The 69,904-nt window shown below is 37.9% G+C and overlaps 6 protein-coding genes, 3 non-coding genes and 1 pseudogene across 9 annotated transcripts; 4 read left to right on the top strand and 6 right to left on the bottom strand.

Annotated features, from left to right (window-relative positions):
• Positions 1-8,595: 8,595 nt before the first annotated feature.
• TRNAI-AAU lies at positions 8,596-8,669 on the top strand. The gene has a single exon. It is a non-coding gene; the product is annotated as a tRNA-Ile (tRNA).
• A 1,683-nt stretch (positions 8,670-10,352) lies between these two features.
• Positions 10,353-11,157, bottom strand: LOC122649113 (blue copper protein-like). The gene is made up of 2 exons (XM_043842478.1): positions 10,930-11,157; positions 10,353-10,801 (listed from the first exon to the last, which is right to left on the bottom strand). Exons 1-2 carry the CDS (start codon positions 11,096-11,098, stop codon positions 10,401-10,403), a joined length of 570 nt encoding a protein of 189 aa, XP_043698413.1. The 5' UTR covers positions 11,099-11,157; the 3' UTR covers positions 10,353-10,400.
• Positions 11,158-16,173: 5,016 nt separating this feature from the next.
• On the bottom strand, positions 16,174-16,255 carry TRNAS-AGA. The gene has a single exon. It is a non-coding gene; the product is annotated as a tRNA-Ser (tRNA).
• A 1,772-nt stretch (positions 16,256-18,027) lies between these two features.
• TRNAS-AGA lies at positions 18,028-18,109 on the bottom strand. The gene has a single exon. It is a non-coding gene; the product is annotated as a tRNA-Ser (tRNA).
• A 1,022-nt stretch (positions 18,110-19,131) lies between these two features.
• On the bottom strand, positions 19,132-26,757 carry LOC122645888 (mannan endo-1,4-beta-mannosidase 5-like). Its single transcript, XM_043839292.1, has 6 exons — positions 26,394-26,757; positions 25,863-26,057; positions 25,632-25,754; positions 25,159-25,364; positions 24,479-24,835; positions 19,132-19,159 (listed from the first exon to the last, which is right to left on the bottom strand). Exons 1-6 carry the CDS (start codon positions 26,727-26,729, stop codon positions 19,132-19,134), a joined length of 1,245 nt encoding a protein of 414 aa, XP_043695227.1. The 5' UTR covers positions 26,730-26,757.
• LOC122671057 lies at positions 19,180-22,335 on the bottom strand (annotated as a pseudogene).
• Positions 26,758-29,935: 3,178 nt separating the features above from the next.
• Positions 29,936-33,695, bottom strand: LOC122645846 (cysteine-rich receptor-like protein kinase 10). The gene is made up of 6 exons (XM_043839244.1): positions 33,662-33,695; positions 33,450-33,553; positions 32,582-32,792; positions 32,184-32,421; positions 31,711-31,864; positions 29,936-30,220 (listed from the first exon to the last, which is right to left on the bottom strand). Exons 1-6 carry the CDS (start codon positions 33,693-33,695, stop codon positions 29,936-29,938), a joined length of 1,026 nt encoding a protein of 341 aa, XP_043695179.1.
• A 10,356-nt stretch (positions 33,696-44,051) lies between these two features.
• Positions 44,052-47,645, top strand: LOC122658824 (endoglucanase 9-like). Its single transcript, XM_043853952.1, has 6 exons — positions 44,052-44,286; positions 44,932-45,435; positions 46,221-46,370; positions 46,482-46,593; positions 46,857-47,020; positions 47,097-47,645. The coding sequence occupies exons 1-6, from the start codon at positions 44,071-44,073 to the stop codon at positions 47,427-47,429; spliced, it is 1,479 nt and encodes a 492-aa protein (XP_043709887.1). The 5' UTR covers positions 44,052-44,070; the 3' UTR covers positions 47,430-47,645.
• A 631-nt stretch (positions 47,646-48,276) lies between these two features.
• On the top strand, positions 48,277-52,664 carry LOC122664968 (endoglucanase 9-like). The gene is made up of 6 exons (XM_043861018.1): positions 48,277-48,533; positions 48,655-48,864; positions 49,579-49,872; positions 50,006-50,155; positions 51,439-51,714; positions 52,321-52,664. The coding sequence occupies exons 1-6, from the start codon at positions 48,333-48,335 to the stop codon at positions 52,648-52,650; spliced, it is 1,461 nt and encodes a 486-aa protein (XP_043716953.1). The 5' UTR covers positions 48,277-48,332; the 3' UTR covers positions 52,651-52,664.
• Positions 52,665-63,404: 10,740 nt separating this feature from the next.
• On the top strand, positions 63,405-67,358 carry LOC122664979 (eukaryotic translation initiation factor 3 subunit I-like). The gene is made up of 8 exons (XM_043861028.1): positions 63,405-63,642; positions 63,775-63,990; positions 65,001-65,128; positions 65,409-65,528; positions 65,641-65,730; positions 66,434-66,520; positions 66,620-66,699; positions 67,220-67,358. Exons 1-8 carry the CDS (start codon positions 63,459-63,461, stop codon positions 67,293-67,295), a joined length of 981 nt encoding a protein of 326 aa, XP_043716963.1. The 5' UTR covers positions 63,405-63,458; the 3' UTR covers positions 67,296-67,358.
• Positions 67,359-69,904: the final 2,546 nt, after the last annotated feature.

The following is a 69,904-nucleotide window of genomic DNA, read 5'->3' as shown; positions in this document are numbered from 1 at the left end:
CGATGGAGGCAAATGATGTTATTTGCATTAGCCCAAATTGGGGTGGTATTTGCCTTGACTGAACCCATGCCGAAAAAAAGTAATGATCCTGAAAAGGAGGGCAAAAGGGTGGCTTAAATTCAAGCTGATTACCAGTGCAAGAATCGAATTTTGAATGCATTATCAAATGACCTATACCATGTGTATAGTTCTTTGGAGTATGCATGTTCGATTTGGAATGCGTTGGTAAAAAAGTACTCTCTTGAGGATGCTGGTTCAAGGAAGTACTTGGTGGCTAACTTTCTAAACTTTGCTATGAAAGATAGTGACACCGTCTCAAGCCAAATTGATCAATTTCAAATTTTGGTTGGAAAGCTAGCAAAGGAAAAGATGGTTCTACCGGAAGAATTTGTGACCGGTGCCTTGATTGAAAAGCTTCCATCTTCTTGGGATGCATTTAAGGCGTCTATGAAACATAAGAAGACGGAGTTGACTCTAGACCAATTGATTGTAAGGATCAAAATTGAGGAGAAGAACCGGCACAAGGACAAGGGTGAAAAAGACCTTGGGGAAAGACGCCTAAAAGCGAACTTGGTAGAGACCAACAAACAAAACAAGAAAAGGAAGAATCGTCAAGACAATGATGAGCCTTCTTTCAAGAAGAAGAAACTTACTTGTTTTGTGTGTGGTAAGCTAGGACACTTCAAAAAAGATTGTCGGTTCAGGAAGAAAAATTCTGAAAAGGTGAACTTAGTTGAAGACAACGTCTTTATTGCTATGGTCACGGAAGCAAATTTGATTGAAAAATCAAAAGATTGGGTATTGGATACCGGTGCCACAAGACATATTTGTGGTGATCTGAAGATGTTTTCCTCTTATTTCATGAATACAGAGGATGAAAAGGTATTTATGGGGAATTCCCAAAGTGCTCCTGTTATGGGAAAAGGAAAAGTGACTTTGAAACTCACTTCAGGGAAGACTATGGTTCTCACCAATGTTCTTTATGTGCCGGATATTAGGCGCAATTTAATTTCAGTTCCTTTGCTTAATAAAGTAGGAATGAAATTGGCTTTTGAAAGTGATAAGGCGGTTATCACTAAAAACAATATTTTTGTGGGGAAGGGATACCTTAGTGAGGGGTTGTTTGTACTAAGTGTTGGAAATATTGTAATTGAGAAAACTAGTATTTCTTCTGCTTACATGATTGTCTCTTCTAACTTTTTTGATTTGTGGCATGGTAGGTTGGGTCATAGTAGTGTGAAATATATCACCAAACTATGCAAGTTAGGCATGATCACCGATAAGGTGGAATCCCCTGTAAACAAGTGCATAACTTGTGTAGAGGCAAAGTTAACCAAAAAACCTCACAAGACTATGGATAGGAAGAGTAATCTCTTGGAATTAATCCATAGTGACTTATGTGACTACAAGTCATATGAGTCTAGGGGATGAAACAACTATGTCATAACTTTCATAGATGACCACTCTGATATACCATGGTGTATTTACTCAAATCAAAGGATGAGGCCGGAAAGGCGTTCATATCTTACAAAATGAAAGTTGAAAATCAACTTGGTAAGAAGGTTAAGAGACTTAGAACTGATAGAGGGGCTGAGTACTTTAACCTTGATAAGTTTTGTGAGGAAAATGGAATTATCCATGAAACAACTGCTCCATACCAACCGGAATCAAATGGGGTTGCTGAAAGGAAAAATAGGTCTCTTAAAGAGATGATGAACTCTATGTTATTGAGTTCAGGTGTACCACTTGATATGTGGGGGGAAGCCATGCTATCGGCATGTTATCTATCAAATAGAATCCCACATAGCAAGACTGGTATGGTTCCATTTGAGAAATGGTTTGGTAGGAAACCAAGTCTAAAACATCTACGCGTTTGGGGTTGTTTGGCTAAGGTGTTGTTACCGGATTCCAAGAAAAGAAAATTGAGACAAAAAACATGTGATTGTGTGTTTTTGGGTTATGCTACAAATAGTACGGCATACCGGTTCATGGTGATCAAAGCTATGGATGATGTTATTGAACCAAATAGCATCATAGAATCAAGAGACGTTGAGTTTTTTGAAAATTTATTTCCCTTTAAGTCCATATTACCTATAAGTAAGGATAGTCAATTGACTAATGGGGAAATGGAGTCAAATGAAAGGGTTACCAATCAAGAATTGAGTAATAATGATGAAAGTCGGCCTAGGATGAGCAAGCGACTCAAAAGACCCAAATATACAGATGATGAGTGGCTTGTCTATTTAGTAGACAAGGATCCTCTTACATACAAAGAGGCTATTACATCACTGGATGCCATCTTTTGGAAAGAGGCAATCAAGAGTGAATTAGATTCAATCTTGGCGAATAACACTTGGGAATTGGTGGATTTACCATTCGGCTCCAAAACTTTGGAAACCAAGTGGATATTTCGAAAGAAATTAAAAAGTGATGGGTCACTTGATCTTTTCAAGGCCAGACTTGTTGTCAAAGGTTTTAGGCAAAAGCCTAATATTGATTACTTTGACACATTTGCCCCGGTGTCTAGAATTGCCACAATAAGGGTTATGTTGGCAATGACGTCAATACATAACCTGGTCATCCATCAAATGGATGTGAAAACGGCATTTCTTAATGGGGACTTAGAGGAGGAAATTTACATAAAGCAACCAGAAGGTTGTGTTGTAATTGGCCAAGAGCGAAAGGTTTGCAAACTTCGAAAATCCTTATATGGATTGAAGCAAGCACCGAAGCAATGGCATGAAAAATTGGACAAGGTTCTAATTTCAAATGGATTCGTTGTAAATGACGCTGAAAGATGCTTATATAGCAGGTTTCATGGTGGTAGGGGTGTATTCATACTACTATATGTAGATGATATGCTCATAATGGGAACAAACTTGGAAATGGTTAATCAAGCTAAGAAACTTTTGATGTCTAGTTTCGACACAAAAGACTTAGGAGAGGCTGATATGATCCTTGGGATCAAAATCACCAAGCAAGGAAATCATATTTCATTATCCTAAGCCCGATATGCAGAAAATATACTTAAAAGGTATGGGTACCATGAAGTTTCAGCGGTTAAAACACCTTTTGATATGGGGTGTCACTTGAAAAGGAACCTAGGTGAACCAGTGAATCAAAAAAGATATGCTCAAATTATTGGTTCGGTCACATATCTAATGAATTGTACGCGTCCAGATATTGCCCTTGCGGTAGGAAAGTTGAGTCAACATACTCACAATCCAAGTAAGGAACATTGGAGCGCAGTCGATAGGTTATTAAGGTACCTAAAAGGCACTATAAACTATAGTTTACACTATAGTGGTAAACCAGCAGTTTTGGAAGGGTATTGTGATGCAAATTGGATTTCGGATACAAACGAGTCATTAGCTACTAGTGGATATGTGTTTACAGTAGCAGGCGGTGCAATCTCATGGAAGTCCACAAAGCAATCTTGTGGGACAGGCTCTACCATGGAAGGCGAGTTCATAGCCTTGGAAAAGGCAGAACGGAAGCCGAATGGCTTAGAAATTTAATGGCGGGTATTCTATTGTGGCAAAAACCGGCGCCATCGGTATCACTACATTGTGATAACCAAGCGGCTATACATCTAGCCAAGAACCGGATATACAATGGTAAGAGGAGGCACATACGCCTCAGACACAACCTTGTGAGACAGTACATAGATGAAGGAATGATAGCTATCGATTATGTGAAGTCAGAAAGTAACCAAGCTGACATGTTCACAAAGCCTATGTCTGTCAAGAACTTGTGTAATGCATCTACAGGAATGGGGTTAATGCCTAATCCATAGGTCATGTGATGGACACCCTACCTATGTGAAGAGGCTAAATGCCTGAATTAGGTTCAAGGGGTACAAACGAAATCACTGGTTGACCGGTTTTGTACTACTACTTGTATGAATATTCATTCCAAGCTATAGATGGTGAAAGTAGTACTATCACAAAGAAAGAGGTTGGGCGGTAAAGCTCTTAATTAGTCTAATCCCAGAAAATGTGGGGGTGTGTCAGTTGTGGTGCACACTAGGGACTAACCTAAGTGAATGTAGGGGGTGTGGCCGCCGCCGATGAGAACTTATAGGCGAGTTCTCTAAAACATTCACGAGTTCAAGATAAGGGATATGGCCGGTTCAAAAGTCCAAAGTGATTTTATGATGGGTAGCACAAGAGTCAACCTATGGGATATGGTTGATGGGACGGCACTACACCAATGAGAAAAGGTTCAAGGAGTCCGACTCCACCTCTACTCGTAGCGCGGTTCATTAGACCTAGTGTAGGTTCAAGTCCAAGACACCTACAACGATGTGTCCTATAGTGTCTAATTCGATCACGACATGTGTGTCTCGTGTCGTTTTGAAACTTGTGGGGGATTGTTAGATTTAAAATATATTTTATTTTATTTTAAGTTTCAAAATTTTTTGATTGCTTTGTTATGGTGTGGGACCCATGTGATCAAAGAAGTAATTCCAAAGGTTGTAACATTCTATGGGTACCCTAAAGTCTATTCATGGTCACTATCATGAGTGGGAAGGTGGGTCAAGGATATTGAATGAGATTGATTTCTCAATTCATGGCCATAGGTGATGTCTCTCCCTTTATGGGTATTAAGGCCTTTATGGTCCTTAGTGGAGAATGACCATTTTATGGGGTTTTAAGGCCTTTATGGTCTTAGTGGAGAATGAATGAATTTTAAGGTCATTCATGACCCTTAGTGGGGAATGACCATGAATTTGGAATTAACCTCCAATTCATGTCCATATTCATGCCCATAAATCTTCTTCTTCAATTTGGTCATAAGTGGATGGTTATTCTTGAGAATTCCAAGGGAATGCAAGGATTGGTCTTGGGCCTATATAAACCCAACCAATTGCTTTGTAAGAGACATCTTTGGATACATGTTCATGCCCATACTTAGCAATCACTAGGAGTATTATTCTCTCTCTCTCTCTTTTCTTCTAAGTGTGTTAGAGGGTTGCTGTGTTGAAGCTCTTGGCTCCTTCAAGGGATTAGAAGGACTGCTTCATCTTCTAGTTGGAGGTTGTTTTATCTTGGGGTAGTGGTGCAGAACACTCCTTGGCAGTAGGAGGCATCAATTACCTTAAAGGCAGCACCACAAGTGTGACTCAACCTCAAGCTTGTTCAAGTTGTTGCGGGTGTGGTTCTACATCAAATTCAAGCTTTGGTCTTCTCATTTCAGCCAAAGGTCAAGCCTAGTTTCTACTGCTTAATCTATTGTATTGCAATTCGTGTTGTTTCAATTATTTGTAAGGAATTGTAATACAATTACCCAATACGGTGTCGGTTGGATCGGATCGGATCGTCAAACTCTGATAAATATGACACTTTTGTCCCTATTTTCTTATAAAAAAACTATTTTTTTGCATTTTTACCCTTGTCTGTAGAGTTTGATTGGTGTCGGCCGATACCAATCCAATCCGGCCAAAATGGACCAATCCGATCCGATACCTCAAACCATGCGTGAGTAGGGCTGCAAGTTTGACCCAGTCGGCCTGAACCCGCCTTGAGCTCGAACAGGGCCTGGGCTAAGATTTCTGGCCCTGAGGGCAAGTTAGGGCCAGAAATTCCTAGCCCTGAGTCAGGGTCGGGTCGGGTCAGGGTTGAGACCTCAGTCTTAGTCCGACCCTGATTTTGACCCTGATTTTTTACCCTGATTTTGATCCTGAAGAAATTTATTTATTTATTAAAAAATAGAAGCTATTATTAATATAAACAAGAGCCTAGCGCACTTGGCAATTTGTGTTGTGAAAAATCCAATTGCTACTAAAAGGTCTTGGGTTTCAAGCCTCCTTTCTCACATTTTCTCTAGATTTGTTATTTTAATTTAATTATTGCAGGACCAGGGCCATTAGGTCAAGCCCGATCCAATCAGGGCCAATTAGGGTGGGCTTGGGCTAGGCTTGGCCCGTCAGGGTCAGGGTTAGGGTCAAGGTATTTAGATCCTGAGTCAAAATCAGGACAGGCCTGGGCCCAACCAAGGACACTCAGGGTTGGACTAGGATTTTTAAAAACCCGATCTAACCCGTCCCTATGCACCCCTATGCGTGACAGAGAGAGACTTGAGGAGAGGCATTAGGCAAGCTTAGTAGTATGGCTACCATGTAGAACAAACTCCACCGAGAAGTGCAGTAGGATACGCCTTATCTCTCTTGCTTGATTGATTTGTAGGAATGATTGACGTGACATTCCGCCGGCTTATTCCGTGTTTTGGGAAAGTGCTGGGTCCCGATAAGCTTGGGTGGATCCGTGACGCGCCGAAGGAGAGAGAGAGAGACTGAGAGAAGGAAAGTGGAAAATTAAACTTGAAAACTTGAAAGAGAGATGCTCCCCGCTCTCAAGTCCCAGCACCAAAGTCCGACTCACTGTTAAATGTTAATTTTAACGTTTCTGTTTCTCTGTTTCTCTCTCCGACCCTCAGACTTGGCTCCTGTCCTGCAATGGCGAGCGCTGGAGCATCTAACACCTCCTGTGATCACTACACGTGGTCCTCTTTGAATCCAACAGCATAATATTGTTTGAACCATTATTTTAATCCAGATGTCCTAGTAACCTCTCACCCGCCCAGATACTTTTAAATCCGATCCGATGTATTTCATTTTTTGAAAACCAAAATCGAAGAGGGGGTCTTTCTCTTCCCTTCTTTTCTTCTGTTCGTTTTGCTTAAACAACGACAAACCCTATGGAGCTCTCATCTCCATCTCTACTGGTTGAACGGCGAACGGTGACAAAGGCAAACGGCACTCGATGACATTAGTTCATGTGACTCTTCCCTCTTCTTCTTTCTCCTTTTTCTGAACACCACATAATTCAGACGACGGTGGCACTGAATCAGCTTTGGATCAGAAAAGCAATTGGAAAAAGAGGATGGGTTTTGAGGTTTTGCTAGTTTCCGGTTTCTTTGAAGAAACAGAAGAAAATAAACCCTGGCGAAAACCTTCATCGAAGCTTCATTTAAATGGGTCCTTCTTCCTCTGTCTACTTCTCTCAGTCAAGAAAGCAGCCAAAAGGTAGAAATTGCTGAAAATGGTGGTCCTCTTCTTCAATTCTTCGAGTTTTAATCTCTGATTCACAGTCACATGGGTCCCTCTTCTCTGAGTTTAATCTCTGATTCACATTCTTATGTGACTTCAAAGCATACACGGTAATCTCCAACAATAATAAATGGAAAAAGCATGTGTGATATATCGGGTCGGGTTTAATGGGATCTGGGTGGGTGAGAGAGGTTAATGGGAGGTCTGAATTAAAATAATGGTTCAAACAATATTATGTCGTTGGATTCAAAGAGGGCCACGTGGAGTGATCGCAGGGGGGTGCTGGACGCTCCAGCTCCCGCCACTGCAGGACAGGAGCCAAGCCCCCGACCCTCGCTCTCGTTGACTCGTGGTTTGAGGTATCTGTATCAGATTCGTATCCCGCGATCCGTATTGGCATCGCTAACCACCAATCTCAATACTTATCCGGTATCATTCTAACGTTTCAAACCAAAGTTAGAACTGTCAAAAAATTCCAATAATATGTTAGGAAAATTAAAGGCAAAACTCTCCCATCTGTGCTGATCCATATGATCATATCAGTCATGGTTTTAGTGTACAGTATCAGAATGGATATCGGTCAATTTGGAAATTGATATGGTTTCAAATCTGTATCGAAATAATTTGCCTCTAATTCTCCTTTAAAAATGAGTTTTATTTATTTATTTTTATTTTATCATTTTACCCTTTATTCATATCGTGTCACCAATATGGTATCGACACGATATTGAGATCAATCACATGTAAAATTGTTACATATCTCCCAATACGATACCAATACCTCAAATCATGATAGCAGTATCGTTTTTGAGATAACATACCAAATCTGATAATGTGCACTAAATCCTCACATTTAGGTTTAGGTAACTAGGTCTCATATACCAGGACATATACATGTTTCTATTCTATTGATCAATTATCAATCTTATTACCAAAAAAAATTATTAATTCGTTGGTTTGAGCCAGACACATTTAGTAATCAGCTAGACCACTCTTGGGCTTCAATTGGAAAATTTTGTATTTGAAGCCTTTTTTGTCTTCCAATTGCAAAAATTTTCAACTGCAGATAAAGACTTTGAGACATCTTTACCCATACTCCGCTTCCTTTTGCTAGTTGGGGTTCTATCTGGGTGTCTCTTACCACTCATTGGTTGCTTGTCTACATCCAATGAAAGATCCACTTCTCGTAAACCTGTGGGTATCTGGATGTTAGGTGTCAATGGCTCAACAGCAGAGAGATTATCATTATTCATTCATGGTTCTCCAATATCTGTGGATAGAGAAGAACTTTCACCATGTAAGAACTAAGAGGTGGGCTTTTCTTTTTGCATGTGTGTCACCTTTCACGTGAGGTCCCAACTGTAACTAAATATATATGAACAAAGTGCGCATATCCTACTCTCCTGCAAGCTTGCGAGGCAAAGCGAAGCGAAGAGAGAGAGAACATTCTGTGTTCCCTTCCTGGATACTTGGCCCAGTTGTTTGAAGATTCTTTCCTTGCCAAAAGGGGTTAATTTAGAATTGGATTACAATACAAAACATATGGCCTATTAGCTCAGTTGGTTAGAGCGTCGTGCTAATAACGCGAAGGTCACAGGTTCGAGACCTGTATAGGCCATTTTCCAAAAATTTTACCTTTTTCTAATAAAAAAGGTTTTCTGAGCAAATTTGGTCCAATGAGCCCAAGTCCAACAAGGTTGGGCTAAGGTTGACATTTTCTAGTCAGTGGAAGGTTTTCTGAGCAAATTTGGTCCAATGAGCCCAAGTCCAACAAGGTTGGGCTAAGGTTGACATTTTCTAGTCAGTGGAAGGTTTTCTGAGCAAGTTTGGTCCAATGAGCCCAAGTCCAACAAGGTTGGGCTAAGGTTGACATTTTCTAGTCAGTGGAAGATTTTCTGAGCAAGTTTGGCCCAATGAGCCCAAGCCCAACAATGCCTCGATTGGGCTTTCCGCTTTCCACTATGTGGGCTGGGCCAAGGTTGACATTTTGTAGTCAGTGGATGAATCTAGACTCTAGACCATCATGGTATGTGAGCCTGGTCGCAAGTATTGTATGTTCACATGTCAAACTTGTTAGTCCATTTTTCTGGGTCACTAAGAATTAAAAGTGATCGAGGTTATCTTAGGTATGATTTTAAGGAAAATCCTCTTGATCCATTATTCTTTAGTCGCGAGGTTCAAAAGGTAAAAATGAAGTAATTAATGGGATTGACCGATTCAAAAATACAGAACAAAAGGCGATCTACCTTTTATGTTCGATGTCAAGAAAAAAATTGAATTTGAGGAAAGAGAGAGACAAATTAAAACAATCACTACATCATCATGATGTTTGTCTCATTATGTTAATTTTCTTTTCTCTTCTCCAAACATAGCCTTACTGATCAGGGTTTGAGGTATCGATATCATATCGCTTGTATTGGGTAATACGTACCATTTTGCAAGTGATCGATCCTGATACTATATCGGTGATATGGTATGGGGGTCAAATGGTCAAAAATCCATTTTTAAAGGAAAAAATGGGTAAATTTGTTTGATATGGCCATTCCGTACTGATACCGATCTGATACCATATTGATTTCTGAGTTGATCGATAACCGTTTTGATACCATGCACCAAAATCATGTTAGTGACATAACTTTTAGAGCAAGAGATCTCTACTTGGTAACATGGTCTCTATACAAGTATCAGCATCTGGGTTCAATGGCTGAGCACGCTTGGATATCTACCCAGGGACAGAAACATCATCTCGCAATGCCTTGTTAGAGGGAGTAGAAAACACCACTAAGTTGAGATCTTTTTCTCTATAATTTTTATTTTATTTTTTGAGGGGTTTCGGGAGGAGGCTGGAAAAGTGAGGTTAGGTGAAAGGGTGACAGAGCCTTAAGAGATCCATCATTGATTGAGGTCTCCCTCACCAACTCCACCAGAATTTGACCACTTTGCCTGATGTGGTTGGTGAAATGTCCCAAATCCCCAACCTTTCCTCGTTTCCCCAAAGATATAATGAGAGAACAAAAGAACCAATTTTCTTTTCATCAACAACCCCTCTAATTGAATCTTCGCGTTATCTCAAAGCTAATATCACTTTTTAACAACTCATACATAATGCATGTACACATACCAAATGGATTGGAATTTATCAAAAAGGATACAAGAAACTGATAATGCCAGATGCCAAATGTAAGAGACTAAAGAGTAGAGACAGAGAGAGAAAGAGAGTTCTAATATCCTACCAACTCCCCTGTGCTAATTATGAATTCTCCACAGTCACACTTAAACCAAATTCTCTTCTCCCAAACAAAAGCACTAACAGAGCACTGCCTCCATCCTGGCAATAAAGCTTTCTAGTCTAGGAGGCCAAGGGAGAGAAAATCAACTTAAAAATTGCCAGACAAGTGAAGAATATGACTATGGTTGGAGAAAGAGTGTATGTGGATGAGTTTGAGTAAGAGGTGGTGGTGGTGGAGGGAGAGGAGGTAGTGGGTGTGGTGGTGGTGGTGGTGGGGCTGGTAGTGGTTGATGGTGTTGTGGATGGGGTTTTTGAAGTAGCTCCTGCCACTGTTACAGATAGCTTCATCCCACTTGCACAATGACCAACTATTCCACAAATGAAGTAATGGCTTCCAGTTGTCTTGAGAGTAATTTTGGTGGCTCCACTGCTATCTGTAGTAATAGAATTCCCAACTGTGCAACTGCTGTAGTCACTTCCACTCACCTCATCCACTGTATGTCCTCCTCCATAATTGAAAACTGCACATTGATATCAAAACATAACAAGACTTAATATTAAGCTTCAAACATCTTAGAATGTAAAATCGACCTAGAATACATATCAAACGCAATTTAAGAATTGAGAGAAAGAAAGTAATTAAACAAACCGAGGCTGTCACCGACGGCGAATGTCTTTCCACTAGTCCACGTGCTATAATCAACATTAGTTGTCCAACCCGTTGCATCGCCGACTGTGTAATCTGTAGCCAAGCTTGGTACCACAAAACACAATGCAAGGATTGTTAACAAAACTCCAGCCACTGTGTTACTTTCCATCTTGAGAATGTGTTTGTGTTTATGCGTGAGAGAGAGAGAAGAAGAGGGGAAGGAGGGAAGGGTAATGTGTTATAATGATCAGAGAAGAGGGTCCTTATATAGGAGATAAGGTGAGAGAAGTGAGTAAGCTTTGGTCCACTTACTTGGATTATTCCATTGAAAATTGAAATAGGTTTGGTTTCTAGACTAATTTTCAATGGGAATAACTTGAGTTGGACTCTATTCCTTCCCCCCCTCCCCCCCCCCCCCCAGCCAAAATATAAAGAAGTGGGTGACCATTTCTCTTACCTTTTCCCTTGTTAATTAGCCTTTTTAAATCTTCTCTTTATTGGTTTCTTTTCAACTTTAAAACTTCACTTGAGAAGCTGTAGTAGGTGGATTAATGCCCCATCCGTAGTTTCTCGAGCTCACACTAAGCCAATGGCAAAGTAAGTATATAACTTACCTTTTTGCTTTATAATTTTCTCTTAAGTCTCTTTTGGCTGGCCGGGAACATATTGTCATACACGTACCTGCCTTTCATATAATTGATTGGAAATGAAGGAAGAACATGAAAAGGTCCCGTTATGTTAATGTGTACCAACTACCAAACCATCATGTCTATTTTGGTATACTTATTTTGTTTTTAAAAAAATTCTTTCTTCTTTCCTTGCTTTTTATAAGAAAATGTTACAATATTGATGAGTTGGAAAATTATCTCCTCCACTTCCCTGCGTTCCCTAGTGCCTCTATTAAGGGGGTGGATCCCATTCGGGCAGAGGTAGGGTGGTCATTGTGCCTCCCTGGTAGAGGTATTGAAGAATTGGGTCAGGCGGGAACTGAAGGGGATAAGATCCTTGACCAATTACATAAGCATGATAATGCTATAGAAGTACATGAAAACACATCAATATTATATTGGGAAAAAGAAGATTGCCAGGTCACGTGGCCCCTCTATCAGCACGGGCCAATGGGAGCACACGCTCAGGTATCAAACAAGGGTGGGTTCACGGGGTGGTCATATATATTATATTTTAAGAAAAAGAAAGCATCGTCTGGCCTTTGAGTCCAGACACAACCCCTATGAAATGACGCCCCACCTTCCTATAGAATAAAAAATCCCCCCTAATTGATGCCCCTGTGTGTCCCCTCATTGGCCCTTACACTGTTGTAGGGGCCACACGATTGAGCAATGTTTTTCCTTCCTTATATTTTTAAGGTCGGTGTTCTTAGTTTGGGGGGGGGGGGATGGTGACAACACGCATGTTAGCATCATGGGGGTGGGATTTCCACCTTTCATAGAGGGTGGGACGGTCATTTTTATCCCCTCTAAACCTGGGTGTGGACGGTACACTACCCCCAGAGAAAACTTTCTTTCATATTTTAATGAGGCATTATTTGAGAAAGGTCATTCTAGGTATAATAATACCTACTTAAACCCTACTCAATGTATTAAAGACAGAAACAGAACGAGGTGGGAGGGTGGGACACCCATGACCCAACCAACCCGATAAATTAGAATTGGGAGAACCCTACCTAAACTTGGAGAAGTCTTAGTTGTCTTGTTAGGGTTTAGGTTGGAAGGGCCAGGAGAACAGAAGTGAGCAAAGCATGAAGGAATATTGAATGTTTCCATTCTAGTTAGGATTAGGAAATGCTTGGGAAACTACTCAAAGTTTTCAAGAACCAGACCGGTTCAGACCGGCTGTCTCATACAGGTTCGATGAAAAAGGCAACTCAAAAAACCGGGTCCATTAGAAAAACGTTCGAACTGATTAAACCAATGGAAAAGCTGAAAAAAATAATCGATGGGAAAACAAATGGAAATAATCGGCTACTATGAATAATCTGTCCACTTTAATTAAGTAACCATGGCACGCTGCTTACACACATTCACTTATTGTATCCAAGCTTTACTACAAGTGGATTCTGGATTATGATTATTCATAAAATAGACAAGGACTAGAGATGCTCTAATGGTTGCTTGATTGTGACCAAGAGGTCATGGATTCGAGTCTCTGAAAATAGTTTCTCTGTAAAAGTAAAGGGAAGATTCTGTACATTATGTCGATCCTCCTCAAACCCGCGCAATGGTGGGAGCTTCGCTATTGAAAACTTGAGTTAAGTTTTGAATCTAACTAATTAAAAACTTGATATCAATTGGCATTAGCACTGCCTCACCATGGAACATATTTGAATTTTATGTACTTTTTAAGGAATTCATGATCTTTTGAATCTAACTAATTAAAAACTTGATATCAATTGCCATTAGCACTGCCTCACCATGGAACATATTTGAATTTTATGTACTTTTTAAGGAATTCATGATCCTTGCGTACCAAGGAAGATAATCAAAGGATACAGAGTCCAATGATCAAAAGGGGTGCATTCCCAAAAAAAATAAAAAATGAAGAAAGGGACATAATACCAAACTCTTTCACTTGGTCAGCACTGTCATTTTACCATGCCTGAAAGTTTGGCACCGAGGAATTAGCTAGAAAAAGTCTATGCTCACCATCATAATTTTAAGTGAAATGCAAGCACCATGAAAATGTGAAGCTTACGACATCCTACAAATGCCCTTTTGACACATGGGCTTTAATAAAACAACGATGCTGCCTACTCGGACATTCATGGTTTTAGTGCACGGTGTCAGAATGGGTATTGATAACTTATAAAACTGATACAATATCGATTCGGTATCGGTCTAGATCAGCTATATCAGATAAAATTACCCCTAAATCTTCTTAAAAAATGAGTTTTCTGACCATTTAACCCCTTTGTCCTTACTGTGCTATCGATATGGTATTGGTGACTAGCAAAACTGGTATGTATTGCCTGATACAGGCGATACAATACCGATACTTAGAACCATGCACACATTGCCTCTGCTTGTGTAGAATCAATGAGAGTGTGTGTAGGGAAATCGACAAAGGGTGTCAATCGATTCAGTTTCATAAAGTGATAATGTGATCCAAATCCGAACCGAGAACCGCCTCAGTTCTAGAATTAAATCCAAATCCGAACCTGCTTGGTTCGATTATGATTCCAATTCGGTTATAGAATACAGTTCCAATTCGGGTCTTGATACGGTTTTAATTCGGTTATACAACTTAGATCCTATTCGGTTTGCTAAACGGTTCTACTATTTGGTTTTAAATTCCTAGCAACATTTGCTACTAAAAGTCCTATAAATGCCCATCTTGTATTTTTGGACCTTACATTTTTAAATGCACACTTTGAAAATCCATTTAATTAAAAAATTATTATAAAAAGTTGGAACTTGGAACTTGAAACTTGAGAGAGACAAAGAGTTGTAGAGAATAGAGATAGTAAAATCTTTTAAAAATTATAAACAGTTGGAACTTGGAACTTGAAACTTGAGAGAGACGAAGAGTTGTAGAGAATAGAGATAGTAAAATCTTTTAAAAATTATAAACAGTTGGAACTTGAAACTTTGGAAGATAAAGAGTTTCCTGAAACATAGGAATGAAGGAATAAAGCATTAAATCCTAAAGCCTAAAGGTCAACTCTCAAACGTAAAGTTGTAAAACAAAAAAAACTAGGGATTTAGGTTCGGTCATTCGGTTCGATTTCGATTAGAACCGATGGTTCTTACATCGAAACTGTATCCGAATAGAACAAAATTAAAATCTTGCTTGGTCGATCCAAATCCAAACCAAATTAATTTGATCCGATTCAATTAATTCAGTTCAATTTTGGATTCGGTATTCGATTCTGTTGTAAGGCATCCTTTGAAAGACAAGAATACAAACCCCTATTTGGTATCAGAGCCATGGTAGCTTAACTCTCTTCTTTGCCTTGTCCAAGGGAGCTCTGCTCTAATATGGTTTGACATACGAGTTCATTAGTTATCCGGTGAGTATGCTCTAAGGTTGCTTCTTTGAGGATCCTCCTTATCAGAAAACTATGGATTGACAACTACGGTTAAATAGGATTCTCGTCGATAAAGTCCCTTGAGATTAGAGGTGGGTTTTCAGGCAAGAGGCCGCTCTATACCCTGTTAGTTTATCTCGAAAAACCTTCAGCAAGGATACTATTTTGTAATGGATTCCATTTTCTCACGCACTTGAACTCATATATCTACCATTGTGAGTATTTCTCAAGGATACGGCTCCTTCTCAATGATGTTACAATCACCACGTCCTAGCAATGCCTCCTCCAGTTCAGAGGTTACACTTCGAACCTCAAAGTCCACTAAGGTTGATTACCTGTACGAGATCAACTACACTTCGGATTCAGAGAAGATCTACCCAACGAACTTCCTTGTCATTAATCCCTACAGTGTCTTTCCAAAGAATCTGACTTCTTTCACCAAGAATGTCCGGCCAATTGTTGCTCCTTCAAAGACTCCAGAATTGAAGAAATATGTGCAAGCTTCCCCATTTTCCCAGAACCAAGTCACTGCCTCAGGCAAAGAGCAATACTTCCCCATTGAAATAGCCTCAGATCTTATCCGCCAGTGGTTAAATCTAGACTATACGCATCTTCACATTGGAGCCATTCGGATAGCTCTCACCTTTCACGGACGCAAAGGTTTACCAGTAGCCTCTAAGATTGATCTTCTTGATACTCGATTCAAGAGATATGCTCATGCCACAGTTGTCAACATTCAAACCATACTCAACAAAGGAACAGTATTCTTTATGTTGTATCCCAATTACAACATTGCCTTGAGTGATCTAAAGTTTCCAGATGCTTTGCAGTTTTTGGTCCAAATCACGGGTGCACCACAAGTTGAATCATCAATAACGGCAACTCTCCATTACCTTAATTGACATGTATTGGGGTTGCATTAAAATAAGGTTGTAACACGGGGGTGGCAATTAGGAATGTAAATGAATAGTCAAAATCCGTTTCTGTATCTATTTAGACGGATGCAGATACTGAAAAAATATATTTACATGTAAATAGATCAACTATCCGATCTGTATCCGTTTAGCACTATTCGAATCCGTTCGAAAGCTAATCAGATGCGGATATAGTATTATTCGAGCCAAATCTGACCTGTTTACATCCCTAGTGACAATAATAATTTCCGAAAAATCTTTGATTTTCTTTTTAGTGATAAAAACCGTGAACGGCAGGATTCGAACTTGCGCGGGCAGAGCCCACATGATTTCTAGTCATGCCCGATAACCACTCCGGCACGTCTACAGATAGTCTTTTAATTTGTTAAATTTCGAAATAAACTAGATTCCTTGTGTTAGTGTTTTTCATTTTTGGTTTGAAACAACTTTGAATTGCGTTACTAATTTTTTTTTTGGGTGATGGAATTGCGTTACTTAATGGAACTATGGAAGGTTGATTACTATGTAGTACATGTATTATTTTATATCTATTATATTATTGGAAAAAAAATCTTTACTTGGTAGTGTTTTCTACGCCTTAATTATTTTATGGGAAAGAGAACACTACTTGGTCGCATACGGGGCGTAGCTCCTGCGCCTAGACACAGGGCTATGCGAAATGATCGCTGTGACCTTAGAAATTTTCACCTTTCCATGAGGGCATGGTGGTCATTTCTTGCAGCCCTATATCTAGGCACAGGGCTGTGCACCGCACGTGATCAAGAAGCATTCTTTTCCCTTTTTTTTTCTTTAAAAATTTTTTTCTAAAGTTATTTAATGTAGGGGTAAAAAGGGTTTTCGAATTTTTTGAAAATTATTTAATACAACGTTTAATTTAGTTTTTATGTGAAATGATAAGATTCACTACAAAAAAAAAGTTAACAAGAATTACCCTCACTAAAAAATGTGTTATAGACAAAAAAGTAGTGTTAAAATGTCGTTGTAATCAAGACTTTCGCTGAACATGGTCACACTTCTGGCATGTATCTCACAATGCTACTCCTAGCCCAGGTGGTGGGTCCTATAGGGTGCTCCCTTAGCATCGCCTCCACGTCTTTCTTAGTGGGCCAATTTTTACAGTTATTGGTGGAGAACAACAAAATCCCCAGCGCTTGCACCCATACTTCTGAACAAAGTTCATTTTTCTATTTTTTTAAATTTTTTTTATACATGCTGAACCAGACAATTTTTCAATTCCGTCCGAATTGAAATCGGCCGGGACTGACCCAGATCCTAATTTAAATTGGATAGTCACTATAACGCTTAAATTGGGGTCCGATTAACTGAAAACGACAAGAGGGATACTAAGCTCAACGATCCAAAACAAACTATTGCCATGGACGATTAGTTTGGGCTCCATTTGGTAACGTGTTAGAGAAGTGATTCTAGAGATATTTTTGTACCAGAGGAACACTTTGGGAGTGAATTATGTTCACTTCCGATTGATTTTAGCTTCTAATTGGACAAATTGACCTCCAAAGTGTTCTGAGAACAAACATGTAAAATAAAAAAATTGACAAAAATAGCTCTATCTGGGAGCAAAGCGCTTAGACAAGATGGGGGTAAAATGATCACGCTACCCCATAAAAAGTCCAAAATCTCACCCTTGTTATCTCACCTTTATTGATCCTTCATCCCACACACTCCCAATGCAGGGCCACGCACCCGGATAGAAAATTCTTTCTCCAAAAAACTTTTGATTTTTATTTTAGAGGATCACTTCAAATTTAAATAAGTTTAACCTCGATATTTTCCTTGTGGAACTACCCGGTAAAATCACTGCCTTGAAATAGTATCACAAAAAAAAAAATCACTTCTACACAATAATACTAATGTTGTCATCCTCGTGGCCTTTGTCAAAACCATTTGTCTTTCGTAGAAGAAGGGCCTCTTGACTCAAGGGTGTTAGAACTTAGAAGTGTTTTAAAAAAAACTAAACTCATTCCTTATTTCCTTTTTACTCCAAAGTCAAGGCCATACCATTGCATTTTATGGATTCGATTGGGCCCCAATAAATTAGCTTATTTATTTCTTTTGTTTGGGTTTTTTGATTTAAACATAAAGTGAAGCGAGGAAAAACGTGAACGGCAGGATTCGAACCTGCGCGGGCAGAGCCCACATGATTTCTAGTCATGCCCGATAACCACTCCGGCACGTCCACCGAGATGAAGTTAATTTGTTAAAATTCCGGTCAAATCAGATTCTCCATTGTGTTAATTTTTGGGTTTAAAGTGCATTACTTTCTAAATCATAAATGAAAGATTGATTTTTGTTTTGGTAAACAATGGAAGGTTGATTACTATGTAGTATATTGTATAGGAGGGGAATCGTTGCCAGGCTGCATGGTCATTGCACCAACACAGGGCCAATGAGATCACGCATGAAGTTAATCAACAGCGGTGAGATTTTTCATTTCATGAGGGTGGGTTGGTCATTTCACCCTTCATATTTCTAGGCACATACAACATGCAGCTTGAGAGCTTTCATTTTCACACATTGTATATACCAAGCCTTCATGTTCTCTATTGCATTTTTTACTATCAAAAGATCAATTTTATTGGGATACCCCACATCATAGATGAACACAAACTCATTAAGGTTTTTCCATGCTTTAGGAGCTAGCTAAGCAAATCTCCTTCGTGGGTTAAAAAGTCAAATTCATTTGTTCTCGTTCCATACTAAAAAAGGGAGGAGGGGGAAGGTAGAGGGTTTCAGGAATCTACATGTCACATTAATGGGTGTTTTGAAAAATGTATCATTCATATAGGACTCAAATTTTCAAAACAACGGAGAAAATAAAAAAAACATATGTGGGTCGATGATCTCTATGTTATAGCACAGGCTGTGCCTAGACACATAGGGACGGTATTTTCACCATTTCATTCAAGGGTGGGGTGATCAATTCGCCCACCCCTATATGTCTGGGCATAGTCTGTGCCCTCGATACAGATAACATTTGGCCAAAAATTTATATATAAGAGACGCTCGTAATTAGGATTAGGTGTTTCCGATTCCAATTCAAATTAGGGGATTCATTCAATCCGATACCAATTACTCAAAATTGAAGATTACTCTCACAATAGTATGACTATAACTCTTTTTTTTCAATTTTGTTGATAGTTTATGACTATAACTCAGTGAATGAGAATTACAGCTTGAAACATCTCTTTTTGTTCCTTAAGTTTAAAGGCTATCTGTGCCTTGGGGTCTTCTTAACATATGACCAAGTGTATTCATGAGATGAGATTGTTCAGTAATGAACTAATGACTCTAGTTTTTGAGGGATTTTGGGTTAAAACAATCTCATAACCATCATAATATGACTCCATCTTCATCTAAAATTTGCCAAACTAATCCACCTCCAATTGTTCCTCCACTCCTTGCAAAGTTGTAGATGTTACTGTAAATGGTTTTCAAGAATGAATCTCTAATACTAATAATGAATCCAGGATCTTTCTTTGATTTTCCAAATTCAGCAAATAACAATGGCTTCTTTAATACCATTCTTGAGTCTGTCCGATGACTTTCCATCCATCGTTGTAGGAATGCCATCTGCGACTCGTCGCTTTGCCCCGATAACCTATACACAGATTAAAAATGTTAATACACAAAGATTTGCATCTTTAATTAAAGGAGTGTCTAATTGATCGCCAATTTAGGTGAATCATTGTTCTTATTCACAAAAGTTCCGTCATATCATTATGTTATTATCAAAATGTGTCACATGCATATTTTTTTAGTTCACATGTGAAATGACACTATTACCATCATTGGGAAAAATTATACGTTATATTAAAAGAACAAAAAAGTAAGGTCACAAATTATTTGACTCCCTGAGGGGTGTCATTGTGTCAAATGCCTTTAGTTAATGGGGGCAACTTGTGATCACTAAAGTGGTGAACTAAGAAGTAGTAACCTTCTTTCATTCCCAAAATTATTCAATGTGCAGTAGATAGTTATATAATGTAGTATCAATGTAAAATGACAAGATTTACCCTCATTGAAAAAAAAAAGTATTACATTAAAAGGCAAAAAGATAAAAAAAGAATTACGAATTTTTTTTTCCTTCACTAACATTGGTTACAACAAGATTTTCCACAAAACCAGAAACTAACTATATAGGGTTAAAGAAGATTCTCAACTTACCAAATATCTGGATAAGCATGTATTGGGCAAAATCAATTTCCTTTATGAGATTACTGCTAATGAAATCTGTTCCAACTTGATAACCAGATGGATTGTATTGCTTCTTCTCTGGCATTGAATCTCCATAAAACCCTTCCATCCCTACCTCAAGCAAGTGTTTATTGTCCAGAGACTTCACATATGTTGCCATTTCTTGAACCCAACCCTGCCATAAAGAGAGAACCATGCATTTCCCATCAATCCAAAAACCCAATCTGTTTCGAGTCCGATGAATCTTCATGTACGAGAGCGTATGTGAACGACTCACAGCCGTTCAGATGGAATCTAATCTGTGAAAATATTTCATCTGAACAGTTGTGAGTCATTCATGCACGCTCACGTATGTGAAGATTCCCCGCTCACATCTGTTTCTATGTGGCTGCATCAGTTAAAACAAAGAGTGTTGTGGCTCACATTTAATGTTTTTCCAGAATGGTCTACTGTGCAACGGGGTTCATTCATGAGCTCCCATGCCATGATTGTTGGATCATCTTTATAAACAATTCCAGGAATGGTGTTTAACTTGGTTAGAACCTTCTGTAACACAATTCATTCATCCATATTAGATAATCAAAATAACATTCAAGAAATGTTACAAGACTTCAGGAGAACCCAGGTCAAAAGCTAACTTGAGAGGAGGCAATGTCCAAAGTCTTAGAAGCACACATCAAGTCACCAAGGCCCACTCTAGGCAGAGAGACGACTCCGCTCTGATTTTCTTGTTAGGTAGGCCCTTTATCTACTCCATTTTCTGGGCAGGTCTATTTTCCCAAGTTCCTCTAATAGAGAAGGTGGAAATGAACACCCTACCCCTGCTCGAAAACACTGCCTAGGTGGGATCCACCCCCTTCTATAAGAGGAACTTGGGGAAATGGAGCGGGCAGGAAATAGAGCATATAAAAATCCCCCTAGCCAGCCCCTCCCGAGTAGTCAATCATCGAAAATGGAGTCAACGAAAGCACCAATGTGACTTCAGGAGAACTCAGCCCAAAAGCTAGCTTAAGAGGAGGGAGAGCCCAAAGTCTTATAAACACACATGGTTCAATTAAGTAATTTTCTAATTTTACCTAAACATGGTTCTTGTAGTACTCCTTCACCACTGGATTTGTATAAAAACCATCATCGTCATTAATCTTCTGTCCAGCACTTCTTGCCCACTTCACATATTGTGCTCTACCTCCATAATCATTGTAATTGTTAACCAAACTCAAAATTAAACGAATCCCATATTTCTTTGCTTCAGAAATCACGAAATCAAGTGCCTGAAAATTGTTAACAAAATGCCAAAACTGGTAATTAAACAATTAATGTTGTTCCACAAACACAAACAAAATTGAAATATAATAATTAGAGACCAGGAAAACTTTCTCATTATAGATGCCTGGAGATATCTGTAATGCACGGTCGCCGCCGTCATTGAAAGCCATCGTCCGGCAAACAGTGAGACTGTTAGGTACTTGATCAATACGTCAAAAGCTCCGAAGCTGATGGAACGTGTTAAATCAAGTCCTTTAACCAATCTAGTGCCCATATACTATAGTGGGCCCCATTAGGCACATAACAGACCACCACGCTTCCGCAGCGGTCGTCCTCGGCGGATCTCACTTTAGGTAGCTTTCACTCTGGCGGTAGGTAACCCTTTCCAAGCGGCTTCACTCTGCTCTAAGGTTTTTGCCTGGCGGCAGGTAGCCCTTTCTTGACGGCTTTCACTCTACTTCAGGTAACCCTTCTCCTAGGTAGCCATTTCCGTGACTCGAACCCTTGACCTGGTGCCCAGCTCTGAAACCAAATGTTAGGTACTTGACCAATACGCCAAAAGCTCCGAAGCTGATGGAACTCGTTAAATCAAACCCTTTAACCTATCCCATACTAGGCTGGCCCAATCTAGTGCCCATACACTATAGTGGGCCCCATTAGGCACATAACAGAGGCCGACGGTAGTGGAATCATGGAAGACATTGGAGCCCTTGTACCTCTCAATGGGGTCAACTGCAACACTCATCATCCAATAGGAATTAAAACCATTGAAGAAGAAAGGAGACCCATTAAGAACAAATTGGGTATCTCTGGTTCCAATGAATCCTCCAGGAGAAGAACCTGTACTTGCTTTAGAAACCAAGGCTGTTAGAAGGATCAAAGACCCACAAATGCAGGTAATAGTACTACTGAAGAAGCAAACCATTGGATTAGGAGATGAGAAGACTTGAATTAAAAGAGGAGATTGGAAGGGTCTGGTTTAAGGGCAGAGCCATTAAATTAAAAGAGGAGAAACTTTGCAGCTAAGAAGATAGGTGACATTTTGGTCAGTTTGGTGACACCTGCAACACATGTGGGTAGTCTAGTTTTAGTAAACAATTAATTAATTAAGGATAATTTACACATACCACCCCTGAGATTTGACAAAAGGATATTTTTACCCCTTAGTTTTGGAAAATTCTGCGTACCCCTGAGGTTTGCAAACGGTAACAAATAAATCCATTCCGTCAGTTCATGACTAAAATACTGTTAAAATTTAGATTTAAACTAACGAAATTGCCCTTGACAATTTAGGGTTTCAAATTAGGGAAAAACCCCAAATCTGAACACTTTGCTCACCTGCAACTCGTCTTCCTCCCCGTTCCACTTCTGCTTCTGCCCTAAATTAGGGTTTCAAAGAGAGATGTTTAAAATCTCAACCCAAACAATTCAGTTATGCATAAAATTCTGATTGATTGGTCGATCATGTAAGTAGCATATCTCAGCAAAATCAGAAATCTGAGATTAATAATTTGAGATATTGGAGAGTCCTACTCTAGTTAGGAAACCAAATGATGCAGATAGGCATTGGACAAATTAGATTTGAGAGTTTTTGGAATGAAATTTTGTTAGGTTAACCAATGGTTGCCATGAGCCTTGCGTGCATCTCTTCCCTTTGATTTCTACTTCTTCTTCTTCTTCTACCCAGCTACTGTTTGTGTTACTGTTGATAATACCAGGCTGAGAAGAAAGTGATTGAAGTCCTTGCTGCTCTTTGGTTTCATCTTCCTCCCTCTCCTCTCCCTCAAAGAAGCAGAACCTCCCACCACCTCAATACCAGACTTGTTAGAACGGAGCAGAGGAGTGAGCCGTTCACCAATGGCATTCATCGGAAACACTTCCCTTGCCAAGCCCACCTATCCTCCCCACATCTCTGAAACCACCCCAGCCACCAAATCCATCTACCCATCTTCACCAACTACCCCGACTCCTCTCCGTGCCGTTCTCTTGACATCACTAACACCCTCTCAAACCCCAACCCTAAACGCCCTACCTCCACCACCAGTGTCACCTCCATCTCCACCGCATCCACGAATCTCCAGACTCTCATCGTGTCATCCACACTAGATTTCTCCCATTCTCTCCTGTTGTCATGTCCAGTTGTACATGTAAGGAATCTTTTATACTGATTTTTAATGACGGCCAGATTAAAACTCTTGAATCTGAACCGTTTAAAAATAAAGCATAGTGACAAATTTCTTTTCAAATACGAAATTAATTTTTCCTATTTTATATTTTCCATTGCTGCGCGATGTGAGATGATTTTAAAAACAGAGCAAAAAAAATCCTCTTATGCATATGACGGTGCATGAAAACTATCCCCCACCCCCCAAAAAATTGAAAGATAAAATCATTCGTAGATATATTTATAACTTGATACCTTTATTAATTACCCTAGTCTAATTCTCAAAAGTTCTTTTAGTTGAGGGTTTTAAAAGTTTTAAAAAATTAACTAAAAAGTGACATATCATTATCTATAGTTGTCTATCACACATTTTCAGGTATATGTGTAAAATAACAATATTTACCTTCATTGAAAAAAGAATGTATGTAATACTAAAAGGACAAAAAAGTAAAATTACAATTATTTAACACCTTGAGGATTGTCAATAAGAAAAATCCATTTCTTAAAGCTGAGGTGGATATCAGGTTTTAGCAGCCTCCATTGTCTTCCCTTCTTACTTAACTTCATTGTTCAAATTAACAAAACCAGAAATTGAAGATTACTCTAACAGTATGACTATAACTCTCTCTTTCTTCTTCCTTAACTTCATTGTTCAAATTAACAAAACCAGAAATTGAAGATTACTCTAACAGTATGACTATAACTCTCTCTTTCTTCTTCTTCTTCTTCCTTTTTTTTTTTTGGGGGAGGGGGAGGGGGAGGGGGAGGGGGGGGGGTGGGGATAGTATATGACTATAACTCAGTTAATGAGAATTACAGCTTAAACATCTCTTTTTGATCCCTAAGTTTAAACTTTAATTAAAGTCTAGCTAGCTTTATTTAAGGCACTGGATTTCTTTTTTCTCTTTTTCTCTCTAACATAACATATGACAGAGTGTAGTCATGAGATGAGACTGTTCAGTAATGACTCTACTTGTTGAGGGATTTTGGGTTAAAACAATCTCATAACCATCATAATATGACTCCATCTCCTCAGCTAAAATTTGCCAAACCAAACCACCTCCAATTGTTCCTCCACTCCTTGCAAAGTTGTAGATGTTACTATAAATGGTGTTCAAGAATGAATCTCTAATACTAATATTGAATCCAGGATCTTTCTTTGATTTTCCAAATTCAGCAAATAACAATGGTTTCTTTAATATCATTCTTGAGTCTGTCCAGTGACTTTCCATCCACCGTTGTAGGAATGCCATCTGTGAGTCGTCGCTTTCGCCCGATAACCTGTACACAGATTGTTGTCACCAAAGTGGTAAACAAAGAAGTTGTAATGCTCTTTTAATTGATTGTTGTCTTATTTTGAAAAGTTATTTAATGAGATATTTATGTGAAATGACAGGATTTACCCTCACTAAAAAATATGTGTTATAATAAAAGGACAAAAAAGTAATGTCGTGAATTTTTTTTCTTTACTAACCATGGTTATACAGCAACATTTTTCCCTAATTAATTGATAATTGATATAAGGGAAAAGAACACTACCTGATCACGTGCCGCCCTTACACCCAAACACAACTATATATGGTTAAAGAGGATTTTCAACTTACCAAATATCTGGATATGCATGTATTGTGGTAAAATCAATCTCCTTTATGAGATTATTGCTAATGAAATCGGTTCCAACTAAGTAACCAGATGGATTATATTGCTTCTTGTCTGGCATTGAATCTCCATAAAAGCCCTCCATCCCTACCTCAAGCAAGTGTTTATTGTCCAGATACTTCACATAGGTTGCCATTTCTTGAATCCAAACTTGTCATATTGAAATTAAACAAGTTAAAATTAAGAGAACCATGTATGTCAATTTCTGGAATTCATTTATACTATGGGAGCAGATTTGAACTTTCATAGATTAGGGTTTCTATATTGTAATGGATCAAAACACTATATATATAAAGAAGTGATCTTGCATTGAGGCAGAGGGTTAATGTTTGTTTTTCTTTTGCAATCGTTGTTCTGTTGCGTTGTTAATTCTTAACAAAATCCAACAAGAATAACGACATTAAGTGCTGAGGCTCACATTTAATGTTTTCCCAGAATAGTCGACCTCGCAACGCGGTTCATTCATAAGCTCCCATGCCATGATTGTTGGATCATCTTTATAAACAAATCCAGTAATGGTGTTCAACCTTGTTAGAACTCTCTGTAATATAATTCATCCATATTAGATAACCCAATTAAATATAATTCATACAAGCTAGAGAGCTCAATAATGGTTCTTCCATTAAGTACTTGTAGTCTAAAATTTTACCTTAACATGATTCTTGTAATACTCTTTCACCACTGGATTTGTATAAAAACCATCATCATCACTGATCTGCTGTCCAGCGCTTCTTGCCCACTGCACATATTGTGCTCTACCTCCATAGTCATTGTAGTTGTTTACCAAACTCAAAATTAAACTAATTCCATAATTCCTTGCTTCCGAAATTACAAAATCAAGTGCCTGAAAATTATAAACAAATATCAAAACTGGTAAACAATGTTGTTGCTCAAAGTAGTAAATAGTTCAAAATCTCGTTTCGGTCCGATTGAAATAAGCAAAATTTGTCAAAACGGTTTTTTTTTTGTTTTAATGAGTTTCGCTTGGTCATTTGAACAGCTGAAATGACCAAAATTAGCGAAATGAAGTGATTAAAATGAGCGAAATTCGACCGAAATAAGCAAAATTTTGGTGAAATTAATGAGTGAAATAGTGCTGATTCTGGGTTTCATCCTCTGTTTCGATTTAAGACATGTTGAAATTAGCGAAATTTCAGCGAGTTTTTGGAATATAAAAGACCTGGAAAATCTTCTCATCATAGGTGCCGGGAGATATCTGTAATGCCCTGTCGCCGCCATCACTGAAAGCCCAAGTCCGGCAAACAGTGAGGCCGGCGGTTCTGGCATCACGGAAGACATTGGAAACCTTGTAACTCTCAGTGGGGTCAGCTGCAACACTCATCATCCAGTAGGAATTAAAACCATTGAAGAAAAAAGGAGACCCATTAAGAACAAACTGGGTATTTCTGGTTCCAATGAATCCTCCAGGAGAAGAGCCACTAGTTTCAGAAACCAAGGCTAGAAGGATCAAAGAACCACAAATGCAGGTTATAGTACTACTGAAGAAGCAAACCATTGGATTAGGAGATAGAGGAGACTTGATAGGGTTGGATTAATCTACTTATAATGTGCTTTGAAGATAATGGAATCTGCGTTGGAGATGGTGGGTCAGAAAATTGGGTCAGTTTTTTAGCTAAATTTAAAGTAGATTTTAGCAGAGAATTAAGACCGAAGGAGTGGAGGAGTGGAGGAGTGCATGAGATTATAAGAGGACAGGGAAAAGGGACTCAAAAGGAAAGTTAGTTGGGTATACAAACGTCAGCAGAAAGAGGGGAAATGGGATTTAGGTGATTCACCCGTGAAGGAGTTCAGTTCCTCTGCCAAGATCGTGACTCCTAGCCTCCTAGGGTTCACGGGCAGAGTCATTAAATTAAGGAGAATGAAATAAACGCAGTTAAATATAGCCTATCTGTATTTGGTGAAAAAAATTTTCAATTTTTGTGCTAGCCAGGCTTCGACCAAACAAATAGAATAATTCACTTTCTTTTTGGGTTCATAAATACCTTCGTAGGTTTTTGTATTTTTCAAAAAACCCTTTTCAATGTGGCGTAATATAAAATAATTCAGAGCAAATAATATCATATATGCACCCCCTCATGTTTGAAACAATAACAGAACACCTCGACCCCGTTGTTTCAATAATTACATCCATACCCCTGAAGATTGACTGGCATTAATGAAGTTTTAAAATAATAAAACAAAAATATCATTTTTACCCTTTTTACATCCTCCAACCTGAAATACAAACTCACCCGCGTCAAACCCTCTGCACTTCTTCATCCTCCTCGTCCTCCTCCTCCTGCAACCTCACCCGCCCCCAACCCTCTGCACCCTCTCCCTCCCTTCGAACAATCTCTCTCATTCTATCTTGATTGTTCTAATGGTTGCTTATGAGTTGATCATCAATAAAATACCCAGTACAGAATTTCTTAAAACCAGCGATTAGTGACCCCCCCCCCCCCACCACTTTACCTACAATGGAGCAAAGGTTAATTGAAGTAAAATTCTGCAGAAAGTCGTTCACACCGTACTTGTCACCCTCATCATTCTCTCCATTAAATCATGATAAATTACCTAGAACATTAAGGTTATGTTTGTAAGAGAATGCAAATTTCCATTCTCAAAACGCAAAACAAACTCTTAACTGAAAATGAACGCTCATATTTCTTAAAAGGATTCCGAATCCCATAGATAAAATCCCTTTTAGGCATTTCATCGAACTGGTTACGGGCATTATAAAGCTTTTAACTAAAATAGGTACAAAATGTCTGATCCAGAGAAAACACAATTTCGCTGAACCAGAAAAACAGCAAAATGAGCTGTGATCGAAGACATATAATACCCAATAACAAAATATTACGGCAAATTCCCAACACTAATCATTCAGTCAAGAGATAACTGTCTAATATATGAGAATATGCTCTTATGCTTTTTCATTCATCGATTGTCTCATCCGGTTTTTAGCTTGGATTATTGCTTGCTTAGAAAAAACTAACAACCCTTCCAAGTTACTAGTCTGCAACCCATAAAATGGATGAAACCAGTGTTACTAGTGAGAACAACAAAATAACAAAAATGTGTCCACAAAATCAAAATACAAGCAATTCTATTGTTTTCGATACCTGAAATTTCTGGGAGTATCGATTTCTTCAATTAATCCAGATCTGTTATCTGGCTTTGGCTGCTTATTTGGGGCTTTTATTTAGCAGTTTGAAGTGGTCTTTCGACCTGTTTTTGGGGATGATCTGAGAGGCATTGGATTGCTGGAATTTGAATTCTCCATGTATTATTGCATGATTCTAAAAAGGTAAAAATTGAATTACCTTTGTTGGAGAAACTCTATCTAGCGAAAATGAGAACCACGATGCGACATAATCGCCATCACAACACAAGATTCTATAGTTTCTATGACCCATTTGTTGGAGAAACTCTCTCTAGCGAAAAGAAATTGAAGCCTTTCGAGTTTCGATACTAGGGCAAGTTGTTCTTTTGTTCCCAAATTCCATTGGAACTTGAATAACCCTCACGTGGTAGTTCGTTTTGGTTCAAACTTGAACATATTGTCCTTCTACCAAAAAAAACATATTGTCCATTGTCATCATATGTTGTTATAGAAAAAAAAATTAAATAAAAAAAAATAAAGTGAAAATTACATGATTGACTATTTTTGGGTTTTCATTTACAAAACTGTCCACTCTATGTTTGAGTTAACAAAAATGGACAAGAATAAGTTTAGTTTTACAAAATTAGACAAAAAAGTGACTCTCCTTCCTTCCTCGGCAGTTCCCCTCTAAAAAAATCTCTTTTTTTTCCCTCTGTTACTTCAGGTAGTAGAGAATGGCGGTGGCTGAGACAAGGGTAGGGTTGTAGGGAACGAAGGATGCCTGGGCGAGAAGGCAATGACAGGGATAAAAACGTCTAAAAAAGTAACTGTGGAAGGGAGAGACACTATTTTGTCCAGTTTTATAAATCTTAACTTGTTTTTATCTATTTTTGTTAACTCAAACATAGGATGGACAGTTTTGTAAATGAAAAGCCAGAAGTAGCTAATCATGTAATTTTCCCAAAAATAAATTTGAATAGTCTAATAGGTCCTCAACTATATATGTATAACAACAATATGAGAAATTAAGCCCATACATAATAAAGGGTTCCTTTTTTGTCTCTCTCAACCACCATGTCCCACCTCTAATTATGACGAAAAAGAATATTGCCTAGTCGCATGGCCCTTGTGTTCAGACATAGTTCACTGAAATGACCGCCTCACCCTCTATAAAATTAAAATTCCTCTTAATCGATGCCCTTACACGTCCATTAATTGGCCCCACACTTGTGCTAGGGCCATGCGACCTGGCAGCGTTTTTCTTCCCTATAATACATAATCAGGGTTTATGAGGCAAATTAAGAGAAATGCTAAAGTCTATATGATTACCTCAAAAATAAAAAAGAGTAAATCATCTTATGAGCCCAGGATTGAGCTAGCCATCAAGATAGCACCTTCAAACCTTATCACACATCAATGAGGCTCATACAAAGTACAAAAAAAATCGACCATATTGAAGAGTTTGTGGATTGGATAGTCTAACAAGGTTACTTTTGGCCAAGCCTTGAATAGTCCACTTGAACAAATTAACCAATTAACCAAAAATACACAACAAATCAGAAAATTTGGATACGAGACTAATTAAGGACCCAACATGACTCTCGTACTAATAAAATCATTCATATTGAAGAGTTTGTGGATTGTAGTCTTTCCAGGAAATATTCTCTTGTTTGCGAGCCCAATCCTTTTGCAAGAACTGTAGGTGGAGATAGAACAGGTAGCGTTAGAGATTCACTCTGGAGAGTATGGACAACTGATGCCATGGAGGGTCGACGAGCTGGTTCATCTTGGACACATGAAAGCCCGATGTGAATGCTTCTAAGGACTTCACTACTTGAGCAATATTCTCTCACACTCAAATCCACGAACTCCAAAGGTGTCTCTTTAGTCCAATGCTCCCACACCTGGAAGAAATTAATGATTTAATTTAACTCTAAAATTTTAGGATCGAGTTTCCCTCCACCCACGGTGAATGGGATCTCATTCATCGAGGGGGTAGAAATGAGTATCAAGAGGGTATTTTAGAACATACTAAAACCATAGGATGGTGGAGGAAAACTTTGTCCAAAATTTTATATGTAGTCAATCCAAACCATTCTAATCCCTTCTATCCAATGGTCAGAATTGCAATTCACCTTTCCATGTGGCAAACTAGTCATGCCTGACCATAGTTTGGGTCTGGATCCTCTCCCCATATGCCTGACCACCTATGGGGTATCTGACTATGAGTCAATGGTGCATTAGTTGCACTAACTCGTGGTCGATCCCATGTGGAGAGGGTAACTCCTCTTTCCACGTGGGAAGCTGATCCTAATTTAGTGACTTTTGCTAGCACTGTGAACTTGTAGGGCAAACAGTTCTTATGCTGTATCGATTTGGTTTTCCTGGAAATATTGGGACTGGAAAAGCATTCAAAACACTATTCCTCTGCTGTATCGATTTGGTTTTCCTGGAAATATTGGGACTGGAAAAGCATTCAAAACACTATTCTTATGCTGTATCGATTTGGTTTTCCTGGAAATATTGGGACTGGAAAAGCATTCAAAACACTATTCTTAGAATCACTTCTCCCACTTGTGGATTTTATAACATGTGAAATTAAAAGCTATTATTTTAGAGGAAGTTTTTGAATGACGCACCTATAGAATATATGTGTGTGTTTAAAACTTGACACATTTTAATTGCATCTTGTTTTATTCTTAAAAGTTATTTAATACAAATTTAAAAAAAAATTAAAAATCATTTTAATGCAGCATTTAATGTACTTTTTATATGAAATGACAATTTTTACTTTCATTGAAGAAAAAAAATGTGTTATATTAGAAGGACAAAAAAATAAGAGTATATCAAAAAGAAAATCCCAATTTTAAATCCTACATATGCAAGTGTGAGGTTCAAATCCTCTACACAGAACATATGTTTACTTTAACATACGCTTCATGGGCCAACAATGTCCCCTTTTTTACTTTTCCCCATAAATATCTCTCTTCACCCTTTAAGTGGCAATAAGTGGAAAGAATGTTGGCACCTAAAGTGTATGTGCAAGGGATCTCAAAAGGTGTTAGGGTGATTCGTAACGGACCCGGCTCCTGTGCATCCGGGCAGCCAGGTTGCATGTGCAGCGCCAGACTCAAGGCGATGCGCTTTGACCGCCTTACCCCTGCCCAAGCACCTTGCCCGAGCAGGGGTAAGATGGTAAAAGCGTGCCACCTTGAGCCTGGCGCTGCACATGCAGCCCAACTGCCCAGATGCACAGGATCTTTTTCAGTTCGTAACCTTATAATGTTTATATTGTTAGTGCCTAAATCCTAATAACAAAAATTTTACCCCAAAAAACAAATCCTAATAACAAACAGAACAAGAAAAGATTTAAATGGTTGGTGATCATACTTACATTGCGCACAAGGTCTTGAGAATATTCTAATTGATGTAAAGTGCTACCATTCCGCTGACCACTTACAATCTCCAGTAGCAAAACACCATAACTATATACGTCTGACTTTACTGAAAACTGTCCATTTAGTACATATTCAGGGGCCATGTATCCACTGCAATCCAAGTCAAAAAAAAAAATCAATATTTCTATCAATTAAATGCGATCAGTGGTAAATGTATTGGATAAAAAAAAATGGGCCGATTTCTTAAATCTTCGAGATAAGAAAAAAAAAATTACAAAATAAGTAGATTTGATTTGATTTTACATTTATTTATCTTATAAATTTGTCTCATAGATATAAGAAATTGTCGTCCCTAAAAAAATTGTGAATTTAAAAAATTTAAATCAACCAAATCTGTTATGTGAAAATATTTAAATTAAGAAGCATATAAAACTATGTGATGCTAGCAATCAAGGGCTTCAAAGCATACAATGTTCCAGCAATTTTAGTTGTGTCGCAATGTGTTTGGTCCATTCCAACAAGCCTTGCCATACCAAAGTCTGAAATTTTAGGGCATAAATCACTATCTAACAAGATATTGCTAGATTTTAGATCTCGATGTACAATTTTAAGTCGAGAATCCTCATGCAGATAAAGAAGCCCTCGTGCAATTCCAACTATGATTTTGTAGCGTGTTTCCCAATTCAAATTTGAGCGTCTAACTGGATCTGTAATTTTCATGCAACAAAATACACATGGTTTCTTAGGAGAAAAGAAAAAAATCTTTATTAGAATCTGGATTTCAATCATTGTGCATTAATATACATGAAAGTAAATAAATGTAGGGAGGGAGGGAGGGAGAGAGAAGGCCAATTAAGCCTAGCTAACCAAATAGGAAGCGATCAAGGCTTGCATTAGGCACGAACTCATAGATGAGTAACTTTTCTTGTTTGCCGATGCAGAAGCCCAAGAGTCTAACAAGGTTCCGGTGTTGAAGCTTCGCTACTAATTTTACCTCATTCTTGAACTCTTTAGCACCTTGTCCAGAGTTTTTAGAGAGCCTTTTCGCAGCTATATCTTGCCCATTTGAAAGCATTCCCTGACAATGCATGGAAGTAAAAAAACACTTATTTTTACTGCAAATGGAAGTAATATATCATGACAAATAATTCTACACTTGGAAGAATCAACAGGTCTCTACAAGTAAATCTCTACATAATTTTGGGAAAAATAACATTGTTTGGTCACGTAGCTCCTGCTCCCAGACTTAGCTCCTGCTCCCAGACTTAGGTGTGCGCAAAATGACTGTCCAGCACCTCTTGAAATCAAAATTCCCATCTGTGTTAATGCCCCCCCGCACACATTCTCATTGGTTACCACATTGGTGCAAAGGCTACATGATGATGCAGCGATCTCTTGCCCTATAATTTTATACACTAAGCCCCCTTTACAACTAATAGTCATGGCGGAAAGAGACTTTACTTTTTATATGAGAACAATTATGAGGTCTCCTACCACTTTTGAACCAGAATTTATGGGATCCAAGGCTGTGTTGAAAATAAGACAAAGGGCAATAAATAAATAAAATAAGGTTACAACATCTCAATTCGATCACCATTTTGGTGACAAGTTGTACTTAGAATTATTAGTTACAAGTGTCTATTTGTTTATAAAATATTGACTATAAGAGAGTCTAGCTATTGTAGACACAAAAAGAATAAGAAAAAAATTTAAGAGATGTTATATTAAAAGTTACCTTGTAAACAATTCCAAATCCACCTTCACCAAGAGCATTAGCAATCGAGAAGTTTTTTGTTGCAGCTCTAATTGTGCGAAGGTCAAATTCCAGTAAGTCATTACCTAAAAAAAACAAATGTAATACATGCATAAATAAAACATGAATCAAATTCTATCAACCTATGTTGGCTTAAGGCACAATTATATTTTGTTTTGTGTTCTAATGATAACCAAACATGCGAATATGATCAATGATGATAACCATGTCTTAGTACGATAATGTAAAAGTACGTTATTAAAATAAAAATACGAAATTGTTTGTTTGGCATTACCATCATCCTTTGGCTTCAAAGCATCTTTTCGCTTTCGTCTCAAAAAATAGAACAACATGGAGATAAAAATCACCGCTGCGATCGAACTGGTAATAGCAATAACAATAATAATATTTTTCGACAAGGTCCCTGAATTTCCTGCATAAACATTAAAAACCCCCCATTTTAAATAGAGTAATAAACTCTTAAATCATCAAGGCTGTGTTTGGTTGTCTAGAGATGAATAGAAAAGATAAGAAAAAAAAAAAAAAATCTCTTTAAGAAAAAAGAAAAATATCAGACTAATAAATACAACCTAGATAGGGTGATCCATGTTTTCTCATCATATGGACTATACTTTTTTGTTGATGGTGATCGATAGAAAAGTTTGCAACTCCCAAGACAATTTCAATATTTGAAAATTGAATCATCTATTCATCTCTAGATAACCAAAGGCTTAGAAAATAATAAGACCCAAGAGTCTATATTTTTTTCTTTTCTTTCTATTCATCTATAGACAACCAAACACAACTTAAGCAGAAATTAGTAGTAATTAGTGCAATAAGATGAGACGAAATTTTGGTGCTATCCGTTGGTAGTTGGTATGTTCTTGCAACCTAGTTAGTTCACAGCCCAAAGAAGCGAAATCTAAAAGGGTATTTTGAAAAACAAAAAAACCTAAGAGAGTATTGTATTTATGAACCCAAAGAGAAAGTGAATTATTCTACTTGTTTGGCTGTAAATCCGGATAATAGGAACATTCCTGCAACTTCCAATTTGGGTAGCAGCAAACGAAAAAAAAAAAAAAAAAAAAAAAAACTCCCTATAACATATCCAAATAATTAATAAGCTCTCTGATACCAAAAATATATAATCTTCAAACCTACCATGGTTAGTGGTATTTGTAGGTGTAGCAGTAATAGGAGCAGGAGATGGAAGAGGTTGAACCGCCGAGTGAAGGGGAGGTGGCGCCGGCGCCGCGGTGGAGGTCGAGTGGGAGTGAAGAGGTGGGGGAGGTGGGGCCGTGTAATAAAACAAAATCACGCTGTACTGAATAATACAACTAGGAAGGAACACCATAGCCCATTGATGCCCATTGGCATTATCAAATTGAAGATCACTGATGGCACGTTTCAAGCATAAGTAGCAATCACTGGGCGATAAATCTTGGGTACACTGTAAAAGAAAGTATAAATCGAAAGATCCTGAGATGGTTTCTTTAGTCACAAACATTGTTGTGAGAGGATCAAAAGCAGTCTGGTTAGCTAAGCTTTCGAAGTTAGTTGTGACAAGTTGATCAAACTGAAGTAGATTGGAAACTATTTTGTTTGTGTACTGTTCCAATAAGCTGTTGGACTTAATTCTGCAATGGATCGAGAAGAAGGACCGAGTCGAATACCGAAGCGTACACTTATCGTACCATATAATCGCCTCCTTCTGATTGGGGCATACCAATAAGACTTGTGTAGATGCAGTGGTAACACAAGAGTGGCAAGCTAGTATTGCTGCTGATATCGCCTCTGCACATGTACAGAGCATTTACTTGGTCGTCAGTGCTAGTAGAACCCCCCGCCATGCTGCTTGTGTTGTAGAAGCTGAGGAGATTAGCTTCTGACGTTAGATTGGTGAGAACCTGATTGAGGTTGTCTGCAAATATGCTGTTTGGGTCGTAAATACCACTTGTATTTATGCAGAAGTAGTACACCAGAGTAAGGTCGGAACTGGAACTGGCCATAATCATCAATTGTAGAGAAGAAGAAAACAACAACAGTACTAGAAGCTGGGTAGTTCTTCTTGATACTACATAATTATGAAGAACTGCAGAGGACATCTTAATTCCAATTCAGGTCTTTATTGCATTACTAAAGAAAAGTATAGATATATATATATATATCATCACATTTGGAGGATTGGACTCCTTACTTTTGGGTATACGGGTCGACTCGAACCGAAACAATCACTGTGTCTCGATCCATTCCACGAATATATATATATATATATATATATATATATATATATAGAAACTTATTTAGTTCATACCCGAAGGTGGAGTGGCATTAAGAATTTTTGGTTTTTTTTTTTTTTTTTTAATTTTTTTTTGCCAGTCTTGGTATGCGTGGATGGGCACGACATGTACCTGTGCCCAGACGAGTCCGGATCCTCTCCAATGACATTTAACCATCAGAGACGATCTCCCACCATCCATGGGGTGTGGGGTCCACATCCCATGAATGGTGGGAGATTGACTTTAGTGGTTAAATGTCATTGGAGAGGATCTGGATTCATGCCCAGACACAGTTCAACAAGAAAAATATCGGTACACCCCTGGTCCTTTCCACCTTTTCTGGATGGTGCATACTGGTTTATTTGTGCCGAGCTGTGTTTGAGGGCAGATACACACGCCCCGAGGCACAACACCTGTTAGTGATTTTTGACAGGTTTGTTGATCTTCAAAACACACACACACAAATAATAATAATAATAAGGGAAAATTACAAAAAAAAATCCTATAATTTAAAAAATTACACCGATCCCCTTCAAAATTATATCCACCTCCCTTTTGGTGGAGGTAGGTGTAACTTTGAGGAGGGTCATTATAATTTTTTCAACCTATAGGGATGGTAAACTTAATTTTCCCTACTAATAATAAAACAGTTCCTTGTCAACTTTGGCCGGAAATTAATGATTCAGAATTTAAGAAAGGAAAAACAATCAAAATGGATGACTCAGATGAGATCTGAATTGTAACTACAAATAGTCTTTGACACTAATTAAATCAATAATTAGAGAGATTTAAAGATAATATAATTACATGATTTCATGCACACCACTAACAGAACCAACTAACCACCCTCCTCCCTCCCACCAGTAAGGACGAGCCCACGTTTGACTCTCCATGGAACGAGCTAGCCACATAACTGTCTATATTACTTCTTTACAAAAAAGAACCAAACATACCTTAAACATATATAGATATTTGCAACAAATATCTCAAATAAAAATATCCATGATTCTTAGGCCACTTGACGATTTGAGAGAAGGTCAGCATGGATTTTCATCCTATCTCAAGCATTGAACGATGATTACTATATTTGAGAGGATAAAAATTCAATGTAAAAGTGAGGTGCATCGTTCGATACACTTTAAAGGTACAATTTACCGTACTTAATTGAGAGAATAACGCTGTGGAAATTTCATGATTCCTGTCTCAATTGATTGAGCTTGGAAGAAGACCTCGACTGCTTTTTGAGTGTTGTAAGCTCTTTTCTTCATCGACTTTGTGAAGACAAGTGACGCTAATCATTTCTTTAATTGAAACGTACCATTAAATATACCACATGATGAAAATGAGGCTATAGTGGCATGCACGTTGGAAAAAATGTAAGACTTAATAAAATTAATCATTCTTTGCACCCTAAAAACAAAACATTCTAAATATTAAAAGTATACAATAATGGGCTTAGTTACTTAGACGGAAGAAAAAAAATTAATTTTTGAATGGATGGATAAAAAATATATATATATATATATATATATATATATTGTTTGGTAGAAGAGTAATCTATTGATTAACGGATTACACTCAAGTCTTCTGTAACAGCATCTACAGATAGACAAGGATCGAAATTGGACCAAACAGTCCTATCCGCAATAGACTGAGCCCTCCTGCCCAGGGAATCTGTTATAACATTAGCATCCCTTGGAACATAAGAAAACTGGCAAACATCAAGGTATGAAGCCAGATGCCTAATATCCTCAATAATTGGGCAAATGGATATAGGCGGTTGCTTAGTACTATTCTGAAGATACAATATAATCTCACAGTTATCACTCTCCACCAGTACACTATAAGTGCCTTCCGATATGGCTTCTAGGAGTCCTTCCCGAACTGCAATTAATTGCCTCACCTTCAAGCACACTACTGAATTTGTGTTGGTTTGAAACAATGAGACGAGGCTGCCCCAAGTGGTTACACAAGAGAAAACCCCTATTCCACCTCTATCCTTTCCTTGAATAAGACAGGTAGTTGCCTCTCACCTGTATGTACAAAGGAACCGAACTCCATACCCTTAGGGGCAGGTTCCAAGAAGTTTAAATTTATAAATTTGTTTCTAGGGGAATCAATGAGCATTACTTCCCCTCTAACAATGAAAGAGATAGCTTCCTATGGTTCTAAATTTTCACCATCCAAATATGATAAATGGATGTGTTGAAATGTTGAATGCAAGCTTGCCCTATCAAGTCAAACCCATATATATATCTCTAATTCAAATTTAGTGCTTATCTCAACTGCATTTTTAAAGAGAGAGATAATTAATGGTCACTAAATTTGTGTTATAAATAGTTAGTTTTCGCCCTAACTTATAATGGTCCTTCTATCCTTATTTGTCAACAAGAAATTAAATTTCAATACATTTGAAAGTAATATATATTGACTGTTGTAATGTTGAATTAGGTTAAAATTATTCAACCCCGTTTTTTTTTGTCTTTTAATCAAGAAGCAAAATTTTTAATAAAGGAAATCAACTCTAGAGAAGATCCGGCCTTGAGAAAGACAGTACATTAAAAAAACAATGATGGGTATATGACATTATAGGTTCCCAGCACCACATTTTACAAGTTGAAGTTTTGGGCTTGTAATGTTGGGCCGGCCCAAAGTCAACCCTTACCAGCCCAAGGCTAATTTTGGATCATGGACTTAGGAATTGAATCAGTATCGGTGCCTATATTGGTCTCGACTAATATCGATACTGATATAGATACGGATTTTTTTCCTCTGCTGTATTCATCCTGCGGCGCTGTAGGTGCCATGTGTGCCATGTGGAGCCCGTTGTGCATACATGGCACCTGCAGCACCGCACGATGAGTACAGCCGCGCTGCAGTTACAGCAGCGGATATGGATCAATCGTTTTAGATCCGATTAGACTGTTTTTGTCCCTTAAAAATACTGACAAATAGGATTTTTTTTTGACTATTTTACCCTCCCCTATATTTTTATACTACCGATACGAACATACGGTATTGATCAGGTATCATTATCGATCACAGGTGATACCGATACGAATTGGACAATACGGTCGATCCAATGCCAATACCTGAAAGCCTGCTTTGGATCTCAAAACTTCGATCCATGAGCCCAAATGCTACTCTTTTAAGAGGATGTTTATTAGGCTAGTTCTACACTCATCCACAAATATAATATAGAGGGATTCTGATACATTATCTTAGAGGATTCTAATCTTTTTGTTTTTTTGGTTCTTTCTCCCAGAAATCGAGATTTTCGTGTTACTCAAAAACTTTGAATCGAGAAATTTAAACTTTCAAAAAAGTATATTCTGTGTAGTTGGAGTTGGAGACGACGGAGTAGCAAATAAGGGTAGCAATTATTGCTGGCGTTTAAAATTATAAGAACAATACGGTATACCGAATAAGGTGCATAAAAAGGTGTAGTGTTTTCGTTCTTTTCAAACTTCAAAGACTTCAAATGCAATAAAATAAAGTATCTGAAACAGATCTTCTCTAATTTCTTAATCACTACAGTACCAAATAAGTTATCAAATCGATTTTCCATTTTTTCTTTTTCTTCTCCCAAACCTTTGGTTGATTACTTATAGTAACTCTAATACTTTTCTCCCTAATCAACAATCCCAAAAGCATCTGGATAGCCAGCATTGATTCGGACCGCACCCGAACACGCCGCAACATTGAGAGATCTCGCTTTAGTTAGGCCGCACTTGATAGCCTCCAATTCCATTCGAAAGCACACTATTGTCTTCACATCCTCATGCAACAACAAATGGAGGGAACCCCAAAAAGTCACGACCGAGTGCACCATATCCACCCCTACCATTTTTCACCGACCCATCACAATTAATAGCTACCCATCCAAAGGGTGGAGGAGTCCAAGAGTGATAGGAAACCGTAGGTAGAGATAGAGGAACTGTAATACTCCACCGTGAGAAGAAACTTCAACTGGGAGCCGTATCAAGGACAGGCTTCCTGCATCCCTCAAAAGAGCCACGTGTGTCCAAAGTAATTCGATGCATGATCACAGAGGCAGAATTCCTACTGCGAGCCGTATCAAGGACAGGCTTTCGCCGGATTGTTGAATGATCGAACTCCAATCCATTCGATTTTTTTTTTGCTTTTCTTTTGTTTATGGTTGGTGACTACAACTAGGAGGTTAATTAATCTGATTTTCGTCTCTTTAATTACATCTTTTCCCTCAAATCATTTCGTAAGATTTGGATTCCTGGTTTTGTTTCTTTTCTTTTGTTTGGCCTTCCAATCTATTGGGCATGATGGATCTATCAAATTTCAAGAGGAAGTGAGAGAAAGAAGGAGAGATTCCTCTAAAAAAGTCGGAGGTTTGAACTTTGAAGGTGCTGCAACTGCTTGGTGTTGCTAGTTGAAATCCGGTGTGCTTGGCTCGGGTGACGAAGTTGTGTATTATTTAATATAAGTTTGCAATTTTTTTCCGTTTGAAAATCTAGAAATCTGAATAATAGATTGGATTAGAAAAATGGAAGGCATATGGGTTTGGGATGGAATCAACGTGGGCTGAGGAAGGTGAGGTCCCAACTTCCCAACTAAGATCTAGAATAAGTGGAGGTGTAGAAACTAGAAAGAGACGCCCTCTTTGAAGTTTGGTTTTTTGTCTTTTTTTTTCCGGGTGCGGTGGTTGTGGGATGGAAGAGATGAGGGCCAACGGCGTCGATGGAAGAGATTAGGGCAAAGCAGGTGACAATGGCGTCGAGGCCTGCATACACGATGCTTTTCACACATTCTCCTCTCCATGGCTCTTTTGGTTTTGGTTGGGTTTCGTTCCAAGATAAACGGAAACCCAGATCCGGATCTTCCAAAAAGAAACCCAGACGGAGAAACTTGTGAACGGAGAAGAAGAAGAAGAAGTCGGAGAAACCTGAAGCACTCCCTCGAACGAAGAAGAAACCTGAACAAGAAGAACAAAATAGAAGAAGAAAATGGGATTTGATTTTGAGGGAAAAACGATAATAAAAAATAAATAAAAAAAAGGGGGGGGGGATTTTGGGATTGGAGGGGTAAAATTGGAATTAAAATAACTTAAAGGTAATTTGGGGTTTTAGATAAATTAGACCTGTCCACATCATCAGTTAATGGTCGTTTTTAACGGTTAGGGTACGGTTGATATAATCTTTATAAAGTAGGGGAGGGGGTAGATATTTTTCAAAACTTGGGTATTAGATTGATATTAGGCAAACTTAGAGAGGAGGGGCATGATATTTTCCCAAAAAATAAAAGAAATTGTCTAGTTGTATATACAAACAAGATCTACAAATTCCTACATGACAGATTAAACCTCAAAAAATCCCACGATTCAGTCTATTATTCATTAAATAATTAAATAAATGTATATCTGTAATATTATTGAATCGTTTCATTCGCGAGGAGCTAGATGAGAAGAAACTCTCATGTTCAGTTCTACAGTAGAGATGGTAATTTGTCTCTGTAGTAGAGATGGAATTGACAAATTACCATCAACAATAACCAACCCAAAATGAACAAGATTCCGTAAACAACATAGAGGAAGAATGAAGGGAATATCTTATCGAGGCAATCGTATTTGTTTCGGTAGATACGCTCTTCAAGCACTTGAACCCGCTTGGATCACATCTACACAAATAGAAGCAGGGCGACGAGCAATGACACGATATGCGCGTCGTCGTGGAACTTCAAAATACTGACACCTAGGCTTTTTTTGACTATTTTACCCTCCCCTATATTTCTATACTACCGATACAAACATACGATATTGATCAGGTATCATTATCGATCACAGGTGATACCGATACGAATTGGACAATACGGTCGATCCAATGCCAATACCTGAAAGCCTGCTTTGGATCTCAAAACTTCGATCCATGAGTCCAAATGCTACTCTTTTAAAAGGATGTTTATTAGGCTAGTTCTACACTCATCCACAAATATAATACAGAAACATTATCTTTAGAGGGATACTAATCTTTTTTTTATTATCTTTTTTTTGGGTTCTTTCTCCCAGAAATCGAGAATTCGTGTTTGAAAACTCAAAAAACTTTGAATCGAGAAATGTAAACTTTCAAAAAAGTATATTCTGTGTAGTTGGAGTTGGAGACGACGGAGTAGCAAATAAGACCAGCAATTATTGCTTGCGTTTAAAATTATAAGAACAATACGGTACACCGAATAAGGTGCATAAAAAGGTGTAGTGTTTTCGTTCTTTTCAAACTTCAAAGACTTCAAATGCAATAGAGTGTCTGAAACAGATCTTCTCTAATTTCTTAATCACTACAGTACCAAATAAGTTATCAAATCGATTTTCCATTTTTTCTTTTTCTTCTCCCAAAACTTTGGTTGATTACTTATAATAACTCTAATACTTTTCTCCTTAATCAACAATCCCGAAAGCCCAAATTCACGTCTGTGGATGTAAAAGTTTTGTTTTAGCGAGACAGGAGCTGTCCCTACACACAATTGAATGGTTAGGATTGATCGTGGCAGCATAATTATGTTTAATAATGTAATAATGTGCACACGAAATCCTGTTTCTACCCAAATCACCATACTACAACCTTGGCGACATGGTAAAGTACCCATTAAGTATCTATTCCAATAAAATGTAGGAGGCAGTTTCCCTTCGCAGCAAAGAAAGAATTCCTTCATCGATGGGCCTGGGTGTCTTGGAATGAACATAGAGAACAATCAGGATATCATTATTTATTTCGTATAGTAGAAGACAAAGTATTTATGACACTAAATGGATATACTTTTCCATCACCCATGGACCCATGATGGAGGAAAACTTTTTCTAAAATATATGAGAGAGAGAGAGAGACTCATCTATGAGATGGTCTCTTGTATGGATGACCTTCTCTACGCATAGTCTTAAAACTTCGATCGAAGTTGACTGAATCAAAGAAGGCAAAATGAAATTGATCACGGCTATTTCAAATCAAACCCAATTATACATATACTCTGATCGATTTAGGCAAAGTCAGGTCGAGTCTAACCAATTGATTGATTTTCGACTCAACCACCATTTCAAGGATCGAAATTGGATCGATTGAATTGACTGATTCAGATCAGAATCAACCATGATTGATCCTGATTCTAACCAATTCTTGCCAAGAAACCCTAGAACTACCGAGTGTTCAGATCCAAAAATTGATTCTAGGGTTCATGGAACCGATTACGATCTCCATTCAGACCGAGATCGGAATCACAATAGCCTTGCTGGTACAAACCTGACCCTAATCCTTTTAAGTGTCATACCTAACCAAAACCATCAAGCACAGGACAAGGTGGGCCTTGATTTGACCCACTATATGCCATTCCTATAGTTAAATGATAGCAACTTAGTGGGCATGCATGGGAATTAAGGTCTAAGACAGAAACATTAAAAGTGTAATTAAGGGTCCCCACCAAGGAGATTTCCTTGGTTTTAGATACCTCTTGAGTGAATTATGGTCCATGTTCTTTCTTTTAAGGATCAGGTAATAAAAGTCACCACTTAATTAATTTGACTAAGGTCCTATAGTGGGCCCATCCCTACTGATGCTTCACATGTTCTTCAAGTGAATATCATCTCCATCAATTAGGGCATAACCATGCTATGCCTTTTGGCCCATCTTAGGTCCACTTATCTTCCTTCTTAACCTTATATGAAGAAAAATATAGCAAGCTTAGTCCTAAAGTATAGGAAGAAAAGGGAGATTAATATAACAATTAAGAAGATCCCAAATTTACCCTAATATCAAAAATTCAAAAAAATACAAAAACAGAAAGCAGAAAACCCTAAAAGCAATCCCATCATTCAATCAATTAAAAATTTGGCGCCGATTTCTTTGCGTGATCAAGGGCCAAATGGCGCCATTCTCGCCTCCCCTTTGTACCATATTAGAACGGCAAAATAAAAAAAGTAGCCGTTATTATTGCGGGTTTTAGTTAATTCGGTTCCGCCTTTCCTTTCACAAAGACACGATCATGGAAAAATGGAACTTGCACTATAACTATAATCTCATCCATTGATTTGGTATATCATCTTTCACTTTTATGGGTCAAATACTTATTTGCGACAAATGGATTTTACTTACTGTGTTGACCCTTGACCATAACAAAGAAATTCCCAAAAATCAAAAGTGAACCTTAACAAAAACACTATAGTCTATAGAGGAAAATAGGAAAGGAACCCTTGGAGGAAAAGCCGTATTTTGCGTTGAAGTGATTGGGAGAGCTTGGGATTCCTTAATCCCTATAAATAAGAGCATCACTCAAATACACACAAAAGCACTAACCATCTTTAGTATCAAATGGCAACGGGAAGGGGAGCTTCCCTCTTCTTCATCTCCTTCCTCTCCTTCCTCTCCTTCCTCTTCTTAGTTTGTGTCAATGGAAACCCAAATTATAGGGATGCATTGGCCAAATCTATACTCTTTTTTGAGGGTCAGAGGTCAGGGAGGCTCCCTAGAAACCAAGAAATCACTTGGAGGTCCAACTCTGGTCTTTCTGATGGTTCATTAGCCCATGTAAGTAGTTAACCCAAAACAACTATCCTTTTCCCTTTCTCTTTCTTGAGGGTTTTTTTTCGGTTTATTTCGATTTTCTCTTATTGGTTTGATATCAGGTTCAGTCCGGTTTTTGGGTTGGTATCAAATTTTTATCAGTTTTCTATTATTTTTTGGATTCATTGCGGTCTAATTTTAAGCCGGTTTCTTAATATTCCAAAACGAAGCTGACCCGTTGAGAAATCGATTTGATTCAATTTGGGTTTTTTTTTTTATTATTGGTTTGACTTATTTGTTATGTACAATAGTCCCACATCGGTCCCGTAAGGGCTTGGATGTAGGCATATATTAAATTGTCCTATTGGGTTTCCTCCCTTTGAAGACCGGTTTATGAGGATGAGTTTTTCCAATTGAAACCATGGTTTGAGTTATCAGATTGATATCGGTTGAGACCGATCCGATCCGATCCAACTGTACGGACAAGGGTAAAAATGAAAAAAGAAAAAAAAAGAAATGTTTTATAAGAAAACAGGGACAGGAAATGTCATATTTGCCTGAGTTTGGGTGATCCCAATCCGTATTGGCCGATCCGATCCGATCTGATCCAACCGATACCCAGATCAAGAACCATGATTGTAACAGATTTGGTTTGGTTCACATAAACAGGTGGATCTAACGGGAGGTTACTATGATGCTGGTGACAATGTCAAATTCAACTTTCCAATGGCATACACAACCACAATGTTGTCATGGAGCACGCTTGAGTACGGCAAACGCATGGGATCGCAGCTGCCAAATGCTAGAGCTGCAATTAGATGGGCCACAGATTACCTTCTCAAGTGTGCCACGGCCAGTCCAGGCAAACTTTATGTAGGCGTTGGTGACCCAAATGCTGATCATAAGTGCTGGGAACGCCCTGAGGATATGGACACGGTTCGCTCTGTTTATTCTGTCTCTGCTAGCAATCCTGGCTCAGATGTTGCTGGAGAGACAGCAGCAGCTCTTGCAGCTGCATCGATGGTTTTCAGGAAAGTCGATCCCAGTTACTCAAAGCTGCTCTTGAGAACAGCCAAGAAGGTATTGCAGTTTGCGATACAGTATCGAGGTTCATATAGTGACTCACTTGGCTCGGCTGTGTGTCCCTTCTATTGCTCATACTCCGGCTACAAGGTATGTACCCACCCCTCTTTTACAAGTGTATCATTCGGTTCGGGTTTTGGGTTTTTTGTTCGATTTAAGAAATCATATCCAAAAAGAAACGAACTACGTCTGAGCTAAACTTGGAGATGGAAGTCTTCTTTCGGTTCTAGAGACAGTGAAATGAGACCAAGCTCATGAGCTTATTATCCTATGTTAAAACAAGTTGATAGGATCTCCCTTTTTACGTCCCCATGTTCCTCTCGTGTGGGGCATGAGGCACAAAAAAGAGAAGGATAGGGTTTCTCTCGCTTTTGGCACAGTGGGCCCCATGTGAAAATCACAAACGAATTGAAATGGATTAAGTGAGTTTTTTTTCAAACTAGAATTGAACCAACTCGGTTCAATATCGTTCCAAGGTTTTGTTCGATTCAATATTTGGTTTGAACCTTATTATATATAGGTGTTGGGCCAACTATTTACATCTTCAACAACAAAATACCCTTTATTTGTTAGGGCTATAATCCATCAAGCTTTTTTCAAATGTTGAAAAGAATAGAATTTATTCAGTTCCTTATTTGATTTGAAACTGGGCAATTCGGTTCGATTTGACGTTTTGAACCATGAAACCCGGACCGAACTAAACAGACAAGAGATTCTACATTTTGAAACCTAAACCAACTCGTTCCGCTTGGTTTGGTTTTACATGAACGATTTCTGGTTCACATTTGATACCCTTCATCTCTACAATGTAGTACTACTTTTAATTGAATTAGTTACTGTGACACAAGATTTGAAAATGGTTTTGGATTTAACAGGATGAGTTACTCTGGGGTGCTTCATGGCTTCTAAGAGCCACCAACGATGTTACTTATTTGAGTTTATTGAAATCCTTGGGAGCTGGTGACTCAACCGACATATTTAGCTGGGATAACAAGTATGCTGGTGCTTATGTTCTTCTCGGAAGGGTAAATCCAATATTGGAAAACAACATTATTTAGAATGAAATTTGCTTTTATTTATTGTTCAGGTCCTTTGGTTATATAGTCTTAATATCTACTCTGTTATGTTCTGTTTAGATGTCTCTTTTGAGCAGGGTAACAACCTATGATTCATATAGGCAAGAAGCTGAAGATTTCATGTGCAAAATTTTACCAAATTCTCCCTCTACAACTACACAATACACATCAGGTAATTTAATTGATAAGATAGAACCCTTTGTTTTGGTTTTGTTGAGACGTTAGGAATTGTAGAGGTATAGTCTCACATCGGTTAATTAATGTCTTTGTGACTTCATATATAGATTTTAGGTTAGATCCTCCAACATGGTATCAGAGCCCAGGTCTATTAGTGTCTTATTAAAATTGCAAACTTCAGAACAATGCGAAATTCACCAGAACTTAATATCTAGGGTTTTCGTTTTGCTTAATTAATTTCATCAAATTGAAATGTAGGGGGTTTGATGTTCAAGCTAAGCGAGAGTAATCTCCAATATGTGACATCCATATCCTTCTTGCTTACTACATATGCAAAGTACATGGCAGCTACTAGGCACACTTTCAACTGTGGCAACATTTTGGTCACACCAAGCACTTTGAAAAGCCTAGCAAAGAGACAGGCAAGTGACTTAGTTTTTTCTTTTTCCTCTTGATTCATTGATACATGTTTCTGAGACTCACTTATGGGGATTTCAGGTGGACTACATTCTTGGGGAGAACCCCATGAAAATGTCTTACATGGTTGGGTTTGGATCAGACTACCCAAGAAAAATTCACCACAGAGGGTCTTCTTTGCCATCAGTGTTAAGTCACCCACAGAGCATTGGCTGTGATGGCGGTTTTCAACCGTATTACTATTCATCGAACGCTAACCCTAATATCTTAACCGGCGCCATCGTGGGAGGACCAAATCAAAATGATTTTTACTCGGACGATCGTACTGATTACAGCCATTCGGAACCAGCCACGTATATTACTGCTGCCCTAGTTGGACCCTTGGCATACTTGGCAGGGAGTTACAGTCAATGATGGAGTGGCTGCCTTGCTTACCCATGGCATTGACATTTTAGATTTGTTCTTTTTTTTTAACCTTTCATCCCTGTTTCAATCACAGCTAAGTTGTGCCACCCTCATATGAGAGAGGTTTGGATTCTGAATTAAGATGTAGAACTGAGTCTTTGTGCACTCTCCAAGAAAAGGTGGAAGTGGTGTATTTGAATTAAGAAATGTATCTTGTTTGTTGAAGTAGGAGAAAGTTTTCCTTCACCACGCAGTGAAAGTTCAGTTACCATTCTAGGATTCATAAACCCCTATAAGGATTTAGTATGTTCCTCAAAATACCCTCTTGATACCTTCTCTCGTATCGAAAGCCCCATGGTGATGATTTAAGGAAAACTCATTACAAAGAACTAAAATGAAATTAAGTAGAAGGCATTCTTTTGATAAGGTAAAAGGGTTCTTATTCGTGGCTGATGGATTGATGGGCTCCTACTTATGGGCTTGGGTTTGATAGTGAGCAAATTTTAGACAGGCTGAAGTAATTATCAAAGCCCAAGTCCACTCTATTTAGTCTGAGTTGGACCAGGCCTTGATCTGAATCATCCAAATCATTGGGCCAAAACCCATTTTCTACTCTGGGTACTGCTTTCCCAATCAAACCCAGCCCGGCACAAAACAATTCAACATTAATAGGCACTCGGGCACGGGTAAGGCGGTACATTCCGCCTTGCTTTTGTGTGGGGCGCACATGGCAGTAGGGGCAGGCGGAAGTAGAGGAGTTGAGTTAAACAAACTTGTTCCACCAGAAAACTACTAGCCTTATGTAAGGCCTAAGTCTCCTACTTATACGCCGTTAGTTGCTGGCACCACCTTGGGATTCTCACATTTATTCTTCCTCTTCCCAAGTTAGAGGTAACTTACAATTGCCGGAAAATGGCACCTTACCGGGCTCCAATTAGTAAAATTTTGATATGTGCTTTCATGATCATTGGGGTCTCCGGCCACCACGACTACCGGGAAGCACTCTCCAAATCTATTGTCTTCTTTGAAGGCCAAAGGTCAGGCAAACTCCCAGCCAACCAACGGATAACTTGGCGGTCCGACACCGGTCTTTCTGATGGTTCGCCAGAAAACGTATCTTTATCATCTCAGAATGCATAATCGACATAAAATGCATTCCAAGAATACATATCAAACACAATCTTAAATTTAAATGGACCAAAATAATAAATCGATGGTTGACCATCTTTTGCAGGTCGATTTGAGTGGTGGGTACTATGATGCAGGGGACAACGTGAAATTTGGTTTGCCGATGGCCTTCACAACTACAATGCTATCTTGGAGTGTGATTGAATTCGGGAAGCGTATGCCTAATGGGCTTCATAAAGCCCGGGAAGCTATTCGTTGGGCTACTGACTATCTCCTCAAGGCCTCTAGTAGCCTTCCAGATGCTCTCTATGTTCAGGTTTGAAAAAAATTACAAATTTTCTAGGATTTTTCCCCTTGTATTATCAATAAAATTTTTTTTTTTATTGTAATTAACAATAGAAATTTTTTCAAAAAGAAAGATATCTCAACAACCATATATGGGGAAGCGCCTCTTAGCGTGGTTGTAGTTAAAAGTCCCATTGGACCATGGTTTTGAATCTCGGATTGGATCGGTATCGGTTGAGGCCGATCCCGAGATTAGACTGATATAACAAGGTTTGATTGGATCGGTCGATCTGATCTGACTGATTTGTTTTTATTTTTTTCAAAGTTTTTAAGTTTTTATTTTTTTAAAATTTTTATATTATCTTGATTGATACTGGCCGATACCAACCGATATTGACCGATCCGATCCGGATAATATCAGCCGATCCTATCCCGAGATCAAAACACCCACCAACTCTGGCTTATACATGATCTGATCCATAAAAAAATGATTTTGGGGGTTTTTTGACCTATCCGATCCCGATCCAGAAAGGTTTTGACAATGACTGATACCGAGTCCGATACCTGGATTTTGAACCTTGCATTGGACAGCTAGGTAGGATAGACGGAAAAAAAAAAAAACCATATTTAGATTTTAGAGTACATATTCACCTTTACATTATATGTCAAAAAATTTTGAAACCTTAGATGTCTTCGTATACTAATTATTTATATATATTTTTGTTTTCCTTCTGGTTAATTTCAGGTTGGTAACCCAACAGAAGACCATGACTGCTGGGTACGCCCGGAGGATATTGAAACTCCTCAAAAGGTTTATAAGGTGACTCCTACAAATCCTGGTTCTGATGTCGCCGGAGAGACCGCCGCCGCCCTTGCGGCCGCCTCCCTTGTGTTCAAACATGTGGATCATCAATACTCGAAGACACTACTAGAAACTGCAAAAAAGACATTCGCATTCGCCGACAAATATAAAGGAAACTATAGCCAACACCTCTCCTCTGTTGTTTGCCCATATTATTGCTCATATTCAGGCTACCTTGTGAGTTTTAGTTTTCATTCATAGAGCTACAATAACCATATATAGGAGAAATGATCGCCGTACCCCCATGAAAAATGAATAACTTCTTATTAGGAAGAATGATTTCAATTTCATGTTCTTATGATATTTTCAGGATGAATTACAATGGGGAGCTGCATGGCTTTACAAGGCAACAAAAAATTCTATATACCTCGATTATGTGAAAAGAATGGGAGTTGGAAGCGATTGTGATACTTTCAGTTGGGATAACAAATTGATGGGAACCAGAGTCCTACTCTCAAGGGTATGCTTTAAAAAATTAGTTTCTCAGTTGCAAAATAACTTAAAATTAAGTACTGTTTGGATGCACTATAATAAAAAAAAAAAAGGGAAATACTTTTCTATACGGGAGTGTGGGCTACACCAGCACTCCCATGTGTCTATCTCTCTCCTCCTCAAAACAAGGGGTAGAAGTGTCTTTTCATGAGGAGAGAGATAGACTCATGGGAGTGCTGGCGTAGGCCACACTCCCGAACATAGAACTTTCTCCCAAAAATAAAAAATAAAAAACTATGATTTTGACTTCTGACTGCTTTTTCAGTTATATTAAAAGTGTAACAGCTAAGGCGTTTCCTATCCCCTCTCACATATGTACTTTTTATTGGAGAAAGAATGCTATTTCGGCACGTGTGTTGCACAGATAGGAGAAATGATTATCGTGCACCCATGAAAAGGTGGAATTTCCCAGGGCGTGGTGGTTAGTTTGCCTGTGCCTATGTATGAGCGTAGAGGTAGCATACTACATGCGTCTAAGTAGCATTCTCTTTTTCATTTTTTATTATTATATTTTAAAAAATTAATGAAATTACACACTGAGATGGCATAGGAAACGTCTTATAGGCTCAGAGGACCCTTCCCCTTTAGTTATTTGCCCAAAAAAGCGAAGTCACCATTTCTACTCTCTTTTCTTCATCAAAATTAGTCAATTATGTCTATTTGATAATTTTAAGAAAAATGGGCAAGAGATTGCTATCTAATTGTATGATCCATGTACCAATGCGGGGGCCAATGAGATTGAGCACCTTGTAGGCTGTATGGGATAGGTTTTTTTTTATTTTTTTTTTATTTCATGGGTGGCAGGACGGTAATTTTACATGTTCTTATGTTTGGGTGCAGGCCCTGCACAATCGGCCAAAGTTCTCCCCCACCCACACCCAAAAAAAAAAAACTTGCTTCAAAAAAGAACTTTATATTCATATTTAAAAGAAGGCTAATGCGTTTCTAGATGAGCTTGTGTAGATGATTTTTTAGATTCACTACATTAAAAATTTCAGAGCTGGTTACCCTAACGTGTATGTCGATCCATCCCCTAATATGTGAGTAGGAGACTTGGAGTTTACATGTCCATAAAATTTCAATTCATATAACATTGGTATGGAGCAAAAAAATAGGAGTTCAACCAGGGGAAAAACTCATAGATGAAAGAAAACAAAAACTATATTTGATTTTAAGTTTGGTTTTTAAGTGAATAATGGAAGTTGATGATTATAAGCTACCTAACACAAGATGGAAATCAATGAAATACAGAACTCACTTGTTGAAGAAGATGAAGATGTCTCTGGATTCCGTGAAGCAGCAGAGAGGTTTATATGCAATCTACTACCAGAATCACCATCCCTTGCAACAACATACACACCAGGTGGGCTAATGTACAAGATGAAAGATAGCAACTTGCAATATGTGACTTCCACAACTTTTCTCTTGACCTCCTACGCTAAGTACTTGAAGAATTCTACAAAGACTTTTACTTGTGGTAATTTGGTGGTCACTCCAACCCTTATAAGAGAACTTACAAAGAAACAGGTATATTCCTCTTCTTCACCCCCCCCCCCCTCTTCAAGGAATCGGTATTGGATCGTCGAACCAGGTGATTCTGACACTGGGCAATCTAGGGTCAGGTATCGGGATCGTTAAAATGATCTGGATTGCCCGATACAATCCGATTTGGTCACTTTCGTTCCAACTTAGATTTCTCCTCAAAAAAATCAAGACATTGATCCTCTACTGCCGAGCTGCCCGGCAAGACCCTACTGCCAGGACACAGCAAGGCGGGGAATGACCGCCTTACCCCTGCTTGAGCGCCTTGCCCGAGTGGCGGTAAAGCAGTCATTTACCGCCTTGCTATGTCTTAGTAGTAGGGTTCTACCGGGCAGCTTGGCAGTAAAAGATCCAAATTGAAAAAATCATCACCCTATCATTTTTTGTTCGGAAGTGTGGCCTACTCCAGCACTCTCATGTTTCTATCTCTCTCCTTAAAACAAGGGGGCATAGGTGTCTTTCCATATGGGGAGGAGAGAGATAGACTCATGGGAGGACGGAGTCTTTTTCCCTCTTATAATTTTTTTTTTTGGGGGGTGAAATTTCCCCTTTTATAATTGATTGATGATATATTGTGTTTTGATTGTGCAGGTAGATTACATTCTTGGAGATAACCCACATGGGATGTCATACATGGTAGGGTTTGGAGAGAAATTCCCTCAACGTATCCACCACAGAGGCTCTTCCTTGTCAAGTATCAATGAGAAGCCCCAACCCTTTGGTTGCAAGGAAGGTTTCAGTTCTTACTTCGGTATAGAACCAAACCCTAATATCTTGACAGGGGCCATAGTTGGTGGACCCGACCAATATGATAACTTTGAAGATGATCGTGACAACTATGCTCAATCAGAACCTGCCACATACATTAATGCACCATTTGTAGGAACCTTAGCTTACTTGGCTTCCAAATTCAAGTCATAACTTAATTCAAATTACTTTTTGTATACTTTTATACTGTTACAACAATTTCCCGACACCAGTGTTGGAAGTATGTCCATCAAATTCATATTTAAATTGTTAATTTTTGATTAATTTGCATATTTGATGGACAAATGTTTGTTCTTAGATATTAATCTAAAAGTGTTCACAACTAAGGGCAGAACTAAGCAATTCACATAGTCGTCACATTGTATGATCTCAGGAATGGTGATTTCAAGACATAAGTGTGAATATATGTATATGTGTGTATTAAATTGGATCGGACCACACTAGAAACCAAAAGAACCTGAAACCAAACCACAATCGGCTTAAAACCCAGATCGAAATTGAAACCAAATCGATCTATCCCGTTAAGAAATTGATAACAACCTGAAACCCATTAAAAATCAGATTTTTTCATAGTTTTGTATAAATATTAGGGGTGAAACAGGGTCGGGTTTTAAAACCCTAGCCCAACCCTGCCAAGCTCATCCTAGCCCATCCCGACTCTAATTGACCTTGATCAGGCCGGGTCGTCCCTGATTGACCCTAATTTTTGCTAGGGCTTGGTTGGCCCTAATTGACCAGTCTCATGTGATTGGGTATTGATTTGTTTCATACTCAATTGATTATTAGATTTTTCTTTGGGTTAAAAAACTTAATCTAATCTTAAAATTTTAAATACGTTTGTTCAATAGATAATTAACATTTTTTTTAGTAAACCAATAGATATTAGATATTAAACAAAAATTGCAAAATATAATCAACCCAAGGTCGGGCGGGGCTAGGCTTAGCCCGAGGCCTCAATCTTGACCCAGCTTGACACTGACCCCAAGCTTGAAAAATCCAGCTTAGACCCTATTTGGGCTCAGGGTAAAACTTACACTCCTAATATGAATGTTAACTCGAATCTAAACTGGGCCAAAACTGAAGCCGACCCGATAACAAGTCCACCACTAGAATACGTAAATTATAATGCCTCTTGTGCCAGTCCCTATATTATATTAGCAGTTTAGCACTACATATTAACAAACCCTCCACTTGAATTGGAATCGGATCTGAATAGGTTCGATTCCTGAACCGATTTAATTTTCACTATTAATAGGCAAATAGATTAGATTACCAATTTCTGAACCAATTCAAGGGATTCCTAGCTTTAAAACCTTGCCGGCAAGATGATATTTTGCCGAGTTTAAAAAACCTCTATCGATCTCTCTTTCAAAATTTAAAACTCAACTCTTCCTGTATTTTTTTTTCCCTTTCTAATGTTTTTCCTATAAACCCTAACAGCACACACTTCTCTCAGGTTAGTTGGCGTGTGCATCAAAAAACAAAGCAGGTAAGTTGGATTCTCTCTTCTTTTATCTCCAATTTTTCTTCTTTCCTTTTGCTATTGTTAAGAGTTCTGAGGCGGCTAATACCATATGAATGAATGAATGAACGAAGGAAACAGAGACAGGTCAGACCTTAGAAAGTTGATACTTGAGATTGCTAAAAAAGAAAAAGAAAATCTGAAATCGCTGCAAAATCCAGAACTGAAGTTTCGTGTAACCTGCGAGAACTAGTGCTGATCCAAAACGCAGCCATCTCTTATTGTTAATTGAATGGATGTGTTGTAGCTTCAAAAAACACGCACTGCAGAGCATCAACGGATGACAGCTCTTTCTCCGTCTAAAGTTGATCCAATTCAGATTTTCCAAGATCATCTTCTCCAGGGACGACCACCCCGTGACCTGCGATTTCCTCATCCCTAAGCCGATCCCGCATTGCAATGTAACAGAGAATTCTTTCTCTCTATTTGTCATTGCAGCAGTGCGGCGGTGGATAAAATTGTTCCCAATCTTCTCTAGAAAAGGTAAGATATCTCTCTTGAAAGCTTACAGCTTCTTAGCACAGGAATTTTTTCTCTCCATATTGGATTTCTGAACCAAGAAAACCTTCTGCTCTACATCATATACACTTCCATACTCACACGAAAAGAGCAATAATCTATCTCTTGATAAGTGTGGAATGGCCTTCCATTTTTTCCTATAAATATTCTAACCAAAAAGTGAGAACCTGTTAACGATAACAAAGTGATAGAAATCAAAACATTAAAAACATTTGTTACTCTATGTACAAAAGGAAAAAGAAAAAGAAATGAAAAATTACATTGCTCTAAGTTTTACAGAGAAATCAAACCACTGACATGTCAATTAAGGATAGAGTAAAATGAATCGAACTCTTCTTTCTTATCAATTTTTTGAGTAATAAAGAGTTAGAAAGACAATATTGCTCTTTTTAGCAAATTGACTGGGTACAGATTTGTTTCTGTTGTGAGTCAGTTTCGAAAACATGTTCTTTTCATGACATTTGGAGTTCTATTGTGTCTAAATTTTGGAACATATGCTTTATGGCTCTTTTGTTATGTTGGATCATATCTTTGGAATTTGGATATCATTTTTTATGGTGTTTGAATTTGGAATGGGTTTTGGAATTTGGAATGGAATGTGGATAATAATATGTATTTTTCTTAGAGGTTATAGTTTCTTTGAACTTTGGATATAGGCATTTAAGTAATAATTTTTAATTTATGTGTGTACATTACCATTTTTTTAGTCCTTTATTTTTCAAATCTTAAAGTTTAAAACCCATATTTTCTGTTTCTGAATTTTGTCCATTATTTGAATGTTTGAACTTACTTTTTGTGGTCTCGTTTGTAGGTGTGTTGGGCTGTTCTTTAGGGTTTGGTAGTGATGTTGAAACTATGTTGGGCAGCCCAAACTAGGTACCTCTAAGGGGATGTGCCCCTTGTGAAATCTACATCCAATGGGTTCAGATCAGATTATCCCCTCACCCCCAATTTATTATGATTATTTGTTGTTAATACTAAATATATCACCTTAATTGTTAGACCATATACTTCAAATTCATTATCCACATCCAACAAGCTAGGGGTTCATTATACTTCAAATTCATTATTTGTTGATGTGGCTTGAATGCATATCAACCAAATCTCATGAAATGTTTATCAAACACCAGAAAAGAAATGATACAAAATAGAACTAGTTTGTAGTACAATGAAAATTACTAACTATATATCAATGACCAGAGAACAACGACACAAAGAAATTCGGAGTTCAAAAATCAATAACTATAAAAATAAGCAACAGATTTTATGGGACGAATAGGATAATGGTCTCAAAGATTTGTAGTAAAAATAAATTGCATACTTTTTTTTTTACAAACTTTGTTTGCCCTTAAAAAAAAACTTGATCTTCTAATCGAAATTTGAGTGAAAGAGTTATTTGTTGGCTGTTGTTATTCTAGCAAAGTTGGTTTTAGTCTTTATTTCCTTGAACGTAATTTAAATGTCTAAAGTCATGATATACATGACACTTCATCTTAAACATATAGTTCTTACAATGATAAATTCATTTTTTTTTTTATTTTGTTAAGATAAAAGATGGCAAAATAATATGATTTTTTTTTCTCTCTAAAATTTATATATCTTTCTTTTTTACAAATAGTAATAATAATAGAAAAATAATTTCCTGTGAAATTTTTTTCCACCCACGGATTCTTAAATTGCAGGGTGTCTTCTTAATGTTTTTGCTAGGTTGTTTTAGGGTAAAATAATAAACTAACCAAATAATAAATATAAATACCAATCTATGAATAATAGAGATTAGCTATCATTCTAATTTTCATTTTCATGAAACACTTGTGAAGTAAACCATTTTGGCAAATATAACATAGTTACTACAATTGAACTTAATTGGCAAAACACATAATACATAATCAATAACTCATAGTTTACCCTTTTATTGGTTTCCTCCCATGTCTCAATGTGATCTTGCAAACCACACATCCATAGACTTCCATGATATGTAAAATGTAATATTGGGGTATTTATTTATAGGCAACGTTATACTGGTTGAGGTGAACAAGAATTAGTTATATAAATACTTACTTTGTGAGGAAAATAAATCATTTTGAATATACATCCCAACCTCATGCGTAATGAATGTCTAGAAAGGCCCAATGAAAACAGTGTTGCGTAAACATAAAAAGATATAAAAGGCGAGCCAAATATAATTACCTTATAATATAAAAGAAAATTCTTATTGTAACCAAAGTAATGAATTAAGAATTTGTAAGAAATAAACAATTATCTAGTTACATAAATAAAAAGGAGAGAGAGAAAATACTTATTTGGGCCCAAAAGGGTTTGTCGGCTTAGTTCTGTAGAGTTCCAATGTTCTTGTTGTGATCACGATCGAGTTTTGACTCTTAGGGATATTTTGGGATTTTCTCATAAGATTCCCTTATCCCATTGGAATTTCTAAGAAAAACGGAGCCCCGGGTTTCAAAATCGTTTATGGATTTCAAGCTTTATCCAGAGCTCTGGTGTTCTGAGGTGTGTTTAAAATGAAGGGAAGAAGGACCTATTTATAGGGCGCCAAAGGAGGGGGGGGGGGGGGAAAGGTCAATTGCCATTTGGTGGCACCACCAAGGGAGACTTAGTGGAACTGTTGGGTCTCCCTTAGGAGGTTCTGCCACGTGGTAGCCTCCAAATAATCTAAGAAAACCCTGATCTGCTTAGAAATTGACGTTTTATTAGCCAAACTTTGGACAGTGATTCCAGAAGGTCCGATCATTGGATTTTGATGAATATGTCATTGGAAAATTTTTTGAGAGTAATATCTAATGAGGTAGAGGTCAACCACAAATTCGATCAGAAACTTAATAAAAATTGTTCTCCAAGTAAGGGGTTTTGCAGGAGAAGTATTTTGATAAAAGGATGATCAAATAGTGTCGACTTCGCACCAAAAATCTAGATCTAGCATTAAAATGATAAAACATAGCTTTCCCAAAACTTCTAACTCATTTAGATAAGGTTTGGACATTCAAATCATCCGGAAGGCAAAATTGTATTTTTTTTATTGAAAGATTTTCTGGGAGCAAAGTTGAGCTCACTGCTAAAAAATCCTTCATAAGTGACAAAATTTGGTGTCAACACCACCATACCCAGGATAGCCCAAGATTGGTTCATGATTTTGTGGGTTTGGGCTGACGATAAAATTAGGCTCTTAAAAACATGTCTTAAATGACACATTTAAAAAAAAAATTAATAATAATAATTTAAATTTCGCGAGTGATGGGTATAGTTAGTTTATTAGCGATTTAAACTTTAAATTGTGTTTATTTGCCGTTCCGAATTTTGCCGTATAAAACGCTGATTCAGCAATTGAATTGAAACGTGAGCTAAAAAACGCCCCATATTTTGGTTTCCATTTGAAATGCGAATAATTCACGAATACGTTCAGTATAAAATACCAAAACTTACCCCCATATATTTATATTTAGTTAGGGTAGTCTCACTCTTCGTTCTGCCAAGAGCTCTATAGACTGCAACCGTTTTCGCCCGAATAATTATCACATTCAATTCGTAGGCACCTTCTTTCTCCAATTCCTCTAGTAGGGGGAAGGGGACCCCATCTTGGGTAGTGTTTTCGGGCAAGGGTAGGGTGGTCATTTTTGCCCCCATGTGAGGAATTGGAAGAATTGGAGGGGACAGTGAATTAGAGGGGATAACAATTCGTTTCTGCCCTCAGATGAAATTTTGCTGCTATCTAGGTTGCAAGAACATTCTCACTACCTAGGTTCACAGTCAATGAAAAAGAATCTCAAAAGGGTATTTAGGAAAATACAAAAAACTATAAGGGTATTTCTGAAACCAAAGGGTTGAATAATTCCAATTCTTTGGCTGTGAGCCCAGGTAGCAACAAATTTTTTTCCACCGCCCTCACCCTGCGTTCTGCAGCTGCCGTTGCCATTGCCACCCCTTCCCTACTAGATATCGAACATATCAAAGGAGGTGATCTCTCTGTCTCTCTCTCTCTCTCTCTCAATATTCTCCTGCTAGGGAAACAAGTATTACCCTCATGAGTAGCGGTGTTGGTTTTTCTTTTGGTTCTTAAGTTCTTCTCCCTCTCCGATTATAGTAAAATCCACACCTTTTTTTCCTTCTTCAATCCTAAAATCTCTTTAGGCTCTCTTTGGTATGGTTTAAACTTATGTTTATGTCTTACCAAAAAAACACAAAAAAAAAGCTTATGTTTATATGACATATAAACATAAGGGAGAATGTTCTCTGTGCCGCAGCGCAGGCTACGCCTAGGCATATGGGGGGTGGGCGCAATGACCACCCTGCCCCCCGAGTGGTAGGGCCATGTGTCTGGGCGCAGCCTGCGCTGCGGCACAGAGAACAACACCCCTAAACATAAATAGATGTGTTTGGTAATGATTTATAACCCCTATTTCTCATTAAAAAAAATCGATATAAGCATAAATTCATAAACAACGAGAGAGTTGTTTATGATTTACCACCATAAAACTGTTAGTGTTTATTTATGCGGGTACCATTAAAGCACATGTGCATAATTACTGCTTAAGTGGAGGTAAAATGGTAAAATTAACAAAAAAATTGAATAAACCTCTCTTTTGCCTCTCTCTCCCCAACCCCCACCCATTCCCCACCATCTCTCTTAACCTATATCATTTTATATAATGGAGAAAAGTTCTCTATGAGGGAGTGTATTGTCCACGCCCAGACACAAAGAGGAGGGCGAAATGACCGTCACACCCCCATGAAAAGTGGAAATGCCACCCTCATGATGCCAATGCGCATGCTATCATTGGCCCCCACGTGTGCGTAGGGGCCACGCTTCTCCATAGTTGAACATCAACACTTATATTATATAATATCTACTATATAATATAGTATCTTAATATAAATTAGAATATATACTATTATATATTATACTATTATATTATATAATATAAAAGGAAGGCTTTTTTTAATATATATATATATATATTATATGTGAATAACCTAATAATAATATGGAGAAAAGAACGCTACCTGGTCGTGTGGCCCATGTGGCTCCTATGCCTAGACACAGAAGCGCGTTAAAGTACCGCGATACCCCATGGAAAGACAAAAATCCTGTCCAAGGCGATGCTTGCACGTGCGCTCCCATTGCCCAGCGTGCATGTGCAGGTTCTAGAGGCCCAGATAGCAATCTCTTGCGCTTATAATATATTCTTCACTTTAGCATACCGAACATATTTTTCATTATATAATCTATTAAGTCATGTAGTAACCAAATAATCGATTATTGTTTATAGTCCATAACCCATTATCATGATTGATTATTCATAATTAGGTAATAAATATAAATAAAAACTATGCAAAAGAGGGCCTTAATTAATTCTTTGTTTTCTGTGTATCTCGTGTTTTGGCATCTTATTTATTTTTTTAATCGATCTTTTTGGTGATTTTGATCTGGCTATTCGTTTCTTTGAGCATGGATTGGACCCGACTCTAAGTGTTGATTTTAGGTTTCTTTGTCTGATCGAATTAGTGGGCATCCGGGCAAGGCGACGGTTAGGTCATCTACGTATAAATAGGTAGAGGAAAAAGATAATATATTAAATAAAAGGGAAAGAGAATGCCGCAAGCCGCCCTGACACAAGGGCGCGCAAAATGACCGTTGCATTCCCCTAAAACCCTAGAAATGACTAGGGGTGCCGGGTGGGGCGATCATTTGCGTGCCCTTGTGTCAGGGCGCAGATACGACGCGTTTGGTGTGATAGGGTGGTGTTCTTTTTCCTAAATAAAAATTAGGGAAAGAGAATGCCACCCGGTCGTGCAGCGTACACCGCTCCTCGGCCCAATCACAAAGGTGTACGAAATGACCGCCACACCCTTGCTCATTTCCATCTTTTCAGGGGCGTGTGAAATAACCATCGCACTCCCTTGGAACCCCGAAAATGACTAGGGGTGTGATGGTTATTTTGCATGCCCTATGTCAGGGTGCAAGGATGGCGTGTCTAGTGCAAGTAGGTGGCATTCTTTGTCCCTAAATAAAATTTAGGGAAAGAGAATGCCACTTGGTTGCGTAGCACACACCGCCCCTGTACCTAAACATAGGGGTGTAGGAAATGACCGCCACACCCCTGGTTGTTTCCATCTTTCCAGGCATGCAGTGGTCATTATGCACGGTCCTATGTGGGCACAGGGACGGAGACTACGTTTGCTGTGCGACCGGGTGGTGTTCTTTCTCCCTAAAAATTAATGCAACATTACAAGGAGACGTTAAGGAAGAAAAGCAAATGAGATCCACTAGTTACCGGTTAGAATAGTAGCACTCTAATGTTTTTGACAACTAGGGTAATCGGTTAATTTCAGTAGCCAGGGTTGAGACCTTAGGCTGAGCCCGGCCCGGGCCGGCCCAACCCAACCCAACCCTACCCTACCCTACCCTGATTTTAGCGTTGCTTTTATTTAAAATCCTTTTAGGTTTCCAATTTCCTATATTTCCCTTTCGTTTAATAAGCCTTTAAATCGGTTAATCCTTTCAGTAGGTAGGGTTGAGACCTCGGGCTGAACCCGACTCGGACCTGCCCAACCCAATCCTAATTTTATTAGGTTTACAATTTCCTATACTTCTCTTTCGATTAGACCTTTAGGTTTTCTATTTTTCTCACAGAACCTGGAGGGTTGGCCGACGAACTCACGAAACCTTCAAGAGAATCAAGCGAACCCCTTCCAATCTCGTCTTCTGCAACTCAAGAGCACGGAGCACCTCTCTGCGTTTGCCTAATCTCGCCTGGTAGAATATAACCACTTCCTCTGGCTCATCTCTTCTTTTTTGCTTTTTCTTCCTCTCTGTCTAATATCCTCTCACAGTCTCACTGATATTTATCTCTCTTTCTTTCTGTCGGTTTTTAACAGCTCTTTGAGGTGAATAGAGCAAGACTAAGAGAATCAAAAGAGATTCTCCGTGGATTACTTCGTCGAGGAGGGCAATCGGCTACTTGTAAGTTGTGATTTAGTTGTCTCTTTTTTTTTTTTGTTTTGTTTTGGTTCATAGGATTAGATGATTGTGATAAGTAGTTAATTATTGTTATATTTATAGCCCTTTTTCTATTCCAATAATACAGTTTCTTTTCATGTTTTAAGCTCTAATATTTGATTATAGAATAAGTTTCTGTTTATTTATTCGATTATATTCATATGCTTCCACTGGAATTTTTGATCTGATATAAATTCGTTTTAACGGTTTAATTCGATTCCCTTCATGAGAGTGATTTTGTTTTTAATCAAGTCCTCTGTGTTTGATCTTCTTAACAATTAACCATTCTCTTGTGTTGTTTTTATGCGGAAATTTAAAAAAAATATATATATATATAATATAGAGAATTTGATCAGTGCATTGGTCATGGCTGATTCAGCTTAGCAAAGATTATATTTTGGCTATTAGTCCTTTTAAATCTTATGTTTATCAAATTAGACCGAGACCAACCGATTAGAGAATGGTCTAGTTAGTTCAGTGTATGTGCAGCTTGGAATCCATGATTCTGTCCTCAGACCATTTTACTATGTAGTGCATATTGTACAAGTTACCTCGTGGGAAATAGGAATTTCAGATTCTGGAGCCTAGTTCATTATTCCACAATGAGAATCTATGATCATGATTCATGAATGCAATCTTTTCTTGCTTCAGCCTTTGTCATAGCCTTTCCAACTCAGCAAAGCTCTCATTCATCACTGGAATCAATTTATCAACTTTCCTAAGAAACAAAGAGTTGAATGAAGCTTGGATCTCTCAACCCACAATTTCTATAATGATTCTGATGATGAATGGGGCATCAGCAAGGAAAGAAAGGTCTTCATAGTAGGCAGCACAACAAGAACTAGGGGAAAAAAAAATAGTTGGGCCTCGAAACCAAGGTTTTGAGTTGGCCTAGAGAAATTACCAGGTTTCGACCGAGATATGGTTGAAAACTGGGAGATCTCGATTTCTGGCTGGTCGAAACCAGTGTCTGCACCGAGTTCTTGATCATTGCTCTTGATAAGTGTGGAATACAAAGCTTGGCCTTCCATTTTTTCCTAGAAATATTCCAGCCAGATTGGCGGAACATGTTTCAATAACAAAATGAAAGAAATCAAAACATTAAAAAGATAGTAAGGTAAAAACAATCAGGTCATTGTTACTCTAGTACAAAAGAAAAAAAAAGGAAAAATTTACATTGCTCCAAGTTTTACAGAGGAATAAGAACACTGACATGTCAATTAAGGGTAGAATAAAATTAGAACGGAGCTCTTCTTTCATATCAATTTTGTGAGATGCAGGTTCCTTTACATTCTTATAAAGAGTTAGAAAGACAATCTCTCTCTTTTTAGCAAATTGATTGGGTACAGATTTGTTTCTGTTCTTAGCCAGTTTCAAAAACATGTTCTTTTCATGTCTTTTTTTATGGTGTTTGAATTTGGAACATGTGTCGAGTTATCTTTTTTACTTAAAATGTGTCATTGAAGTTGAAATACTTTTTTGATGTATGATGCTAGGAATTTGTAGCTTGGAATGGGTTGTGAAATTTGGAATGGAATGTGGATAATAATATGTATTTTTCTTAGAGGTTATAGTTGCTTTGATCTTTGGATGTAGGCATTTAGGTAATAATTCTTAATTTATGTGTGTACGTTGCCCTCTTTTTGTTCCCTTATTTTTCAAAACTTAATGTTTAAAACCCATATTTTCCATTATTAGAGTGTTTGACAGTACTTCTTACAGTCCTGTTCAAAGTTTGAACTGTTTTCAATGTGCTGTACCAAACAAAGGTTTTTGCTGTTTCTGTTTTAATGACCTATGTTTAGTGTGACTGGTCTTGTTTGACTTTGGTCCTGCCAGCCAACCTCACGTTTTTTTTTTGGTAGGGTTCAACTGAAACTCGCAGCCTCTATTTGAGATCAGGAGAAGATGAGACCTATCTTGATGAAAGGCCATGAGAGGCCTTTAACATTTCTTAAGTACAACAGAGAAGGTGATCTTCTCTTCTCCTGTGCTAAAGACCACACTCCCACAGTCTGGTTTGCTGATAACGGGGAGCGGTTGGGGACTTACAGAGGCCACAATGGTGCTGTTTGGTGTTGCGATGTATCAAGTAAGTCTTCTTGCTCTTCTTCGTTATTCATTCTTTCTTCATTCCTTTTCTGAATGAATTGGATTGTTTCTGTTTGAAGTGCTTATATCAACAATTTATGTGATGTGAAATATAATTTTGGGTGATATTTAGGGGATTCGACGCACCTCATCACTGGAAGTGCGGATCAGACAGTAAAGTTATGGAATATTCAGACTGGGGCGCAGCTTTACACATTCAATTTTGATTCACCGGCTAGAGCGGTAGATTTTTCGGTTGGTGATAAGCTTGCTGTAATCACCACCGACCCATTTATGGAACTGCCTTCGTCCATTCTTGTCAAGCGCATTGCCAGAGACTCTGAAGAGCGTACGTTCGTTTTCTTTTTTCTGATGGGGTTATTTTGTTATTATGGACCTCTTACTTGTGATTTAGCTTACCTTTTCATTTTGTAGATTTTGCCTAATCTCTATCGTCAGTTGCATGTATTTGGTATGTTACCTGGTGGCTTGTTATAGTTGCGGCTTTCTGGTTACTTCCATTATTAGCGTCCTTAACAAGATATGTTTTTTTGTTTACCGGTCATACATACAAACATTTTTTGTCCAGTTATCCCAATTTTTATCCGAAATTATTAAGAGAGGTCGTGCTCATATTTGGACTTCAGATTTAGTATTTAATGCATATTTAGAACATTCTTGCTGGTTCCTGTGTTCTGCGGATGGGGTCTTAATTGTGATGTTTCTTGCATTTTTTTGGGTGTTGCCTAATAGAGCATGGTGTGGATATTATTACTTGTTTTTTATTTGATGGCATTTTCTTTCATTAGCTTATAATGAAATTCACTGGTTTGTTGTCTATCCCTCCTAAGTTGACAATGCTTGCCCACTATCTATTCTTTTAGCTATTTCAAGGAAAAGAAAAAGAAAAATAGAGAGAGCCAACATTGGAGTTCAGACGAAAATACCTTGTTTAACTTTAAAAGATAGAAATCCTTTCAAAATCCCATATCCCGATTCATTATTTGCTATACCTTTGTCAAATCACATTCAAAGAGTGTAAATGAAACATTTATTAATGAAAGTTAAGGGTTTTGGAACTGGTTTGCCCTGGAAGATGTAATGCTAGTATTATGTGATGAACTTGAGGCTCTTCAGTTTTGGCTATTTTTTTTTGGTGAAAAAAAATTGGCATTTAAATTTTAAAATTGTCTGTTTCTTGTCCTGAATCAACAATATTACCTTAAAATCAAAGTCTTTGATATATTTTCTCTTAACTATAAACACCTGTAGACTATGAATTATGATTCTTCACTGATTAATTTTTCCAGACAGTCTTAAACTGAACAATTTTGTTTATCATCAATGATTATTTTGCAGAGACTGGTGAATCTGTGCTCACAATCAGGGGACCTCAAGGGAGAATTAATAGAGCTGTCTGGGGACCCTTGAACCGGACTATAATAAGTGCTGGGGAAGATGCAGTCGTCCGGATATGGGATTCCGAGGCAAGTAGTTGATTTACATACATAATTGCTTTGCTGAGATTCTTGTTGACATAGTTGATTGATTTAAGCACTTAAAGAATTGAGAAATACAATGGAACTGCTTCTATGTTGATGCAAGCACCTCATCTGGGTCTTCTCTTTATTTTTTTTTCTTAAAAAATTCTGCAGTTTTTAAATTTTGCAATTTGTTGACACAGTTCTGCGTCTCTTTATGATGTCTGATATCACCTATTATGATTCGCTCTAATTCTCACATTTTTATGCCATCACTTAAATGCAGACAGGGAAACTGCTTAAAGAATCAGACAAAGAAACTGGTCATCAGAAGACGATTACATCGCTGTCAAAATCTGAAGATGGTTCGCATTTCCTCACTGGCTCTCTTGATAAATCTGCGAAGGTAATCTGTTTCCCAGCTCTTCTGCCTTTATGACTTCAATTCTTTTCTTTGATTGTATGGTTGTGTTTCCTCAGCTCCTGTATTTACTTGTTTTGTTCCTCTACCATTTTAGCTCTGGGACATAAGAACGCTTACTCTTATCAAGACATATGTGACGGAGCGCCCAGTCAATGCTGTTGCCATGTCTCCACTTCTTGATCACGTGAGAATTCATTTTTCTGTGAAGCTTTATTTTTTCTTTGATGGCCATGCTTGTTTTACCTTCTGAATATTGAAAACAATTGAGCTGTAGTGCTGTCCAATAATGAATGAGTAGATTGAATCTAGGTCTTGCTTAATTGTCCTCTATTAAGATTTTTTTGTGTTTATGTTCTCTCTTCCCCCCCCCCCCCCTCCCCTTATTAGGCAGGAAGGGTAATTATTTATTAGTTTGTAGATGATGTTCTTCTAAACTGACTTCAAGAGCATCTCTCTCTCAGAATTATTTTGTTAGCTTGTAGATAAAGTTCAACTGCTTGTGAACTACATTTTAATTACCAGCTCATTTATCTTTAATTTATTTTTAACAATGCACTATGTCTTGGTCCAAATACAGTAAACCAACATCTTGCTATCTGCTTTCAGTTCTGTGTAACATATACTGGTTTGGATGATTAGTTTAGAGTTTCCTTGTAAAATTTTTGTTCTTCTGGATTTGTTATGTGATTAAATGATCTACTCTGCTGTCTTCAATGGATTATTTTGTACATCATCTACACCAGTGATTTTGGGATTTTGTTAATCTGATATGGGCTCTTATCTGTTAATGTAGTTGATGCAACCTAATGTTATGTATAATTGCATATATACTTCCCTTCTGCAGTATTGGAAGGAATATGATTTATTATATTTTTAACTTTTGCCAGGTGGTGATGGGAGGTGGTCAAGATGCATCACATGTCACAACAACTGATCGTCGTGCTGGAAAATTTGAGGCAAAATTCTTTCACAAAGTAATTTTCTTCTCCTCTTGTCTATGTGAATATGTGCTGCTCAATTAGCAACCTAGTACAGTCAGTGATGGTTTGGTACTTCCAATGGCCATTGTACAGATTCTGCAAGAGGAAATTGGGGGTGTAAAAGGGCATTTTGGACCTATAAATGCTTTGGCATTCAACCCTGATGGAAGAAGGTATGATTTATCTTTTCTTTGTGGATTAAGCCTGCAGAACTGATAATAAGCAAAACTTCCAAAAGTTTAATATTGTTAACTTCATTTATATTCTGGTTTTCTTGGAAATAATGGCATTTGCAGTGTTTTGCCTTGTCTCTCGAGTCTTGAGGACATATTCTTGTTGGGATATATTTTTGTTCCATCAACTTTCAAGTCCTAAATTACATTCTGTATTATGTGGCTGCTTTTTGATGTACAACAGTGTGTGGGGAGTTTCAATAATCTATTATTTCAAGTAGTAAACAAACAACTATAGTTGGTAGCCCATACGTTGTTATCATAATTGATTACTCATAATTCAATTATAAATATAAAATATGCTAATGAGAAGTCGGTATTTATGAATTGAAACACATAGTGTATATATGTAGACTTTTGGACTCATAAATAAATTATGGCTTCTAAAATAGAAATACCGTTACAGACCCATGCTAGTGCATCTAACAATGTTTTCTCTTTTCTCTTTTCTCTTGTGTAGTTTCTCAAGTGGAGGTGAAGATGGGTACGTGAGATTGCATCACTTTGACCCGGATTACTTCAATATCAAGATGTAGCTTGTTAACACACTTTTAAGTTGGAGCAATTTTCCCTTTATTTCTCTTACTCAAGCTTTCTTCTAAGCCTTCTTTTTTTTTTCTCGGTGCGTGGGGGGGAGGGGGAGAGTTTCTTTGATTCAAGGTTCAAAATTCAGGTATCGGTCATGGCTGAAACCTTTCCAGATCGGAATCAGCATTGATCGATACCAATCTGATCCGGCCAATATCAGCTGATCCGATCCGATACCTCAACCATGTTTTGATTGGATTATTTTATTGACAACTCTTATATACTTTTTTTTAAAATTTTTAATGAGATAATCCAACATAGATTAATCAAGAGTAGCATCATGTACATGTATCTTGCTATTGTTTATCAAACGATATTTTGAAATCTCCAGTATCAGAATGTCTAGCTCTACAAATCTCACCCCCATTGCCATTTGCATTCCTTGTTGAAAGTCCCATGCCTTTATGCCAAACTCTATAAAACCCCCTTTGGTCTACTAGATTGAGGGGAGACTAGAGAACAATAAATAATACTGGTCTATCTTGTGATGGAAGATTTAGAGATTCACAAGGGAGAACCTTGGGTTATGAAGAGAGATCCAATACGTGGGTCAAAAGTATTTGATGACTAATTTAAATCAGTTATCCATCTATATTTAGTAGCAACAGTGAATAGGGTGGGTGGTTTTTTCTTATCAAAGCAGCAGTTCTTTCGACCTAACCAGATGAAATAAAAAGGTGACAATAGCTACAGAAAATATACGTTGCAAATCTGATCGATCAAATGCTGTCCCTATGCTCTCTGGGCTCTGCTGTTTCACTCTTCAAAAATCCATAGTTGCGTTGTGTGCCACTATACTCTTACTGAAGCCAATTGCATATATGTTAGAATTACTTAGTGTTAAGAGGAAGTTACATATGTACCTCCTTAATTCTCGTCATTGCTGTCCAACAAAACCCAAAAGCTTCTGTTCTCCCTTGTTTTCTAAACAAGTAAACATTTCATCTGGACAGATATGGATGCAAATCGAATCTGGATTTTCAACTATCATTTTACATTCCTAACTTGTGTAACTCAAGATATTTCTCCACCCCCTCTTGACGGATATGATTTGCTCTTATTCCATGTCCCTTAGTTGTCTTATCTCTTTTCCTCATTTTCTAGAACTTGTCAAATCTTCAAGAACCCTCATATCATTAGTTACTTAATTTTTTATTATTAATTGAATATCTATTCGAATTGGATAGATTATGTTCCGGAATATTCAAATTCGAATACCCTCTAACTGGATATAGATACCCCCTAAACGAATACAGATTGGGATTGAATTCGATTCTTTGATTATCCTTCACATTCCTGTGTATGACTTCTACAAATTGATGGAACTCTATTCCCCTTATAACCGAAGCCTGGACCCTTAAAACCATTACCACTATCATCTCAACCTCCTACCATCAAGGAAGTTCAACATGGTTATTCGACTTCCACAGTACCGTATAAACTTGAACAACTACATACACTCAAGCGCTCTACATCGTAGCAGCAGTTTGAATCGGATCAAAACCGATTAGAAAGGCTTATATGAAACCAAATAAAGAACTAGAACCCATTAACAAAATAAAGTTACCCTCATTACAAAAATTTACATTAAATATTTTTAGATTGGAAATAAGACAAAGGACAATTAAATGAAGGACTAAGTTTCTCTCCACCCATAGAAGAAGGTTTACCCACCATCCAACCCTTCTAGGGTTTTAGTATGTTCAAAATACCCTCCTGATACCCTTCCCGTCCTCTCCCACCCTATGGTGAATGATCCTTAAATGAAAGTGTCAAATTCTAAACGTACCTATAGAAGTGACAGTCCCTATTGTAGGCCATCTCAACTACGTGATCCCAACATGAATTTTTTCCATTGTATTTTCAGTAGCATGGAGATTAGGTTAAAATAATGAGTACCAAAAATAAATAAGATACCTTGATATTGACGCTTAAATCAATAGACTTCTTCTTACCAAAAAAAAAACATTATTTTTTTTTTGAGAAGAATGAAAATAAATACAAAATTAAATATCTCTAAATGTAAGATACCTAGTTTATTCAGGGAGAATTTTCCCATAAAATAAAGATTCTGGTATGATTGATCCGAACTTTTTTATTATTATTATTATGATAATGGTTGTTCCAACCTTTCTAGGTTGGTCATCTGTCATATTGAACCTTTTTCACTTTTATCATCAAATCTCAACTGAAATTTGACTTATTGATATGCATGCAGGAATCAAGATGATATAATGCTTTACATGAATTGAGGTAATATGGGTAATTTGTCATAGAATAGGAGCACCTATAAGTTTTCAATTAATCGATAAAAATAAAGATTCCCCTCTAAAAATAAATTCTAAGATAAAAATGTAAATGGATCGAATATTCGGATTTTTAGCTATCGTTTACATTCTTGACTTGTATAACCCGGACTTTCCTCTCCTTGACGATACGATTCGCTCTCATCCATGTCTTTCAATTAGGGGTGCAAGTTTGGCTCTGTTGGCCCAAACCCGCCTTGAGCCCGATCATGGCTTGGGTTGAGATATTTGACCCTTTTATCAATTATTTA

The sequence above is a fragment of the Telopea speciosissima genome, chromosome 1, assembly GCF_018873765.1.
Source record: "Telopea speciosissima isolate NSW1024214 ecotype Mountain lineage chromosome 1, Tspe_v1, whole genome shotgun sequence".
NCBI lineage: Eukaryota > Viridiplantae > Streptophyta > Magnoliopsida > Proteales > Proteaceae > Telopea > Telopea speciosissima.
The sequence above is the reverse complement of the archived record's forward strand: the minus strand, read 5'-3'. Positions and strand labels throughout refer to the sequence as shown.

What these genes read in the sequence shown, in the direction of transcription:
- LOC122649113 (XM_043842478.1), bottom strand. Translation starts at nt 11,098, where the DNA reads ATGGAAAGTAACACAGTGGCTGGAGTTTTGTTAACAATCCTTGCATTG. An exon ending in CGCCGTCGGTGACAGCCTCG is followed by an intron (nt 10,802 to 10,929) that starts GTTTGTTTAATT and finishes ATCAATGTGCAG; the next exon opens with TTTTCAATTATGGAGGAGGA.
- LOC122645888 (XM_043839292.1), bottom strand. Translation starts at nt 26,729, where the DNA reads ATGGTTTGCTTCTTCAGTAGTACTATAACCTGCATTTGTGGTTCTTTG. An exon ending in ATTCTGGGAAAACATTAAAT is followed by an intron (nt 25,365 to 25,631) that starts GTGAGCCTCAGC and finishes TCAATATGACAA; the next exon opens with GTTTGGATTCAAGAAATGGC. An exon ending in CATGCATATCCAGATATTTG is followed by an intron (nt 24,836 to 25,158) that starts GTAAGTTGAAAA and finishes ATCTGTGTACAG; the next exon opens with GTTATCGGGCGAAAGCGACG.
- LOC122645846 (XM_043839244.1), bottom strand. Translation starts at nt 33,695, where the DNA reads ATGGTTATCATCATTGATCATATTCGCATGTTTG. An exon ending in GATTTGGAATTGTTTACAAG is followed by an intron (nt 32,793 to 33,449) that starts GTAACTTTTAAT and finishes ATGCATTGTCAG; the next exon opens with GGAATGCTTTCAAATGGGCA. An exon ending in CCTTGATCGCTTCCTATTTG is followed by an intron (nt 32,422 to 32,581) that starts GTTAGCTAGGCT and finishes TGAAAATTACAG; the next exon opens with ATCCAGTTAGACGCTCAAAT.
- LOC122658824 (XM_043853952.1), top strand. Translation starts at nt 44,071, where the DNA reads ATGGCAACGGGAAGGGGAGCTTCCCTCTTCTTCATCTCCTTCCTCTCC. An exon ending in CTTATGTTCTTCTCGGAAGG is followed by an intron (nt 46,371 to 46,481) that starts GTAAATCCAATA and finishes TGTTCTGTTTAG; the next exon opens with ATGTCTCTTTTGAGCAGGGT. An exon ending in AACTACACAATACACATCAG is followed by an intron (nt 46,594 to 46,856) that starts GTAATTTAATTG and finishes ATTGAAATGTAG; the next exon opens with GGGGTTTGATGTTCAAGCTA.
- LOC122664968 (XM_043861018.1), top strand. Translation starts at nt 48,333, where the DNA reads ATGGCACCTTACCGGGCTCCAATTAGTAAAATTTTGATATGTGCTTTC. An exon ending in CAGATGCTCTCTATGTTCAG is followed by an intron (nt 48,865 to 49,578) that starts GTTTGAAAAAAA and finishes GGTTAATTTCAG; the next exon opens with GTTGGTAACCCAACAGAAGA. An exon ending in CCAGAGTCCTACTCTCAAGG is followed by an intron (nt 50,156 to 51,438) that starts GTATGCTTTAAA and finishes AATGAAATACAG; the next exon opens with AACTCACTTGTTGAAGAAGA.
- LOC122664979 (XM_043861028.1), top strand. Translation starts at nt 63,459, where the DNA reads ATGAGACCTATCTTGATGAAAGGCCATGAGAGGCCTTTAACATTTCTT. An exon ending in TCCGGATATGGGATTCCGAG is followed by an intron (nt 65,129 to 65,408) that starts GCAAGTAGTTGA and finishes ACTTAAATGCAG; the next exon opens with ACAGGGAAACTGCTTAAAGA. An exon ending in TTCAACCCTGATGGAAGAAG is followed by an intron (nt 66,700 to 67,219) that starts GTATGATTTATC and finishes TCTCTTGTGTAG; the next exon opens with TTTCTCAAGTGGAGGTGAAG.